Source organism: Peromyscus californicus, unplaced genomic scaffold, assembly GCF_007827085.1.
Source record: "Peromyscus californicus insignis strain IS unplaced genomic scaffold, ASM782708v3 Scaffold_4__1_contigs__length_199733344, whole genome shotgun sequence".
Lineage (NCBI taxonomy): Eukaryota > Metazoa > Chordata > Mammalia > Rodentia > Cricetidae > Peromyscus > Peromyscus californicus.
The window spans coordinates 116,780,513-116,852,601 of NW_026294562.1; the positions used below are offsets into that span (position 1 = coordinate 116,780,513).

Genomic DNA, 72,089 nt, shown 5'->3' on the forward strand with positions numbered 1-72,089 from the left:
TAGGTCAAAAGTAACTTTATAAAATTAATATCCACAAGTGTTGAAGACACATACAGGTATTGAATCATATTGGTTTGTTTGTTGCTGAGATCATTTGGGATCAGTTGTAGTCAATGATTTAATTCCTTGTTTAAAAAAAAACACTACAAATTCTGTAAAGAATCTTCCACTTCTTCCCTGATGTTACACTTTCTAAGCTGTTCTGAAAAGACAAAGCAAAGCGTATTGTTGGAGGTATAGAAACACAGGCACTGTGAGACAGACAGACAGACAGACTGATTTACAAAACAGCATTCAATCAAGCACAGATTCAGATTCACATAACAGACAGACAGAAATGACAGAAGACTCAGGAAAAGAAGTAGAGTAATATAGGTTGATTGGGGGGTAACATATAACAAAGGAAAGTGCTTTTAATTTCCTTTCTTTAGTGCTACATATCCACATTATTGGTGACTGATTTTATCATTAATGTATTAAAACCTATGCAGCACAAAACTCAGTGTTTGGGGGTACATCATCTAGAAGCAAACGCAATTGATTTGCATTAGTGGAACTTTCTCAAATGACTGATATTAATGTAAGAAATAAGTTCATTTAAGACCTATCAATGCACTACCTTCATGGCTATATATATTCTGTAATGCTACAATAGCATACAATTTCATACTAGGAAATTAGAATTAGCAGAGGTTATCCATAAATTATAGTTAACTATCAGCTGGTATACTATTCAAATGAAAGCATTAAAATGGAAGAAATCAGAGCTGTAGATGCAGAAAGAGCTGATCACAAAATACACATTTATGGGAACTGAGGTCTTGGTCATGTGATAGAACTCTAATATGCGGTTTTCTTTCTACCTTGATATTCAGGTAGTGATGAAAGGTTCTGGATTCAGAATGATGATTGAACTTCTAACACAGGCTGCTCCATGGGATTGTGTGCACTAGCAGGTACTCAAGTGTGTGAATCATACAGTGCATGTTCTATCGATATTGACAGCAAATATGTATTCATACTATTTCCAGACATGAACATTATTGTTCATACTGCCTATATGTCTGTAATAAGCTCTATCTAGGATTAACTATTTCTTACACTTCCATCTCAAACTCATTTGAAATAATCTGATACAATACAAGTCAACAATCCAAATGGTAATCAGAGAATCAGTTTGATGAACTAGGCTTTTTAACAAATTTGCACAAGAGGAATCAGGTTTGGGGCCTTCATGTCCACTGAAACAGATGGAACCATAAGGGATATGGAGAGAAAGATAATCATAAACAAAATTATTACCCCTTATTTGTCACCTGGAATTAGGAACTCAGATGCAGGGCCTCAGGACACAGAGTGCTTAAGAATCCTCCAGAGGTGAACAGTAGGCTGAAAAACATAACTGAGAGAAGTACATGCATTCTTTACTAGTAACTACAGTAATAAAAAGAGACACCTAGATGTGTCCATGCATAATTGATACATGGGTTTCTGTCTGACTCTTCATGCTACACTTTACTTGGGCTCCTCTCTTGGAGACATGACAAAGATGCTCTCTTTGATCTTTGTCTTTTTGACCCTGAAGCTTTCCCTCATTTTCTGCAGTTTGACTGACCCCAAGTGCTTTTGGAGAGTAAAAGACAAGAGAAACCAGGAAGGAGATGAAGAGCTTGATTGTTTATTTTCTATTTACACAAAGCATGGATATGTGAAGAATGATCATTTCACTGGGAATCTAGACAAGAAGTAAGTACATCTTTCATTCATTAATTTTAGTAGATCATGGAAGATGATGTATTCTAAGGGTACTGAGAAATAGAACATGATTCTGTGTGTTCTCAATCTGTTTTGCCCTCCCTCCTCTAGGATATAATCCAAATTTATTTCATGTTTTACTGCTGGTTCTCTCCCTATAGCTAATGATTAAAGGGATAGTTTGTAGCTTATTTTTTATCACACTTGAGTCAACATTTCCAGGCAGAAGATGAATAAATGACCCACACTGTCTACCTTGCTCCTAGGAAGAATCCCTTAATATGACAATGCCCATCTCATCAAATCATGTGATGTCTCTCAGAAACATAGTACCAAACTTATCTTTGAGTTTACTTCACAGAGACTACAGTAAGATGGTGTTTATTGTCCTGCTAGTGCTTCATCCATCAGCATGGATACCCAGTTCCTGCAGTTGGAATGTAGTATATCTGCCCTGACTTTAAGTTACATCTGTTGAAAAGATACACAGATTTTGTTTAAAAACTCTGTCATAAATTCATAATTGTTGGGTTCTATGACTCCTGCAGGTGAAATCAGGGTTGAGAATGCTATTTCTGTTCACTAAAATATTTTATGTTTTCCTTTCCTTTGCATTCTGTTTCATAGGAATAGATACATTTTTGTTGTTTTAACAATGTCAGGATATTTTTCAAAGTTCTAAGTTGGAAACTTATAAAGCATCTGCTTATCCTAGTACATAATGTGTGCATTTGTTAGAAGAGGAGATGCCCCTGCAAGCAATAATTTCCTATTTCCCTTTTCACGTACTAGAATAAAAGGTGTTCCTGTGTTACCTGCAAACATTTGAGAGAGGAGTACTAAAGTTACAAATTCTGTCAAGTTTCCCCGGATGGAAGGTCATTTCCTGACTATAAATGGTCATATCTCTTTCTGCTGCATATATTTGATGTGTTAAATTTATTCCACATTTTCATCTCTTTTATTTTACTGAAAATAGATTATTTTCTCATATAATACATCCCAACCACAGTTTTCCCACTCTCAGCTCCTGAGGGAACCTCTCCTCCAACCATCTTCCTAGATCCTCTTTTGTTTCCTCTTCAGAAAAGATAAGACCTCCAAGAAAGATGAGCCAAACAAAACAAAACAAGATACAATAAGGCAAGTCAATTGTTGTATACAATTTTTGCTCTGTTAATCCTATCAATCCATGAACATGGGAGATCTTCCCATCTTCTGATATCTTCCTCGATATCTTTCTTGAAATACTTGAAGTTTTTATCATACAGGTCTTTTACTTGCTTCGTTAGAGCTACTCTAAGATATTTTATATTATTTGAGGCCTCTGTGAAAGATGTTGTTTCCTTTCTTACCCCATTAGTTATTTGCATATAGGATTGCTATTGAGGTTTTTTTTTAACTAATCTTGTATCAACCTGCTTTGCTGAAAATGTTTATCAGTTGTAGAAGTTCCCTGGTGGAATTTTGAGTGTCTTTTATGTATTTTATCATATTATTTGCAAATAAGGATATTTTAGCTTCTTACTTTCCAATTTGTATCTCATTGATCTATGTCAGTTGTCTCATTGCTGTAGCTAAAACTTGAAGAATTACGTTGAACGGATATGGAGAGAGTGGACAAACTTGTCATGTTTCAGTGGAAATTCTTTAAGATTCTCTCTATTTGATTTGATGTTGACTACAGTCTTACTCTAAATTCCCTTTATTATGTTTATAATTATTATGTCAGTATGTCCCATGTATCCCTAATCTCTCCAGGATTTTTATCATGAAGGGGTGCTGTATTTTGAAGGCTATGTTGGCGTCTAATAAGATTGGCATGTGTTATTTCTTTCCTTTCAGTTTAGTTATATGGTGGATTATATTTACTGATTTTCCTATTTTGAATCATCTCTGCATCTCTGGGATGAAGCCTATTTGATCATGGTGGTTGGGCTTCTTGATATGTTCTTGGATTCAATTTGCAAGCATTTATTGAATATCTTTGCATCATGTTTATAAGGGGAATTGGTCTGTAATTCTCTTTCTTTGTTGAGTCCTTAGGTGGTATGAGTTATAAGGGCAACTGTGGCCTTATAAAAGGATTTGGGCAATGATCGCTCTGTTTCTATTTGTGGAATAAGCTTAGGAGTTTAATCATTAACTTTTCTTTAAATACCTAGTAGAATTCTGCTTTAAACCATATAACCCTGTATGTTGGTTTTTTTGTATTGTTTTGTTTTCTATTTTAGTGGGACTTTTTGATTTGTTTTGTTTTGTTTTAGAAGAATTTAATGACAGTTTGTGTTTCCTGCAGGGTTATAGGTCCATTTAATTTTTATCTGATATTGATTAAACTGTGGTTGGAAATTATCCATATCTTTTAGATTTATAATATTGTAGAGTACAAGTTTTTATAGTATGTCATTATGATTTTCTGTGCTTCTTCACTATCTCTTCTTATGTCCCACTTTATGTTTCTGATTTTGTTAATTTGAATATTCTCTCTGCCTTTTAGTTAGTTTTGATAAGAGTTTGTCTCTCTTGTTGATTTTCTCAAAGAATCAACTCTGTTAAACTGAATCTTGTAGTGTTCTCTTGTTTCTATTTTATTAATTTCAGCCCTCAGTTTATCTTGCCATCCACTCCTCTTGGGTGTGATTTCTTATGCTTTCCTAGAGTTCCAGTGTGTTGTTAAGTTGCCAGTATGAGATCTCTCTAATTTTCTTATTTAGGCACTTATGCTATGAGTGCTTAAGTGCTTATTAAGCCTCCTACTTCCACTTTCATTGTATACCATAAGTTGGGTATTTTGTATATTCATTTTTATTAAATTTTCACAAGTCTTTAATTTCGTTCTTTATTTTTGTCTCTACCGTTTTTCCCTTTGGTATACAATTGTTCAGGTTCCATAAGATTTTAAGCTTTCTGTTGTTTCTGTTGTTGTTGATATCAGCTCTAATCCATGGTGGTCTGATAGGATAGAGGGAGTTATTTCAATTTTCTTGTATCTATTAAGACTTTTATTATGTTTGAGTATGTGATTTTGGAGAAAGTCCCTGAAGTGTGGAGAAGAAGGTACGTTCCTTTGTGTTTGCATAAAATGAACTGCTAAGTATCTATTAGGTCTATTCGGTTTATAATGCCAGTTAGTTTCAGCATTTTTCTGTATAGATTTTGTCTGGATGACTTGTCCATTGATGAGAGTGGGATATTAAAGTCTCTCACTATTGTTTTGTAAGGATCAACATGTGATTTACTTTATGATGTAGTGGTGTTTCTTTTACAAATGGGGGAGCCTTGTGTTTAGAACATAGACGTTAACAATGAAAATGTCATCTTGGTGGCTTTTTCCTCTGATGAATATGTAGTGTCTTCTCCATCACTTTTGATTAATTTTTCCTTTGAAGTCTATTTTGGTAGAGATAAAAATGGCTACATCTGATTGGTTCTCAGGTTAATTCATTGAGAATATCTTGTTCCAACATTTTACCCTGAGGAAATATGTATCCTTGATGTTGAGGTGTGGTTTTTTTATTCAGGTGAAGGATAAATCCTGTTTTCACATCCATACTGTTAATGTGTGTGTGTGTGTGTGTGTGTGTGTGTGTGTGTGTGTGTGTGTGTAGTTTTTTGTGGGGAATTGAGACCATTGTCACTGAGAGATATCAATGACCAATGATTGTTAATTCTTGTTATTTCATTGGTGGTGGTGGGTGTGTATTTCCCTTCTTTTGGTTTTGCTGGTGCGGGATTATTTATTTCCTGTCATTTTGTGTGGAGTTAAGCATCTTGGTATGGACTTTTCCTTCTATGACCTTATGTATTTCTGGATTTTAAGACAGATATTGTTTAAATTTGACTCTATCATGGAATATTTTCTTTTCTCCATCGATGGTGGTTGAATATTTTTCTGGGTATTATAATCTGGACTGGGATCAGTTTTTGCAAGCTGCAATACCAGCTCTCAGTTCTGTACCCAGGGTTACTTGGAGAATGTTTTGCAGGAGCAGGACCTAGGAAATTTTCTTATCTATAAGAAATTCACACACGAACTATTTGGATCATGCTCTTTTATTCTACTTTTCCCCAGCTTCAAATTTCCATAGCTTATATACATATACTACAGCAAACTTTGGCAATAAAAAAGGTTACAAGGCTATTTCTCAGGGTCACAAAGCATTTCTTTGTAAATAGATTAAGAGACACAAATAGCATAAACTTGTCAGCTTTGATTAGTGGCCAGCTACAGCTGCAGTAGTAAAAGTTTGGCTTGTAACATTATCTCTTAAAGGGAGAGTTTACGGGGGTTACAAAGGGTAAAACCTGAACTATTGAGAATTCTAAGGAAGAAGTAAAGAAATTGTGTACTATTCTACATTTCTTAAGTGTAACTAATACTATAGAATAACATTTTATGATCAGCAAAATGCAAAAAGTGCCAATTTCTCCTGGCCCAGGGCACAGCCAACACTGGAAGCAGTTTCTAATTAGCCAATATGCAAGGGCAAACTTTCTCTGAGTAACCATGGCAACCAGTATAAAGAAAGGGGGAAGCCAACTGTACTGATTCACATCAGCACTTTCTCCAAAGGCTGGCTGGCATAGAAAACCATCTCAGATCCAAAAATACATTTTCTGTCCTATATGTAGCCTCAGAACACAAGGAGGGAACCTTGTAGTTTTATGTTCAAGGCTGAGAGGCCAGGCCATCTCCCTGAAATTCTGGCAGTCTGTGGAGCTTCTCCCACAGTAACTAGGCTTAAGCTGATTCCCTCTAGACTAGTTTAAATTAACTCATTAATTGTCTGCTATCCACATAAAATCCAGGACTTAAACATAAACAATTAGTAAACTGAGCCTAAAATCTTATACCATAAACTGAGGTAAAAAGCATATTCAAAATGTTAATTGCTCAGGGAATATTGCCACATGTCAGTCTGTGCATTATCAACTGGTCCAGGTGGGGAAAGCCCAGGGCAATTTTGGTAACTTATGTGCCCCAAAAGACTTTGATTCAGCAAAATCAAACAGTCTATAAATCCATCCTTGAGTATAATCTGTGGAAGTCCAACTGGTGATCTCTCCACAGAGACACTTCATCTGACCACTTTGTCCTGTCAGTAAGCTAATTACAGAGAATAGACTTCTAAGTTTCTCACTGTATTGTGGAGCAAAAGCTGAACTATGAGGGCTTATTTTATTCAACAGAAATATGCAGTGTAGGAAGAATTCATCCTTCTATCAATACACAGGAATAATTGTGCCAAGACACTGAAGAACACACTGCCAAGGTTGTGGGACAAGTACCATGCCTGTTTTAGAGGGGAACCATGGTATCACACAAGAGGATTACAGACAGAAGCAGTCAGCTATTCATAGGTAATACTTCTCATAACCTTTGCTCATGAGTTTCCTCCAAAAGATAGTTGTTTTCTGGTGGGTCGGCTTTATGAATATTAGTTCTCACCTACTGCATATCTTTGCAGACTCCATCAATCAGTGGTCTCTTAGAGTCTGCACCATGTATGTACAACCCTTCTAGATTTTAGGGTCTCCATTGACCCTAAAGTCATGTGTAATTTTAGTTTGTTGGCATTTATATGTTACTTGTTCTTTTTCCTTTGCAACTTTTAGTATTCTTTTTTGTTCTGTATTTTTATTGCTATATGGCAGCATCAAATCTTTTGAAATGAGCCTTAAACCAAATCATATATTATCTGGTTACTCCCATGAGCTTTGTGCCACTGTTATACTAGCACATCTTTCAGGCAGGTCACTATTATAGATCTAAGGGTTTGTAGTTGGCTTATTGTTTACCTTTCTCTTTTGGTAGCATATAGAGTATCTTCAAGTACCATGAACAGTAGTCAGTCTTTAGGTAAGCAATAACTTGACGTCATCTTCAGTGAACTGAGTAGATGTCATCTTCAGCCATAGGGCTTTACTATCAGCTTATAAAGAGAAGGCTTGGCAATAGCCTGGTTTGTTTAGGGGTTCCCATGGTGTCCCTCTGGTTAGCTGTTTCATAGGATTTAACCCATTTCTGGCACCAAATGAAGCCTCACTGGGTGATAAAAGATGTCTGGCAGTGTTGGTCTCCTCATTCTTTGGCAATTTCATTTAGATTGTCTTCATACATGTATGTATTTTAGGATGGTAATGCTGTTTTATATTTCCATACAATGAACATGGTTGACAAAGTGTCTCCATAGTAGGATATAAAGTTGTCAGAGTATATGTCCAAGAGTGGTGTGCTGGATAGTTTTATGTCAACTTGACACAATCTAACGCAATCTGAGAGTAAGGAACCACAATTAAGATGATGTTGCCATAGGACTGGTCTAAAGGCATACCTGTGGGGCATTTACTTAATTAGTGATTGATGGGGAAAGCCCAAGGCATTGTGGATGGAACCATCCCTGGACTGGTAGTCACAGGGAATATAAGAAAACAGGCTAAGTATGTCATAAGAAGCAAGCCAGTAAGCACCACCACTCCATGCCTGCCTGTCAGCTTCTGCCTGCTTTAGTTCCTGCTCTGATTCTCTTCTACAGGGACATGGAAGTGTAAGGCAAACAACCCCCTTTTCTCCCAACTTGCTTTTTTGTCATGGTTTTTCACCACAGCCATAAAAACTCTGATCAAGACAGGTAGTACAGCTTGATGTTGATGTAAATCTATACCAAGTTTCCTGGGGAACTTCCACACTGATTTTTATAGTGCTGTAAAAGTTTGAACTCCCATCAGCAATGGATGAGAGTTACTATTACTCTGCATTCTCGTACCATGAGTTATCATTTGGTTGGTGTTGGCCATTCTGACTAATAGATCAAATTTCAAAGTACTTTTGATTTGCATTTCTGTGATGACTAAGGATTTTTAATATTTCCTTATGTATTTCTCAGACTTTTGTATCATCACTATCAAGAATCCTTTTTAGACCTGTACTACATTTTTGGCATAATTTCTTTTTTTTCTTTCTTCTCTATATTTAGTATTATTTCATCCAATGTATCCTGAGCACAGTTTTCCCTCCATCAACTCCTCCCATTTCCTCCTCCTCATGTCCTCTCTCCCACAATTCATTCCTCTTCAATTTCCATTCAGAAAGAAAAGGCCTCCCATGGATATCTACCAAACACAACATAACAAGTTACAATAAGAGTAGGAACAAACCCTTATATCAGGGCTGAGCAAGTCAATCCAATAGAAGGAAAGGGGTCCTAAGGGCAGGCAAAGGAGTCAGATATTCCCAGTCCACTGTAAGGAGTCCCACAAAAACAAAAAGAAACAAGCTAACAACAATAATGTACTTGCAGATGACCAGCTATGGTGATTGAAAGTTTTGCAGGGTATAGTAGTAGTCTGGGTTGGCATCTGTAGTATCTTAGAATCTGCAGGACATCTTTCAGAGCCCTTCTAGCTTTTAAAGTCTCCCTTGAGAAGTGGGGTGTAACTCTAATAGATTTGCCTTTATATGTTACTTACTTTTTTTTTCCTTGCAGCTTTTGATTCTTTCTTTGTTCTGTGTGTGTAGTGCTTTGATTATTATGTGGTGGGGGACTTTCCTTTCCTGCCCAATGTATTTGGTGTTCTACAACCTTCTTGCAACTTTATAGGTGTGTCCTTCTTTGGGTTAGGAAAATTTTCTTCCAAGGTTTTGTTAAATATATTTTCTGGATCTTTGAGCTTGGATTCTTCCTGATGTATTCTTATTATTCTTAGTTAAGGTCTTTTTTCAATTTAACTTCTTTATTGCTGCTTGGAGGGTTTCATATTATATACCACAATTCTGCTCACCTCTTGGTCCACCATATCCTCCCCTCACCCCTTCAATGTCCCCCCACAAAAGAAAATTTTTAAAAAATCCAAACAAAACAAGCATGAAAACAAACAAACGAAAACAACAAGTACAAACTAAACCAAAAAAAAAAAAACCCTCTTCACTTCTACTTCTCCTACTGTCCTGCCTATCCAACACCTCTTCCTTCATCCTGGCAACATTGGCAACCTCAGTGTGTCATATAGTATACCCTTTTGTCCAATCACCTTTACTAACAAATGTTCATTGCAATGAGTCACTGGTCTGGTTCAAGGCCTCTAGTTTCTGGTACACTATCTACACTAGATCCTCATGGAAATGCCTCTGTGATAACCCATGGCCACCCCCAAGTCATGGCAATCCTGCAGGTATTGTTCCACAGGGCCAGTCCCTTCATGAGTTCCAGAAGATCCTAGATGGAGTAGATGTTTGGGTGGGCCATCCCAAGACCCAGATATGGGCCTGGGTGGTAGCCAGCTGGTCAGTCTGGCCACTGGTTCTAGCCCAATCCCTGAAGGTCTAGTCACCTTTCCTGTGGTGAAGGGTGAAGCCAGCCCTCCCAAGTGCAGGGACCAGTACTTCAGAAGCAGCTCTCTTGCTGCAGTGTCCAGTGAGAGGTAAAGCTAGCTTTCCCTGTGCCAGTGTAGGGCAGAGCTACTTCAGCATGGCCCTCTGATTTCATCTTGCATGTTTCCTATGGGCCCAAGGTGACATGGGCCACAGACATCAAAACAGACCCCAGCTGTAATTAGAATATGGACCCAGACATGGCCCTCAGCAGTATCTTGGATGCAGATGACATTCTTCCTCTGGGTTGAAGCACTGGCCTCTCAGGTCAGGATGATTCTTGTTCAGGATACCATCAAAGCCTCAGGTTGTAGCACTAACCCTGGGCTTCTATGTTACCATTGGTAGCAAAATGGGACTCAGACTTCAGCACAGACCCCAGCCATGGTAGGATCACATACCCAGACAGCAGCCTGGTCTGGATGTCACCATTGCCTCAGGTGGCAGTACAGGTCACTCAGATCATCACTGGCCCCATTGGCAGTGTGCCTCTCAGACACCAACATGTCTCCAGACCTTGGGTTTCTGCACAACCTTTGGTGATAACTGGAGCCTAGGACATAAACATATACCCTGGCTGCAGTAGTGTCCTAGACCCAGACATGGACCTCAGCTGCAGCTATGGCCCAGACATCACCATGGCTCTGGGTAGCAGCACAGGCCGCGCAGATCTGCATGTTCTTGGCTGCATCATGGCCCTCGGACAGCAACCTGGACTCAGGCATCTGACGTGCCCCTGGGCATCCTCATGGTTCTCAGTAGCAACAGAAACCACATACATCAATCCAGACCCTGGCCACTATAGGACCACAGACCCAGAAATGACCTTCAGCAAGAGTCTGGACCCACATGATACCATGGCTCCAGGTGACAGATCTGTATGGCTTCTGTGGCAGCATGGCCCCCATACTCCAACAAGGCCACAGGCTGTGACCCAGGCCTCCATGTGGACACTGGTGGCAATTTGGGCAATAGACTTTGACACAGACCCCAACTGCAGTTTGACCACTGACCCAGACATGGCCCCAGGCAGCCGCTTAGCGCAGTAGATATCCTGGCTCCAGGTAGAAGCCCCAGCCACTCAGACCAGAATGATTCTAGGCACCAGCATAGACCCTAGTCACTAAGAAGCGGCCCAGCCCCCAGGCTCCGTGTGGCCATTGGTGGCAACATGGGCCACATGAAAGACTTACATTCACAATGCCCACTTCACTTGTATTTGACAATTTTAGAGAAAATACTTCTAATATCTATCCTATTTAGTGAGTCCAAAGTTTTGTACCTAATTCACTTTTATCCTAACTTATACTCCCAAGCCAAAACTAATTTTTTAGGCCTTAAATCATTTTTTAACAAAAATTTAAGTGTTTATGTCTCTTAACCTTATAAATTTTATACCTCCTTTGTGAGTTTCTTTTCTGTATTTGATAACAAGGTAAACTATAAAACTGTAACTATCTCATCTTCAACCCCATCACAGACCTGATTCAGATATAATATTAACTGATTAAACAGGAAGTGCAGAGCAGGCAACTTCTAAAACTATAAGAAATGACAGAAATAACCGGTTGCCTGGACAGTCACGCAAGCTACTTCTGCAATATTGGGGCATCCATCTTCAGCCTAAAAGCCTAGAATATCTTAAAGACTTTTCTGTGAAGCAGGAAATTTGAAGAACTGTCCCACCTAGTCTTAGCAAAGTATGGCAATTTTATCCCTTTGTGTCCTGCTTTTCCAGTTTGCACAGTTTACTTTTATACTTTTAGCAGTTGAGGACAGGCAAATGGCTAACTTTGCCACAATGAAACAAATTCTATATAGAGATTCTTCCATGCCCATCATTCTTTTTTGAAGTAGATTCATTCTGCCAAGAGTAGACATGTCTCACTGTCATGAAAAGCCTTAGGCTCTTAAACATCTTAAACGCCATATTCTGTAAGTCTTTGAAGTGTTTGAAGACTACCTGTCTATCTAAAATAAATATCTGTATGACCTTGAAGCATACCTTACATGAGTACATATACATTGATTGTTGTATATGACTAACTACTAACCTACATTTCTTAATTATCCTAAAAAGTTTGTAATAATAACTTTCAGTAACTAGAAATTTACATTATTTTGGTAAATCAACTGGATAAGTACAATGCCTTAAATAATAGTAGAAATATATATACAATATAGTAAAAATAACCTTAAATTTATATCAATAAACAAAATACCATAAATAGGAGTAGAAATATATAAAGAATATATTCGAACAAAGAAAACCTTAAATTTGTGTCAATATACAAAAATTCATACCAATGTAAAATATTTGAAATTAATAGTTGCTTTTTAGTTTCAAAGAAATTCAATAATCTACCCTTTTATTCTATCCTTTCCACATCGTCCTTTTTTCTTTTCAGAAAGAGGTCCTTGAATATAGCCTCCTTTGTTCAGCTTTTTTCCTGACCATTACCAACAACAACTTGTAACCAACCCCCCCTAAATGATGACAAACATCCATATCCCACTGAATGATCAAAAACCACCCGCCCTACCTCTTGGGAATGTGAGCATCATGTTCTCTAGACTGTTTCTTGTTGTCTGGAGGTGATGAGATCTTTGGTGGACACTGAGAAAATTAGGATAATCAAGTCCTGGGAGAGCTAGCCATAACATCTGTTGTCCAGTCTCTGTTAAATGGGAAAGTGCAAGGCTTATCTGCAGACCTAGCTAAAATAGTCTGTAAGGCTTCACTGTTTCAGCCAACAGCCTTGAATGGTTGCAGAACTCTTAGGAAGCTGCAACAGAGGCACTCTGAGAAACTGAATAATCTGGGCCATCTATTTCATTGGTGTCTGGTCCCCTTGCTCTGAAAACACACAAACTATCAAAGATGACATATATACATATATATGGAATGTGCAGTATGTACAAGTGAGTTAAAATGATTTTCTGTTTTATGTTTGAGCAGGTAAAATACATGTTACCTCTCTTGTTTTTCTAGATTTATTTCTTTATATCTGTAGCAAGGATTCAGAGGGTCTTCCCTGATCAAACCTGATCTCTATCAACCTCGAAGGATCCATAGCCTTATATTTTCTGTGGAAAAAAAGCGTAACCTCTTTCCCAAAGCAGTATGTTTTCTGACTTCATTCTAAAGTTAAGGCATTCCTAAAGTATCTAGGCTGGTATAATTCAGCAGTCCCTCTTACAATTCCATTTTTCTCAGCAGCTATGGTAATCAAAAAATTCAAAGTCAACAAGACACTATATAGGATCCAGATGCTCAGTGTATTTTTCATCTTTAAGAAATATCCTTTTTATATTGTTATTCTCTCTTTAAAGGCATTATTTTATTATTTATAAACTATTTTTTCTATTACTATCTGTATTCATTTACTTTTTTTATTAAGCCTACACATTTTTAAACACACTGTAACCTGTTCAGAGTTTTCTTTTTCTGTCTAGATCTGTCTTTACTGGGCACTTACAGCATTCTCTGACCATTTGAGACAAATCTTTACCTGCCAGCAGAGCCACCACATGGTTCAGCTTAGTTCATGGTGCTGGTGCATGGCCCTGGTAGCTGGTGCCAGCCTGCAGGCAGCAGCTGGTAGTGCAGCCTCTGTATGCCAAGCATCTGCCCACCTGAGAGATTACAGGATAGAAAGCCACATCTGGCTTTCTGCCCAGAACTTTTCTTAGCTTTCTCAGGCCCTGTGTTTGGATATTTGAGCCCGCAAGTTGGATGCCATATGTGAACAGATTTTTCTTTGGGCCACCAGCTCAAAAAAATGACACAGAGACTTATAATTAATTAGGAAAGCTCTGTCTATAGCTTAGGTTTGTCCAACTAACTCTTATAATTTAAATTAACCAGTTTATATTAATCTATGTTTTTCCTTGTGGCTTTTTACCTCTTTTCCATATTGCACCTCCTGTTTCCTCTCTGAATCCTCTAGCATTTCTCCCATGCCTGGATTCACCTCCTCTTCTTTTCTCTCTGCTTGGAAGTCCCAAATTAACCTAACCAATAGCCTAGCAATCGGCCATTCAGCTCTTTATTAGGCCAATCAGAAGGTACCTTGACAACGACATTTTCACAGTGTACAAAAAGGCTATTCCACAACAACAGACTTCAATACAAACCGTGGCTGTATTAGGGCCACAGACCCAGACATAATCCTCAGCAGTAGCCCATGTGTAGTGACCATGGACCCAGATGGCAGTAAAGGCTACTGAAATCATGATGGCCTCCACCCCTAAAGAACAATATGGCTACAGGTAGTGGCCCTGCCCACTGAAATCAGCATGATGGCAACTGGAGCCATGGAGAGCAACACAGACCCTGGCTGCAGTAGGGTCATGGACCCAAACGTGGCCCCCAGATGAACCCCTGTCCCAGACATCATCATAACACTGGGTAGTATTATATGTCCATCAGATTTGTATGGCCCCAGCTACAGCATGGCCCTTGGGAACCAATATGATCCCAGGTGGCTGATCAAACCCTGGACAACCACATGGCCCTTGTTTGCAACAGGAGCCATGGACATCAACTCAGACCTTGGCTGCTATAGGACCAGGGGCACAGACATGGCTCTTGGCAGTAGCTTTGCCCGGACATCACCATGTTCCCTGGTGGCAAGCAGAGCCCCCATCAGCATACTCCTCAGTGCCTTCATTTCTTCCTTTCTGTCTCTTTCCACAGCACATGAACCATTCAGCCCCTTTTCTCTCCCATTTCTCCACCACATATTTGCTGATCATAATGATGCATACCTGCCTAGTGCCACTAGGTAAAGAGAAGACCAATGGATATCTTCCCACCTGCTGGGCCTGGCTAGCCCCCACCTAAACAAAACTGCATAGGGGTCATGGATTTCTTCCTGCAATCCAGGGCTTTGAGTGCCCCAACTGGTTAGCTCACACTTGAGCAGAACTGCAGCTGAGTGCACATATGTCTTCCCACCAGGAAGCCCTTGAGGGCCCTGGTTGGCTAGCCCCCACCTAAGCAGAACTCAAGTTTAGTCTTTTTAGTGTTCTACCCATATTTCCTGAATGGTTTGTTTCATGAATTTTTTCAATCTAACATTTTCTTTGACTGATTTATCCATTTCTTCCATCATATCTTTAACTCTTGATATTCTCTTTTTCATCTCTTGTGAAATGAAATGGTGATGCATCCATGTGAAGTTTCTGTTTGTTTACCTAACTTTTCCATTTCCAGGATTCCCACAGTTTGTGTTTTCTTTCTTGCTTCTGTTTCCATTTTCAGATCTTGAACCATTTGATTCATTTCCTTTAACTGTTTGTTTTTTCTTGTCTTGCTTTAGAGGACTTATTCATTTCCTGTTTAAGTACTTCTTTCATCTTAATAAAGTTGGTTTTAAGGTCGTTTTCTTGTGCTTCAGTTGTGTTAAGAGTTTTCAGAGCTTGCTGTAGTAGGATAGCTGGGCTCTGTCAGTGACATATTACTTTGGATGTTGTTGGTTGTATTCTTATGCTGGTAAATAGCCATCTGGCTTTGGGGTGATTATAGGCCTAGGTGCCAATTTCTGACTTTGTCTTGGTTGGATGAGTGTTTTATTTTCTTGGTTCTGTTTCCTTCCTAGTCTTCTTGCCAGTGTGACTGGCCAGCAGGGTATCTCTGCCTGCACTGGGGGTTGAAACATGGCAATAAGGAAGGGTGTGGGTTGGGGAATGATGGGTGTAATGAAGAGAATGAGGAGTATCCCCAGACAGGCACCCTACCTGGAGCTTTGGTGCCTGGCATGGCCTCTGGTCAAACAGGGGACTTGTGCCTGAATTGGGAGCTGAGATATGGTGAGAAGGAGGGAAGAGGGATAGAGTTAGGGTATTTGGACACTGAGAGAGTGTGGGTGATCCATGGAAAGACGGGCTACCTGGAGTTCTAGTCAAGAAGGTATGGCTTCTAGTCAAGAAGGTGCCTCTGTTGGAGTTGCAGGCCAGGATATGGTGACATGGAGGGGAGGAGCAATTGAGAGTAGAGTGGGTAGGCACTGAGAGGTTGGGGGCAGTGCTGTGGGATGGTCTGTATGTCAAGTGTGTTGCTGATTGGTCAATAAATAAATCACTGATTGGCCACAAATGGCGCCCAACGTGTTGGCAAGAGTTTCCACCTAAAACCTGAGAAAAGGTTCTAAAACAGAGCTAAAAACAGCTTCCTAATTGTCTCTCTCAAATGAGCGGCAGCCTGCTTGTTTGAGCTACTGGCAGGTTCCTAGCATGCCCGCTCGACCTGCAGTATGGCGGGAATGAGGCCTCTGCAAGTGGCACATTAAGCTGCGTGGTAGATTTAGCTTTTGCTAGTACAAAACAAAAAAAAGAGGTTTCTGGGATACACGCTGCTTGGATAAAAGCATAGACCCACAATAGCTCCCAGAACTGGCGGTAAACACACTACCACCATGTTGGGAAGTTGAGGTGGGTGGAGCCAGCAGCCACAGCTGATGCAGTTTAAAGCAATAGATTCAAAATAAGACAGATTCAGATGTAATAGTTTACAATGTGTGTAAAATATATGTAGGCTTGAAAGAGACAAAAAAGGTGATATATACAGTTATATAAACAAATATATAGTTTTAAAAAATAAAGTCTTTAAAAAGACAGTAAAATTAATATAAAAAATAAGCCACGTAAAGATGAATATTACACAGAGAATCTGAATTGTGTTGTCTTTGGGATTTTTAACTGCAGAAAAACATTTGATCGTAAAAGCTATTGAGTTAAACCAATATGGATATTTTAAAGGTACCTTGACTTCAAAATTTGGATGTAAGGATGTGTTGCTTTGAAAAGGAGACTCTGCTTTTGTTCCCACAGAAAGCCAAAGGCTATGGATTTGTTCCACATTAAGATACATCAGGTTTGACCAGCCAAGACCCCCTGAAAGGTCTCCGATGATACCATGGCCCAGATAATCCAACATCCAGATCGGATTCAAGGCAACTGGCTCAGACAATACAGCCTCATGGACTATTCCATAATCTTAAAATTTTCTTTGTGTCCCCATAAGATACAGCACCCCCCTCCAGCAGGAAGTAGTAAGAGAAGCTACGCCCAAATTCCCAAATTATATATAATTTTACTTTGTTAAGTCTAAAACCTTCCTTTTGGAAAAAAAAAAGAAAAGGGGAAATGCTGTGGGATGGTCTGTATGTTAAATTACTCTGATTCATTTATTGGTCAATAAATGAATCACTGATTGGCCAGGGGCCAGGCAGGAAGTGTAGGTGGGACAAGGAGGAGAATAAAGCTGGGAAGTGGAAGGCTGAGTCAGAGACACTGCCAGCCACCACAATGACAAACAGCATGTGAAGATGCCGGTAAGCCACGAGCCATGTGGCAAGGTATAGATTAATGGAAATGGATTAATTTAAGCTGTAAGAACAGTTAGCAAGAAGCCTGTCACAGCCACACAGTTTGTAACCAATATAAGTCTCTGTGTTTACTTGGTTGGGTCTGAGTGGCTGTGGGACTGGCAGGTGAGAGAGATTTGTCCTGACTGTGGGCCAGGCAGGAAAACTCTAGCTACAGGGCAGTCCATGCATGTGTGGCCTACCTAGAATTCTGGGAGGAAGAATGGCCTTTAGTCCAGAAGGGTGTCTCTACTCTGTACCACATTTTTAATTAGGTTATTTGTCTTGTCATGTCCAGTCATCTTTTGTTTATTTGTTTGTTTGTTTGTTTGTTTGTTTTCTTTATATATTTTAGATGTTAGTGCTCTTGGAAGCTTAGTGGCCCGCCCCCCAAAAAAACCTTTACCCATGTTGTTGCTTTCACTCTGTCTAAATGATGGCATTCCTTCCATAGAAAAGCTTTTCAGTTTCATGAGATTGAACTAATTTATTGTTGCTTTGGGTTTCTGGGTTGCCAGTGTTGTGTTCAAAAACACTTTTGCTGTACCAATGAGTTCAAGACTGTTCCCCTATTTTCTATTTCATCATATTTAGGTATCTTGTCTTAAGTTGAGCTCTTTGATCTACTGGGAATTACATTTTGTGAAGGGTGGTAGGTATAGATAAATTTGTGTTCTTCTTCATTGAGCTATCTAGTTTGGCTGGCACCATTTTATGAAGATGCTTTCTATTTTTCCCAGTGTATATTTCTGGCTCCTTTATCAAAAATCAGTTACCCATAGGTCTATGGGTTTATGTGTGGGTCTTCAATTGCATTCTATTGATCAAAATGTCTGTCTAATGCCAATATCATGCTGTTTTTATTACAACAGCTATGTAGTACAATGTAAGATGAGGGATGCTGATGTTCCTAGGAATTATCATATTATTTATGGTTGTTTGAGCTATCCTGGGCTTGTCTTTCTTTCCATATGAAACTGACAATTCATTCCAGAAGTAAAACAACTAATTTATAAACAATACCCTATATTATTTGACATATTAAACATTCACAGAAGAGTAATAGCAGTGGGTTAATTGAGAAACTCACTTTTAGCAATGCATATACATCTCCAGTGCAGAATGGCAAGGACCTAGAAAATATGCAATAACTTCAGTCCTCTATGAAAAAAAAAGGATAATTGTAGGAGATAAAGGAAGAAGACATGGCAGAAAAAAAGTTATTCAAGCAGAAAAGTAAAGGGAACATAGATGTTTCAGCAATTCACCAGATACACAGACACAAGCCATGTCCAGTTATTTGAATATGTACTATAGTCACAAAGCAGGGCAGAAAATCAGAACACTAAGCAAAAGCAAAAATACTAATACACATAATACTGAAATGATATGTTATGGTTAAATAGGATTATCAAACTGTATAAAATCATACCAAAGCAGTTATAACCAGTTAAAATTTGTTAAATGAAAGACAAAACCTCAAGTGAATATATTAGAGAATTATGACATTTCAGGACAAATCTAAACCTAGTAGTACCCAGGGCCAGTTCTGTGAGACCCACCTAAGTGTATAGTATGATATGAATCAGTACAACCTAAGGGTCCTTGTAAAGTGAAAAGAACTCATTCCTCCCAGGAAGAAGTTGTAGTTATAACTAAACTTATACCTTGTATCATTCAATATTTCAAAGCCTCAAATAGAAAATGAAAAGTAGAAAACTGTGTGGAAGCAAGGAGGAAAAGTAATAATTGTTATGCTATTTGCATGATTTATTACTCCACTAGAATTTTCAGAACAGTTGACACAGAAAGAAGGACACATCGTCTTCATACTCATAACAATGGCCAGTATTGTCTCTATGTTAAAAAAAAGGTATAGCTATCTAGATAGCAGATAATACCAAATTATTTTCTACATATTGTAAGTATTAGAATTACAGTATAAATGTATGAGATCCAGTGTTGGCCAGGACTTCTTTTCTGTTCCATGGAATGCATACGGACATTCACAGTGTTCACAGAAAATAGAGTGGAAATGTAGAAAACTTAAAAATGACAGAATCCCATTGATAGATAAAATACCCACACCCCTTCAAAAAATAAAAATAAAAAAATCCTTTGAGAATCTTCATATTTTCTCCATGTTTCATATCCTAATGTGCCACAATAATGGGACCTGTGAGAGTCATCATAACCCTGGGTCAAGAAAAAAAGAATCCAGTGCCGAACCCACTATGAGTGTGATTAAGTTTATCATGATTGGAAACTGATCTCTTATGATTAGTGTGCTCTGTTTTCAGGTTGACACCAAAGAACATCCACTTGATATTCTCTCTATATTTTGCCATGGAAGAAATCAACAGGAACCCTCATATTTTACCAAATATTTCTCTGCTAGTTGACATTAACTGTGATCTGTTTGCTAGTCATATAAAAGCTGTTTTGTCCTCAAGAGGAACTGAACATTTTCCTAACTACTACTGTACAAAACAGAGAAGATACTTAATTGTACTTACAGGACCATTGTGGAGAAAATCTGTCATTCTTGTGCCACTCCTGCACATCTCCAGAACTCCAGAGGTAAGACTGGGTGGATTACTTTAAATGAATTGCTTTTTCCCTTCAAGTTAACTTTCTGGGTACCAAGTGCAACTGGTACTGGGCGAGTACTGGGTGTGTGTCTATTCTGATCCATAAACCATAAACACCCAAACATATTCTGTGGTAAAACATAACTTTATCACAAATGGGTATGAGAGAACTGTGAAATGTTTTACCTGAAAACTTAGTTTTTCTGTACATGTTTAGATAATCACAAGAAATTCGATATGATTTTAATAAATAGATGAAGAATTCATACTTTCTAATTCTCCCCACATTTGCTTAGCTCACTTAGATCTTAGACTGAGTGTTATGCATTCCATCATCTTCATATTGTTGCTTATGTTCTATGTCTTTCAGCTTTACTATGGTCATTTTCAATCTCTCCTGAATACTCATGAACGAAATCCTCATCTCTACCAAATATCTCCCAAAGACACATCTCTAGCACTAGCTATGGTATCCCTAGTGGCTCACTTCAAATGGAACTGGGTGGGAATGATCATTTCAAATGATGACCATGGAATTCAATTTCTTTCTGAATGGAGAGGAGAGATGCAGAGAAACTTTGTCTGTTTAGCATTTGTGACTATAATCTCAACAGATACAAATTTATACTTTAAAATGTTAAATAAGTATTATAACCAGATCATGACATCATCAGCAAAAGTTGTGATCGTTAATGGAGACAAAGAATCTCATCTAAAGTGGAACTTTATCCTATGGCAATCTCTAGACATTCGGAGAATCTGGGTCAGTGTGTCAAAATTTGATATGATCACAGTAAGAGGAGATTTCTTGCTTAAATCCCCACATGGGACTCTCATTTTTTCACATCAGCATTCTGAGGTATCTGGTTTTAAACAGTTTCTGCAGACAGTGCACCCTTCAAACTACAGTAATGAAATTTCTCTTGCAAAACTGTGGTGGAATTATTTTAAGTGTTCCTTACCATCATCTAATTGTAACAAACTGAAGTATTGTTCAATAGAAACCCTACTGAAATGGTTATTTAGGACACCATCTGGAATGTCCATGAGTGATACAACTTATAACTTATATAATGCCGTGTTTGCTGTGGCCCACTCACTCCATGAGGTGCTTCTGCAACAAGTAGACACATGGTCCAATAATGCTGGGAAGGAACTGGAATTTGACCCCTGGAAGGTAGTATGTCTTACACTGAATAGCATGTATGTCATAGAGATGATGTTCTTAAAGGGAACCATAAGATCTAAATCCATGCAAATAAGGAATCTCTTTTCCTAAATGCATATGTGCCTGTACCCAAGCACTGCATGTAAGGTAGATCATGTTAGTGTCATAAATGATAATGCAGCCAACACTGGCACCCAAGTCAGCATTTTACAATCTAAGTCAAGAAATATTGCTCAGATGTTTCCACCATACACACATCTCATGTTTTTAACATTTGAATAAAAATATTTTCTCATGAAATTATTAAATGGTAATAAGAAAATGACTTGTCTTTTGTGATCAAAAAGTTGCTGATCAATGTAATGAAGAGACACAAAATAATATCAAGTAGTTTTGCCACTTTTTGACCCACTAAGGATCTCAATTCCCTAGGTTATGATCAAATAACACTGTTAGTAGAAAGAAGTAGAGAATGTGTCACTACTCTTCAAGCATACATTTCAGGTGTGCATGTGAGGCATGACCTCCAGCAAGAAAATTGTATTTTTTAAGCATATTGAATTTTTACATCTATGTTGAGCTGCTTCTTTTTTATTACTGAGTACTTATGAAACAGTTACATTTTAGGAAAGGCTATTGAAAATTAGGATCATTACAAACATTGTATGTAATGTTGTCTGGCCTAATGTGTAGGCCCAGCTGAAACTAAAATGACCAATGTGTTTTAGATGTTCTCTTTCCTGAAGAACATACAGTTTGTAAATCCTGCTGGAGACCTTGTAAACATGAACCAGAAACTAAAACTGGATGCAGAGTATGACATTTTCTACATCATGGATTTTCCACCAAATTTTGGACTTAAGGTGAAAATAGGAAAGTTTTCTGGACGTTTTCCAAATTACCAACAATTGTATATGTCTGATGAAATGATAGAATGGGCTACAGGTCTTAGACAGGTAATTTGGTCTTAATTCTAATGCTTTACATGTAGCATAAATGCCTAAAATTAAATGGTCTGCTTATGCTTCCATGTGGGATAAAACACTTTGACACTTATTACCCACTCACTTTCCACCCTCCTAGATTCTCTCTCTCTCTCTCTCTCTCTCTCTCTCTCTCTCTCTCTCTCTCTCTCTCTCTCTCTCTCTCTCTCTCTTAATTGGCAATGTATAAATCTCATACATTCATAAAATTTAAATTAAAAAGCAATGAAATTCTGGTCTATTCTTTTTTCTATTGATTGTGGATTCTTCTCTCATACAATATATGCTGACTATAGTTTACCCTTCCTCTGCTCCTTTCAGGTTCTCCCTCTTCTTCCTCCCCTCCAGATGCACTTTATGTTTCTCAGTAGAAAATAACAGCCTTCTTAGAGATAACAACCAATCATAACAAAATAAAGTATAATAAAATGAAGGAAAAACTATCATATTGAATTTGGACATGGCAAGCCAACAGAAAGAAAAGAATCCCATGAGTTGGCACAAGAGTCAGAGATGCACTTATTCTCACAGTCAGGGGTGTCACAAAATTCTAACCTAATATTTTGATCTAGACCTGTTGCAGACCCATGTAGGCCCTGTACTTGCTGCTTCAGTGTCTGTGAGCTCATATCTGCCATTCTTAGTTGATTCAGATGACCTTGTTCTCCTGGTGTCCTTCGTCTCCTCTGACTCTTACAATTTTTCCACCTCTTCATCTCCACATAATATGTGGCTGTGGGTTCCTGAATCTGATCCCATCTCCTGTTGGAGGAAGCTTCTCTGATGACTGGTTAAGGCGCTGATCTGTGAATGTAGCAGAACATCATTAAGAATCATGTTATTGATTTTGGTTTTTAGACCAACTGGTATTGATCTCTGAGCTATTGAGTCTCTGGTTCATGGTTACCCAAGCTGCGTTGGGTATGAATTTCTCTTATGGAGTTGACTATTGGTCAACTGAAACATTGGTTGTACACTCCCATGAGTTCTGTGCCACCATTGCCCTATCATATTTTGTCGGCAGTACGTATTTTAGGTCAAAGGTTTTGTGGCTGGGTTGGTGCCCACATTTATCTTTTGGTAGCCTGAAAACTGTCTTCTGTACCAAACGGAGTAGAATGTAGGGATGAGGGCTCCATTTAGGTAGCAGCTTGACCTCTCCATTTTCAAGGCATTGTAATGCATGTTCTCCTCCACAAGGAGGCCCCACTGTCAGTTTTCAGAGAGCAACATTTTGTCATAGCAACAGCCTTCATTGGAGATTTCAGTCGGATCACCTTGGGCAACAATTCAACTGAATGTAACCTAGTTCTACATTTGGAAGACTAGCTTCAATTCACTACAAGAGGTGGTCATTGGGGATTCTTTACTTTCCATTACTAGGAGTCCTCATTAGAATCACCTTCATAGATTCCAGGAAATTTCAATTGCTCTAGGACTGCACACCACTCCACAAAAGGCCCCCTAATTCCAAGTGTCTATTCAATAACTCTCTCCCTCCACCCTATCTCCTCCTACCTGATTCCTCCACTCTTGTTCCCACCCAGCCCCTGTCTACAAATAAAATCTATTCTACTTCTCTCTCCCAGGGAGATCCCTGTGCCCTCTCACGACACCTTGTTACCTAACTTCTCAGGGTCTATTGATTCTAGCTTCGTTATCATTTATTTAAAGGTTAATATTAGCTGATAAGTGAGTACATGCCATATTTATCTTTCTGGATCTCTGTTACCTCACTCAGAATGGTTTTTTTGTAGTTCCATCCATTTGCCTGCAAATTTCATAACATCATTTCTTTTAAAACCTAAGTAATATTCCATTGCATAAGTATACTACATTTCTTTATCCATTATTTTGCTGAGGGACATATAGGTTGTTTCTAGTGTCTGACTATCATGAAAAAAATTCAATGAATGAAATTGATCAAGTGTCCTTGTGGTAGTATGGAGTATCCTTCAGATATATGCTGAAAAATAGTATATCTAGGTCTAGAGATACTTATTGTCATATTTCTGAGAAACTGACATTTTGTTTTCCATGCTGGATATACAATTAGCACTCCCCCCCCCACCAGCAATGGAACTGATATTCCCTTATTCCACATCCTCACCAGCAAGAGATATCATTTGTGCTATTAAACTTAGCCAATCTGACAGGTGTAGGATAGAATCTCAAAGTAGTTTTATTTGGTATTTCCCTGATGGCTAAGGATGTTGAACATTTCTTCAAGTGTTCCTCAGGTATTTGTGATTCTTCCCTGAGAATTTCTTTTGTAGGTCTGTTTCCATTTTTTAATTGGATTATTTGGTTTTTTATTAATTGATTATTTGATTCTCTTGTATTTCTTCTATATTTTAGATATTAGTCCTCTATCAAATGTGGAGTTGGTAAAGATCTTTTTCATTCTGTAGACTGCCTCTCTGTCCAGTTGATGATGTCCTTTGCCTTACATAACCTTTTCAGTTTCATGAGGTCCCATTTACTAATTGACAGTCTTAGTGTCTGCAATATTGGTGTTCTGTTCAGAAAGTCATCTCATGAAGCAATGCGTTCAAGGCCATTTCCTACTTTTCCTTTCTTGATGTTCATTTTATCTGGTTTTTTTTGTTGAGGTCTTTGATTCACTTGAACTAAAGGTTTTGCAGAGTGATAAATATGGGTGTATTTGCATTCTGCTACATACAGACATCTAGTTTGACCAGCACCATTTGTTGAAGATGCTGTCTTTTTTCCAGTGTGTGTTTCTGGCTTCTGTGTCAGAAATCAGGTGTCCATATGTATCTGAACTTATATCTGGTCTTCAATTAAATTCCATTGATCAATATGTCTGTTCTAATTCTAATACCATGTGGTTTTAATGATTATAGCTCTGTAGTACAACTTGAAACCAGGGATGGTGATACTTCCAGCAGCTCTTTTACTGTTCAGGTTTGTTTTTGCTCTTTTGAGTTTATTATATGTTCATACAAAGTTGTGAATTGTCCTTTCATGTCTGTAAAGAATTGTGTTGAAATTTTTATGGAGACTGCAATAAATCTGTAGACTGCTCTTCTAGAATGACCATTTTTACTATGTTAACCCTACCAATCCATGAACATGGGAGATCTTTCCATCTTTTATTTCCTCTTCAATTTCTTTCTCCAAAGATTGAAGCTTTTATCATAGAAATATTTTCCTTGCTTGCTTACAGTTTACTCAAGATGTTTTATATTATTTGATGGTATTATGAAAAGTGGTATTTCCCTGACTTGTTTTTGTTTGCCATTTTTACATAGATGGGCTGTTGATATTTTTAATTAATATTGTGTCTAGCCACTTTGCTGAAAATGTTTATCAGCTGTAGAAGTTCCCTGGTCAATGTTTTAATGTAATTTAGGCATACTATCATATCCCCTGCAAATAATGATACTTTGTATCACCTTGATCTATTTCAATTATCTGACTGTCATAGCTAAAACTTCAAGTACTATTTTTTTTTTTTTTTGGTTTTTTGAGACAGGATTTCTCTGTGTATCTTTGCACCTTTCCTGGATCTTGCTCTGTAGACTAGGCTGGCTTCGAACTCACAAAGTTCTGCCTGCCTCTGCCTCCCAAGTGCTGGGATTAAAGGCGAGTGCCATCACTGCTTGGTCAAGTATTTTTAATAGATTTGGGGAAAGTGAACAATCTTGTCTTGTTACTGATTTTATAGAAAGAGTTTTCAATTCCTTTCCATTTATTTTTTTGATGGCAATAGACCTACTGTAAATTACCTTTAATATCTTTATGTATGGCCCTTACATCCCTAATCTCTTCAGGTCTTTTATCATTAAGCAATATTGGATTTTGTCAGAGGCCTTTTGTGCATCTAATGAGATAAACATATGGTTTTAATTCTTTCAGTTTATTCATATAGTGGATTACAGTTACTGATTTCCCTATGTTGAAACATCTGTACATCCCCTGGATGAAACCTACTTGGTGATGGTGGATGATCTTTTTTATATGTTCTTAGATTTGGTTTGCATGTATTTTATTGAGTAATTTTCAATTTATTTTTATAAGAGAAATCGGTCTGTAATTCTCTATCTTTATTGAGTCTTTATTTGGTTTTCATATCAGGGTAACTGTGGACTCATGAATTGGGCAATGCTCCTTCTGTTCCAATTTTGTAGAATAATTTGGGGAAGATTAGAGTTAACTCTTTGACAGTCTATTAGAATTCTATGCTGAAACCATGTGGCCATGAGTTGTTTTGTTTGTTTTGTTTTGTTTGATTGCTAGAGTTTTTTATTTGGTTGATTGGTTTTTTGTGTTTTTCTTTTGGTTTGTTTGTTGGGTTGAATTTTTTTCTCTGTTTGTGGCTAGAAGAATTTTAATGACTGCTCTGATTTCACTGGGGGTTATAGGTTTGTTTAAATTGTTAAACTGATCGTGATTTAACTTTAGTAAGCTGTGTCTGTTGAGGGAATTGCCCACTTCTTTTAGATTTCCCATTTTGATGGAGTACAGGTTATTAAAGTATGTCCTGTGGAGTATAAGTATAAGTTATATACTTATAGTTTTTTGAATTTCCTCATTCTCTGTGGATATGGCCTTATTTCTGTTTTTTTTATTTTGTTAATTTTATTATTCTCTCTCTGTCTATCTTGTTGACTTTCTAAGACCAGCTCTTTGTTTCATTGACTCTTGGCATTGTTCTCTTTGTTTCTATTTTATAAATTTCAGCCCTCAGTTTGAATATCTCTTGCCATCTACTACTCAGGTGTGAGTTTATCGCTGTGTTATAGAGCTTTCAGGTGTGCTGTTAAGTTGATAATGTGAGATCTCTCCAATTTCTTTATGAAGGCACTTACTGCTAGGATATTTCCTCTTGGCTGCACTTTCATAGTGCCACATAGGGTTTTCTATGTATCCAATTTCACTGAATTCTAGGAAACCCCTAATTTCTTTCCTGATTCCTGTCTTGACTCATTTTTCATTCAGTAGAGAGTTGTTCAGTTTTCATGAGTTTGTAGGCTTTCTGTTTTTCCTGCTGTTGTTGTTGATATTCAGATTTAATACCTGGTAGTCTAATAGAATACATGGAGTTATTTCAGTTTTCTTCTATCTGTTGAGACTTGTTTTGTGTCTGAATATGTGGACAATTTTGGAGAAAGTTCCATGAGGTGAAGAGTATAGAAGGATTCTTTTGTGTTTGTGTGAACTGGTCTCAATATAACAATTAGGTCCATTTGGTTTATAATGTCTCTTAGCTCCAGTATTTCACTGTTTAATTTTTGACTGGGAACCATCCATTAGTAAGAGTGGAGTGTTGAAGTTTCCCACTATCCATCTGAGAGGACCAATGTATGTTTTAAGCTGTAGTGGTTTTTCTTTTACAAACCTGGAGGCCCTGGTGTTTGTGGCATAGATGTTAAGAATTGAAATGTCAACTTGTTAGGTTTTTTCCTCTTTTGAGTATGTATTGTATCTCTCTACTTCTTTTTATTAGTTTTTGTTTGAAGCTCATTTCACTAGATATTAATGAAATTAATTATTATCAACCTTCTTGAGTGTTAGGTACATTTTCTTGGATTATCTTTTCCCAAGTCTTTATCCTGAGGTTATGTCTATCCTCAATGTTAGGGGGTATTTCTTGGATGGAACAGAAGCATGGATCCTGTTTAAGAAGCCAATCTGTTAGTCTGTGTCTTTTTATTAGGGAATTGAAACCACTGATTTTGAGATATCAATTACCAATGATTGTTGATTCATGTTATTGTGCTGAGGGGAATGAGAATAGTGCTGGAGAGAGAGACACACACACACACACACACACAGAGAGAGAGAGAGAGAGAGAGAGAGAGAGAGAGAGAGAGAGAGAGAGAGAAAGAGAGAGAGAGAGAGAGAGAGAGAGAGAGAGAGAGAGAGAGAGAGAGAGAGAGAGAGAAGGAGAGAGGGAGAGAGATTCTTTTAATTTTTCTGGTGAGAAATTCTTTTCTATGATTTGATTTGTGTTTTTAACCTCTTTAGTTAGGAAATTTTTCCTTCTAGCATCTTTGTACAACTGGATTTGTTGATAGATATTGTTTAAATTTGACTCCTCTATGGAATATATTATTTTCTCCATTGATGATGGATGAAAGTTTTTTTGAATGGTATAGTAGTCTGGGTAGCATATGTGGTCTCTGTCTGGGACCTTCTGTCTCTCAGAGACTTTATTAAGAAGTTGGGTATAATTCTAATATGCCTGTTCTTATATGTTAATTGGTCTTTTCCTTGCCAATTTTAATATTCTTTCTTTTTTCTGTATGCTTCGTGTTTCTGTTGTTATGTGGCAAAGACACTTTCTTCTCTGGTTCAATTTATTTGGTGTTCACTATGCTTCTCATACCTTTATAGTCATCTGTTTCTTTACATTAAGCAAATTTGATTGTGTAGAAAATATTGTCTGGGCCCTTGATCTGGGTTTCTTATCCTTCCTCTTTCTCTATTATTCTTAGATTTGATATTCATAATGTTCCAATATAATACCAATATCCTGGGTGTTTAATGTCAGGATTTTTTCAGATTTAACAATTTCTTTCACATATGTACCCATTTCTTCTATCATATCTTCAAGGCCTTATGTTCTCTCACCCACCTCTTGTATTCTGCTAGTGAAGTTTTCCCCTGTAGTTCATGTCTTGTTCCTAAATTTTTCATTTCGAGGATTCCCTCAGTTTGAGTTATTTTTATTGATTCTGTTTCCATTTTCAATTCTTAAATAGTTTTATATATTTCCTTACACTGACATCTTGTGTTTTTCCATGTTTCTTTAAAGAATTCATTAATTTCCTATTTAGGGACCTCCATCAAATCCAAAAAGTCTCCTTTAAGGTATTTTTCTTGTACTTTCAGCTATGTTTAGATATTCAGGGCCTGCTGAGGTAAGATAGCTGGGCTCTATTGTCCTGGCTGCTGTTGATTGATTTTTAGGCTGGCATCCTGGCATCTGGGTTTTAGGTGCTTAAAATTCTTGGTGGTGAGCTGGGCGGTGGTGGCCCACGCCTTTAATCCCAGCACTCGGGAGGCAGAGCCAGGCGGATCTCTGTGAGTTCGAGGCCAGCCTGGTCTACCAAGTGAGTTCCAGGAAAGGCGCAAAGCTACACAGAGAAACCCTGTCTCGAAAAAACCAAAAAAAAAAAAATTCTTGGTGCTGATGTTTGGATTTGTCTTTGTTGGCTGTTGGTTTTTTATTCCTTGGTTTCTTTTTCCTCTCTGGATGTTCAGAATGTGATGTCTGTGTGTTATCTGTGTGTTGCCTGGCCTGTTCAGCCACTTTGTTCACAGGGAATGCCTGCTTGTGTTTGAGGCTGGATAATTGGGATGAGTTGAGGAAAGGAAGGTTGGAGGAGAAGGTCTTTGTGTTCCATTAAGGATCACATTAAGTATAAGACAGGAAAGGGAGAACACAGCAGGTTTTCAGCTACAGAGCTGGGAATGAGACTAAAAGAATTGTATCTCAAGAGTATTAGGAAGAGGTTGTGAGTCTGTTTTCAACCTACTTTTTGACTTAGGAGGGGTGGCACTTGAATTAGCAGGACATTCCTGCTAGAGATGAAGGCTGGGATTCGGGAATGAATTGGGGGAGGGAGTTTAGGAAGGGATAGCTTGTTGGACCCACAGGAGATGTAAACAGGTGTGAGGGAAGGCTGCAGAGGGCATTCTGTTGCAGCACTAGTGAGGAGAATGCAGGATTGTGTCTCTGCCAATAGAGAGACAGAAGAAGGCCTGCCATAGCCTACCTGGCTTTCTGGAAGGTGTGCCTTCCATGTTTCAGCAGCTCATGCCTGCTAGAGTTGGGTGCTGTGATATGGGGATGAGCGAGGAAAGGGAGGTTAAGAAGCAATGGTCTATGACATCTATGGGAGATGTGGTAGGAGGAGGGAAGACTGCAACTGGTGTTCTGGTGCAGCACCAGGGAGAAAATTCAGGGAAAGAAAAGCATGAGAAGGTACTGAAATTATGCTTTATAATATGATACATGTGTTTAAAGGGAGACTTTTCAGTGGAGCCATACTGTGAATCACTGCTGCTTTTGTCACGTATGTTAAGCTTTTTATTTCAAAAATGTATCTAATTTTCCACAGACTGCACCCTCGATATGCAGTGTGCCTTGCCGACCAGGATTCAGAAAATCCCCTCAGCAGGGAAAGGCTGTCTGCTGTTTTGATTGTAATCCCTGTCCAGAAAATGAAATTTCAAACATGACAAGTAAGAATATAATTTACCACAATAATCAACAGATTGTTTACTTTATAGCATATTTATATAGTTCTCAAAGATCTCTTTGGGAGAAAGGAAAAGATAAGTGTCATTATAAACCTGAAAGAGTTAATAACCCTACTATTTGAAATAATATACTGTATTGTTCATGAACGACACTATGGTCTCATCATTCCAGAACAAGTGAATGTAGTATTTTCTCTTAGATGTTTCCTTGGGGTACTAAATATTTCCTCTGCATCTAATCTATATTTTAGAATTCAACATATTATAATAAATTGTATCTACTTTTCAAATATATTAAAGATATGAATGCTATGCTTCTGTCTTAGTTACGGTTTGTAATGCTGTAAAGAGATACCATGACCATGGCAAATCTTATAAAGGAAAACATTTAATTGGGGTGGCTTACAGTTCAGAAGTTTAGTCCAATATCACCATGGTAGGGCATAGTGGCATTAGGCAGACATGGTGCTGGAGAAAGAGCTGGGAATTTTGCATCTTGATCCGAAGGCAACAGAAAATGAACAAGGTATCATACTGGGCCTGATAAATAAGACCTTCAAAGCTCACCCCCCACAGTGGCACACTTCCTCAAACAAGGGCACACCAATCCAACAAAGCCACACCTCCTAATAATGCTACTCCCTATGAGATTGTAGGGCCCAATTACATTCAAACTATCACATTCTTCGCTCTGGCCCCCATAAGCTTCTAACAATATTATAATGCAAAATGCATTTAGTCCAACTTCAAAAATCCTCACAATCTATCACAGTCTCAACTATGTTTAAAAGTACAAAGTACAAAGTCTCTTCTTAGATTTATGCCATCTCTTAACTATAATCCCCTATAAAAATCTGCATGAACGGGCTGGGGTTTGAGAGGGTGGCAGAGGGCAAGGAATGGAGGGTGAGAACATAGGGAAATGGGAGGGTCGAGCTGGAGCAGAGATGGAGTGGGAGAGCAGGGAAGGAGATACTGTGATAGATAAAGATACCATGGGTGTGGGAAGAGGCAGGGTGCTGGGGAAGCTCTCAGGAATCCACAGGGATGACCCCACCTTGGACTGCTGGCACTGATTGAGGGGTTGCCTGGACTGGTCTACTTTGATGACCGGTCTAGTGAATACCCTGTCATCATAGAGCTTTTATCCAGTGACTGTTGGAGGTGGATATAGGGATTCACAGCCAGGGGCCAGGCTAAGCTCCAGGAATCCAGTCAATGGGAGAGAGGAGGGATTCTGTGGGTGGGGGACGTCAAGATCATGATAGGAAGACACAGAGAGATGACTGGCCACAATTGTGGAGACCCATAAACTGTGGACTAGTAGCTGTGGAACCCCATGGGACTGGACTTGGCCCTCTGGATACAGGAGACAGTTGTTTAGGCCAAACTGTTTGGGGGACACCTGGGCAAGGAGATCGGGATCGATCCCTGGTGCATGGGCAGGCTTTTGGGAGCCCAGTGCCTATGGTATGGCACCTTGCGCAGCCTTGGTGCAGCAAGGGGCTTGGACCTGCCTCCGCTGAGGGTGCTGGACTCTGCTTACTCTCCATGGGAGAACTTGATTTGGAGGATGTGGGGATAGGGGGTGGCTTGGGAGGGAGGTCTGAGGGGTGGAAGGAGGGAGGAGGTGGGATCTGTGGGTGTTATGAATGGTGAGTAGAAAATTTCTTAATAAAAAATGAAAAAATCAAAATAAAAAATAAATCACATATTTCCAACATACAATAGCACAGGATATACATTGCCATTCTAAAATATAGGGAAGGGAGCATAGTGAAATACTTGACCAACACAAAACCAAAAACCTGTAGATGTATCCAACCTTCTTATTAAATAAAAAACACAGAACCAATGCAAAGAAGAAAGCCAAGAGGTCAGAGCTAAGAGCTAAAACCTTACCCTTCCTCCTGCGGTGGTCCTACCTCTCCGAACCAGAGCTACCCCTGTGTTAAAGTCTTTATATAGAGTTCCTGTCCTGCCTTCTCATTGGTTGTAAACCCAACCACATGACTGCCTCCTCACAGCCTGTCTGTATAGGCCTCCAGGTTTTCCATGATTGGTATTAAGATTAAAGGCATGTGTATCCAATAATGGCTGTATCCCTGAACACACAGAGACTTACCCAGCTCTGCCTGCCAAGTGCTGGAATTACAAGCGTACGCTACCACTGCCCTGCTTTCCTATGGCTTGCTAATAGCTCTGACCCCCGGGCAACTTTATTTATTAACATACAAATAACATTTTAATACAAATAAAATATCACCATAAAAACCTGCTGGGGAAGTTCCAAATTCTGTATCTCCATGTCTAATGTCAAAACACTCTTCAGTACCCCAACTCCTTTCAACTTTGTTGACAGCAACATACTTCTCTCTCTTGGGCTGGTTCCAGTACCTGTTAGCAGCTCTCATCAGAAGGTTCTGGCATCTCTGACATCTTGGGGTTTCCAAAGCAATCCAGGCTTCACCTTCAGAGGTTCATACAGTGGCATCTCTGCGCCTCCATTCAGGGACACCCCTGACACATGCCTGACCTCAGCAACAGTCCTTAATCATTGAGGAAGTTTCCATAATCCCTTTCTTCTATCTTTAAAAACAGAATCACATGGCCAAAGCTGCCAAGTTCTGCTACTTGCTGGGGCTGGAGCATGGTCAATTACATCTTCACCAATTTTCTGTTTTCAGTGGTATCCTTCACAGCCTGAGCTTGGCTATCCTGAAACTGAATCTGTAGACCAGGCTGACCTAAAACTCAGATATGTATCAACCTTTACTAATGGAGTACATTTTGTGTTTTACCTTGCTCAGCTGCTCCTTTTCATTACAAATCTTCAGTAGAGTTAACACTAATAACCACATGGCAGTTTTGTGGGACTTTTTGTACTATTTTCTCAATTTGGTATGTGTTGAGATTTCCTCTGCCAAAAAAATTAATCCAAAACTCTTCACTTTAGCCTCAGGCAGACTCTTCAGACAAGGGAAAAAGTCACTGCATTCTTCACCAAAAAATCACAAAAAATTATCTCTAGGCCCTATATTAATATTCTTCTTCTCTGAAACCCTTTGAGCCAGGCTGCCACACTCATCACCACTGTCTTCCATGCTGTCCATTAAGCAGCACTTAAAGCATTCTACTGCCTTTCTAATCTACAGTCTATATTCCTTCAAAGATAAGTATGGTCAGGCCTATCACATCAATACCTCAGGCCCTGAGACCAACTTCTGTCTTACTTAGGGTTTCTATTGCTATGAAGAGACACTATGACTATGAAAAATCCTATAAAGGAAAACATTTAATTAGAGTGGCTCAGTTCAAAGGTTTAGTCCATTATCATCATGGTTGGACATGGTGGCATTCAGGTAGACTTGGTGTTGGATAAGGATATGGTACTGGACAAGGAGCTGAGAATTCTACATCTTGCTCAAAAGGCAACAGGAAGTGAACTGGATGTCACACTGAGCCTGATCAAAGGAGACATACTTCCTCCAACAAGGCCATGCCTGCACCAACAACAAAGACACACTTCCCAAAAGTGCCACTCTTCATGAGATTACAGACATTAATCACATTCAAACTACCACAGTATCCATATTTTCCAAGTGTCCCCCAATGTCTCTAACAAGAAGTGGACACTCAGTAGTGTTGTATCATGTTTTATAAACATGTGTTTTTGTATTGTGTGCTATGGTAGGTCAATACAATCATCAGTTGGTTTCATTTTAAGTAGTATTCCAGGTCACAGATGAGTTAGGAGGCCAACATATTAAACTCTGAATTAAATCTTTTATTCTAATGATCATAACAAATATGAATGGAGGGTTTTTTAATTCAATATGTGGTGGTATCTATATTGAGTTTTATAGAAATACTGGAAATTATGTTACTATTAGTGTATGGGGTAACTGAAGGAGGGAATTAATTGTGGCTGGAGTGAGGAAAAAGAGCTAAATAATTAACTCAAAGTTTTATTTAAGAATAAGACCAAAATGTATATGGTTTCATATGATTTGAACACAAAGACTGTGAAGATGAAGTACATATTTTAAAAATTACACTGAATATTAACATATTTGATTTCAGAAATCAATGAAAAATTCAGAAGATAAACCACTTGAATAGAATAAGACAATGAAAAGAAATTAATGAAAGTATATCTATTCAAATGATTCTATAGACTATATGTCAAATTCAATTTAAAGCTTGTTTATTTACTTTTGTGTTAGTCAAATACAAGAATACTAAACAGAGTTATATTAAATTCCTCTTGTTCCTATGTGTATTTTTAAAGCTTTAAAATACAACATTTTATAACACATAATAATTTTGAAATGGATAGAAAAAGTTGAAGTATTTGAATACTTTGATTTACTAGTTTAGATAACATTGTTCAGCACAATCAGAGAAAGTGTAAAAACTGAAAAAGAATGTCCACCTTTCAATGAAGAGACTCAGTACTGGGAAGACAGCATCACTGCTCAGTATGACCTGTTGGCTCAGTGCAACTGAAAGAAAACTGAGTGTTCTGCAGTGTAAATGACCAACATAAGGGTGGAAGGATGTCCTCAGCCCCATCCAGTACTGTCTTTCAACATTATGTCCTTTATATATGGAACATTATCTTGACCATGACGTTTCTCAATAAAAACTAAACTGTCACGAGACTTGGGCAGTCGAATCTTACAGAAATTAGTAAAACTGGCAAATAATATACCCTTCCAAAATTCATACATTAAAACATAAGCCAAAGGCAATGATTTTGACATGCAGATAATTTACGTGGTAATTTGTTCATGATGTCTCTGCCTTCTTTGATATTATCAATGCTTTTGTTTGTTTCTTTTATTTTTGAGATTATAATGCAATTACATAACATTCATTTCCCTACCCTTCCTACAAAAACTCCCATACATGCATGCCTTCTCCCATTCTTTAAAACTCATGGCTTATTTTCTTATTAATTGATGTTACATAAAAATATTTTATGTATACACATATATTTCTTTATACAGCCTGTTCAGTATGTGTATGTTTTCAGGCCTGACCATTTTGTTATTCAAAGATAATCAGTTGGTGATATCTTTGTCTGGAGAAGACAACCTATTCCATTTTCAATATTTCTCAACTGTCTGTAGTTCTCTGCCTACAGCTGTTATCTGATGGTCTTTCTCCAGCTATCTTTGTCATGTCTATTGTTTTTGTCCTTGTTCAGCTCATGTTTAAGCATGCATATTAGTGAGACATTGTGGATGTTGCTTGTGATGTTCCTAGGAAACACAGACTCACATCAAACCCTGTGAAGTGGCTCTTGTAAGCTTTCTAACCAGCTTTCGTGCAATTTCCCATGAGCCTTAAGTGACAGAGTAGTATTGTGGATGTATCCATTGGACTAGACTCCATAACTCTAAATTTTCATTGGTTGTGTTTTTCCCTAATGATCTTTGCCTGTTCCAAAATAAGTTTCCTTGATGAGGAGTAAGGACTATACTTATTTATGTGTATAAGGACAAATATTTAGGATGACATAGGGATTACACTGCTTAAGTAAAGTGTTTGTTGTAGGTTCTTTTCAAAGACATAAAGTGGATTGAGTTTGTACGGCCAAGGAGCCACATGAGGCCATTAATGTGGAATCAAATTTGTGGCTGATAGACCATAAGATGGATGGAAGCAGCTCATTCTAAGTTCTTGTTTTGAATACTACACAAAATCATGAATAACAAAAGTGTGCTTCCATGAATAATCCAATCCAAGTTATGTTGTTGCATAAATATAAATATTATGTGAGAGTGCATTATTGTTTTTGAAAACACTAGGAAATTCATGAGTATGTAAGATAAATATGAGCAAGGGCTTTCATAAAAATGATAAGCTTTGGAAATTGGAATTAAACCCTATGAATCAACCATATTTAGATTTCCATACACCACAAGTGGTAAGACTAATTTAGATATAACTTTCCAATGCATTAATATTTGGTATATTTTATACATAAAAATAGAGAAAAATTAAAACTGATAACAATACCTTTCCTATACTAGACATGGATGAATGTGTGAAGTGTCCACCTGATCAGTATGCCAACGCATATCAAACTCACTGCCTCAAAAAAGTTGTGACCTTTCTGGCTTATGAAGATCCTTTGGGAATATCTCTGGTCTGCTTGGCTCTGTGCTTCTCTGCTCTCACAGCTGTTGTATTCTGTGTCTTCTTGAAGCACCAAGACACTCCCATTGTCAAGGCCAATAACAGAGTTCTCAGCTATGTCCTACTCATCTCCCTCATCTTTTGCTTTCTCTGTCCCTTGCTCTACATTGGCCATCCACATACAATCACCTGTATAATGCAGCAGACTACATTTGCAATTGTATTCACTGTGGCCACCTCTACTGTCTTGGCAAAGACTATTACTGTAGTACTGGCATTCAAGGTCACTGTTCCAGATAAAAGAATGAGGTCACTGCTGGTTTCAGGGGCACCTAACTTCATCATCCCTGTGTGCACCATGATTCAAATGCTTCTCTGTGGAATCTGGATAGGAACTTCTCCTCCATTTGTTGATGCTGATGTACACATGGAACATGGCCACATCATCATTGTTTGCAACAAAGGTTCAGTGATTTCCTTCTACTGTGCCCTGGGATACTTGGGCTCCCTTGCCCTGGCAAGTTTCACTATAGCTTTCCTGGCCAGGAATCTGCCTGACACATTCAATGAAACTAAGTTCCTGACATTCAGCATGCTGGTGTTCTGCAGTGTTTGGGTCACCTTTCTAGCTGTCTACCAAAGCACCAAGGGCAAGTCTCTGGTGGCCGTGGAGGTCTTCTCTATCTTAGCCTCCAGTGGAGGGCTATTTCTTTGCATCTTTGCCCCAAAATGCTACATTATTTTGTTAAGACCAAAGATAAATTCTTTTCACAAGTTCAGAATCACAAATGCTAAAGCTGAATATATTCATTAAATTTATCTACATTATTTACAACTTCAAACAAATCCAAAAGATTACACAGTTGCTTTCTACTCATTAAATGTTGTGTCAAAATATAAAGTTTCTACATGTGAAATGAAGAAAACAACATGCACAATAAAGTTTTAACACATCACCTTTACATCAGTTTTATAGATCAAACCTTGTGATAAGTCACTTCCTGTTGTCATATTTGAAGGACCATGGGCCTTTCCTTGAAGTTCTGTGCTAAAATGTTGGGATATTTTGTGAAATCGTCAGGTCAGATAGCCTAGATGATCAATTAAGTGTTCTGAATAGGGAGATCCTTCTACTTCAATATTAATAGGAGCATAGATTAGACATAGAGAAGAAGCAAAAGTAGCACTGATTAAGTTACAAAATTAAGTGTTTCTATTCATTTGTGTAAACATGGTGTAAGGTTAAGAACTACAGTGTAGACTGGGACCACATAACCGTTTACAATCCTCTAGTCCTTGATCATTCTGTAAGCTTATGTGGCGCACGCCTTTAATCCCAGCACTCGGGAGGCAGAGCCAGGCGGATCTCTGTGAGTTCGAGGCCAGCCTGGGCTACAGAGTGAGTTCCAAGAGTGGCGCAAAGCTACACAGAGAAACCCTGTCTCGAAAAACCAAAAAAAAAAAAAAAAAAAAACATTTTCATGGACAAAAAAAGGGTTTGTCTTGAAGTGTTCCATAGGTATCAGATGTAATAGTCTACTTGAATACTAATAGGAGCTTGAATTAGAGACAAAGAAGGGGCAAAAATAGTACTGATTAAGTTATAGAACTAGGTGCTACTGCTCATTTTTCTGGGTTTTTTTTTCATTTTTTCTTATTAAATTGTTTGTTTATTTTTTGTTTTTGTTTTTTTGTTTTTTCAAGACAGGGTTTCTCTGTGTAGCTTTGCGCCTTTCCTGGGACTCACTTGGTAGCCCAGGCTGGCCTCGAACTCACAGAGATCCGCCTGTCTCTGCCTCCCGAGTGCTGGGATTAAAGGCGTGCGCCACCACCGCCTGGCCCAATTGTTTGTTTATTTTACATACCAAACAGTTTCCCCTCCCTGCTCTTGTCCAGTTTCCTCCCCAACCTCTTTTCTACACTCCCCATCCACTCCTCATAAATAATAAGGAATCCCATAATATTCAACCAAGCATGGCATACCAGGTTGAGGCAGGACTGAGCTGCTTCCTTCTGCATCGAGGCTGAGCAAGGCATCCCACCATAAGGATTAGGTTCCAAAAAACCAGTTCATGTGTGAAGGACAGAGCCTGGTCCCACTACTAGGGGCCCCCAAAATGTACCAAGCTACACATGTATCACCCACATGCAGAGGGCCTAGGTTGGTCCCATGAAGACTCCCTAGCTGTCTGTCTAGAGTCTGTGAGCTCCCACAGCTCAAGTCAGCTGTCCCTGTGGGTTTTCCCATCATGATCTTGACCCCCACTTACTTAAAAAAATCCCTCCTTCTGTTCAACCGGACTCTTGAAACTCGGCCCAGTGCTTGGCTGTAGATCTCTGTATTTGCTTCCATCAGTTACTGGATGAATGTTCTATCATGACAATTAGGATAGTTACCAATCTGATTACAGGAAAAGGCTAGTTCAGGCATCTTCTCCACTATTGCTAGGAGTCATAGCTGGAGTCATCCTTGTGGATTCCTGGGAGTTTTCCTGGCACCAGGTTTCTCCCTAACCCCATAATGGCTGCCTCTATCAAGATATCTCTTTTGTTGCCCTCCCCCAACTTGACCATCCTGATCCCTCATGTTCACATCCCCCACCCCCTTTTTCCACCCCTCCACTCCCAGTTTACCCAGGAGGTCTCATTTATTTTTCCTTCCCAGAGTGATCCATGCATCCCTTTTAGTGTTCTCCTTGTAACCTAGCTTCCCTAGGCTGTGGGTTGTAGCCTGGTTATCCTTTGCTTTACATCTACTATCTACTTATGAGTATGTTTCTATTTCTGATTATTGGTTACCTCACTCAGGATGATTTTTTTTCTAGTTCCATTCATTTGCTTGTGTGGGGTGTTCTGTATGTCAAATGTGTTGCTCTGGTTGGTTAATAAATAAAACACTGATTGGCCAGTAGCCAGGCAGGAGGAAGTATAGGCGGGACAAGGAGGAGAAGAAATCTGGGAAGTAGAAGGCTGAGGCAGAGAGACACTGCCAGCTGCCGCCATGACAAGGAAGATGTAAGGTACCAGTAAGCCATGAGCCACATGTCAAAGTATAGATTAATAGAAATGGGTTAATTTAAGATATAAGAACAGTTAACAAGTCGGGCGGTGGTGGTGCATGCCTTTAATCCCAGCACTTGGGAGGCAGAGCCAGGTGGATCTCTGTGAGTTCGAGGCCAGCCTGGGCTACCAAGTGAGTTCCAGGAAAAGTTCGAAAAAAAAAAAAAGAACAGTTAGCAAGAAGCCTGAGCCATTAGGTCAAACAGTTTAAATAATATAAGCGTCTGTGTGTTTATTTTATAAGTGGGCTGTTGGGTGTGGCGGGACCCAGAGAGAAAACTCTCTAGCTACAATTTGCCCTCAAATTTCATGATGTCATTGTTTTTTTTACCACTGAGTAATACTCCATTGTGTAAATGTATTACATTTTCTTTTTTCATTCTTTAGTTGAGGGGCATTTAGGTTGTTTCCAGGTTATGGCTATAGGAATGATGCTGCTATGAGCATAGTTGAGCAAGTTGCCTTGTGGTATGATTGAGCATCCCTTGGATATATGCCCAAGAGTGGTATCATTGGGTCTTGAGGTACATTGATTCTCAATTTTCTAAGAAACCGCCATATTGATTTCCAAAGTGGCTGTAGAAGTTTTCACTCCCACCAGCAGTGGAGGATTGTTCTCCTTATTCCACATCCTTTCCAGCATAAGCTGTCAGGTGGTTTTGATCTTAGCCACTCTGACAGGTATAAGATGGCATCTCTCAGAGTTGTTTTGATTTGCATTTCCCAGATGGCTGAGGATGTTAAGCAATTCTTTAAATGTGTTTTGGCCATTTGAGATTCTTCTATTGAGAATTCTCTGTTTTGATCTGTAGCCCATTTTTAATTGGATTATTTGGTGTTTTGATGTCTAGTTTCATAAGTTCTTTATATATTTTGGAGATCAGCCCCCTGGCAGATGTGAGATTGAAGAAGATATTTTCCCATTCTGTAGGATGCCATTTTGTCTTATTAAACATGTCCTTTGCCTTACACAAGATTTTCAATTTCAGAAGGTCCTATTTGTTAATTGTTGCTCTCAGTGATTGTACTACTAGTCTCACATTCAGGAAGTAGTGTCCTGTGCCAATGTCTTCAAGGCTGCTTCCCACTTACTCTTCTATCAGGTTCAGTATAATTGGAGATCATTCTATTTTCTGATATCTTCAATTTTTCCTTCAAAGACTTATAGTTCTTGTCATACAGGTCATTTACTTGCTTGCTTAGAGTTACCTCAAGATATTTTATGTTATTTGTGGCTATTATAAAGGATGTTACTTCTCTGATTTCTTTCTTAGGCCATTTATCATGTGTATATAGGAGGGCTACTGATTTTTTTGAATTAATCTTGTGTGGTGCCACATTACTGAAGGTGTTTATCAGCTATAGGAGTTCCCTGGTCAAATTTTTGGGGACACTTATGTACAATATCATATCATCTGCAAATAGTGAAAGTTTGACTTCTTCATTTCCAATTTGTATCCCCTTGTTCTCCTTTTGTTGTCTTGTTGTTCTAGCTAGAACTTCAAGTACTATATTGAATAAATATGGGGAGAGTGGACAGCCTTGTCTTGTTCCTCATTTTAGTGGAATCACTTTGAGTTTCTCTCCACTTAATTTGATGTTGGCTGTTCGCTTGCTGTAAATTGCCTTTATTATGTTTAGGTATGTTCCTTGCATTCCTGATCTCTCCCAAGACCTTTATCATGAAGGGGTGTTGGATTTTGTCAAAGGCTTTTTCAGCATCTAATGAGATGATCATGTGGTTTTTTTCTTTCAGTTTTTTAAGCTGCTGTAGTGAGAAGATAGGACTAAAAGTGAGCTTAGAAGCCTCCTGAGCCTATAGGAAGGCTGCTGCTAGTGCCCATAAGGAAGGATCCCATCCCCAAAGTGTTATATATAGCTGTCTGGAAAGGTAGGCCACAAGGACAAATGTGGGTCCTTTCATTTGTCCCAAAACCCCTTGAGCCATTCCCCATTTTTCAGTAGTAAACAGAATAAAGAGTTGATCAAGGTCAAGGGGAGCCAGAGCAGGGGCCTTTAGGAGTGCATCTTGGAGGCAAGAGAAAGCATGCATGACAAGCTTAGTAAGATCTAGAGGCTCAGTAAGAGCACCCTTAACTACTTCAGATAGGGGGTGAGAAAGAAGAGCAAAGTTGGGAATCTAGACTCTAAGGCACCCCACCAAGCCAAGGAAAGAGGAAATCTCCTCCTTGATGGTTAGAAATGTGAGGGACTACAGGTACTATCTGTAGTTGAGAGTGGGTTCACAGCTGTTAGCGGATAGCAGAAAGCCTGAGTACTTGACATGAGAGACAGAAAGTTGAGCTTTGGAGGGGAGTATGTATCCTTTGTGTCCTAGAAAGTTAAGAAGATGAACACAGCAAGAATGAGCAGCTGCAGAGTAGAAGTTCATCTACATGTTAAATTAAGGGACTGGGAACAGGTCTAAGGAGAAAAGATCAGTGGCCAGTGTCTAGCCAAAAAATAGGGACTGTCTCAGAAGCCCTGGTGAAGGACAGTCCAAGTAAGCTGGGATGCTGTACCAGTGCCAGGATCTTTCCAGGTGAAAGCAAAGAGATTGTGTGAATCTGAGTATAAAGGAATCATGAAGAAAGCATCCTTAAGGTCTAGGACTTGGTTTTAAAGTCTTTGTACTTCAGCTATGTTGGAAGATTCAGGACTTGCTGTTGTAGGACAGCTGGGCTCTGGTGTTGACATGTTGATCTGGCTGTTATTGACTATGTTCTTAAGCTGGCATCTAGGTATCTGGGTTTGGGATGATTATAGGTCTAGGTGCTGATTTCTGGGTTTGTCTTGGTCGAAGTGTGTTTTGTTCCTTGGTTTCAGTTTCCTCTCTGGGTTTTCAGAGAGTGTGCTGGCTGATTGCTGCCTGCTTTTCTGGTCTCCTATGTTGGTGTGTTCGTGGGAAATGCTTGCTGGTGTTATACACTGAGGAAGGGGAGGCCAGGGGCGATGATCCAAGAGATTCACAGGAGGTATGTAGAAGGTTTCAGGAAAGCTGCCCCTGGTTTTAGTTGCTTCTTTTTTTTTCACTCTTTGTTCTTTGCTCTTAGTTCTTTGGGGGGCCCACCACCCAGTTCCCAAATAATCACATGGAGACTTATTCTTTCTTGAAAATGCTTGGCCTTATTTTGGCTTGTTTCTAGCCACCTTTTTTAATAAATATTTTTATTTTATAATTAATTTAATTCTACATATCAGCCATGGATTCCCCTGTCCTCTCTCCTCCCATCCCCCATCCTTCCCCCCAATGCATCCCCCATTCCCACCTCCTCCAAGGCAAGGTCTCCCCTGGGGATTCAGCCCAGCCTGGTAGATTCAGTTGAGGCAGGTCCAGTCCCCTCCTCCCTGCACCAAGGCTGAGCAAAGTGTCTCAGCATAGGTTCCAAAAAGCCAGCTTATGCACCAAGGACAGGTCTCAGTCTCACTGCCTGGAGGCCTCCTAAACAGTTCAAGCTCAACTGTCTCATTTAACCAGAGGGCCTGGTCCAGTTCCACAGGGGCTCCTCAGTTATTGGTTCACAGTTCATGTGTTTCTGCTAGTTTGGCTATTTGTCCCTGTGCTTTTTCCATCATGGTCTTGATATCTCTTGCTCATATAATCCCTCCTCTCTCTTGCCGGCTGGACTCCTGGAGCTCCACCTGGGGCTTGGCCATGGATCTCTGCATCTGCTTCCACCAGTCACTGGATGAGAGTTCTATCATGACAGTTAGGGTGTTAGGCCATCCAATCACCAGAGTAGGTTAGCTCAGGCACTCTCTGGACCATTGCCAGTAGTCTATAGTGGAGGTATCTTTGTGGATTTCTGGGGACCTCTCTAGCACTGTGCTTCTTCCTATTCCCATGGGGTCTTCATTTATCATGGTGTCTCTTTCCTTGTTCTCCCACCCTGTTCCTGATCCAGCTGGGACCTCCGCTCCCCTAAGCTCTCTTTCCCCCGACCCTTGCCCTTCATTACCTCCCCTCACGTCCAGTTTGCTCATGTAGATCTCATCCATTTCTCTGTCATTGGGTGATCCCTGTGTCTTTCTCAGGGTCCTCTTTACTAGGTAGCCTACCTAGAGTTGTGAGTTGCAGTCTGGTTATCCTTTGCTTTACATCTAGTATCCACTTATGAGTGAGTACATACCATGCTTTTTTTTAACTTAAATTATCCTGTTTAACTTTTGCCTCTGGGATTTTACCTTCTTTCTATTTCTGTATAGCTTTCCTTCTTATTCTGTGTCTGGCTGTGTTGCTAGGTGGCTGCCCCCTGTCATCCTCCTCTTCTCCTTTTCTTGTTCATTCTACTTATTCTCTCTGCATGTCAGCCCCACCTATTCCTATCTCCTGCCTAGCTATTGGCCATTCAGATCTTTATTAGGTGCTTTAGGCAGGCAAAATAACACAGCTTCACAGAGTTAAATAAATGCAACATAAAAGAATGTAACACATATTTGCACCATTAAACAAATACTCCACAGCATAAACAAGTGTAATACATCTTCAACTAATAATCCACAACACCTGGTATTCTGTTTCAGTGTAAGAAGCCACCCTAAAGTTTGTGTCTCAGGTAACAGAGAGAGAGGAAAGGTCTATGGACAGCCTAACTGGTCCCACAGCAGGAATGGCCTGTGGTTAAGGAAAGGCTGTTGGCCCAAGTTGGTGGCTGGGACAGAGAGATGAGGCAGGAAGGAAAAGGCAACAGGGGTGGTCTGTGGAATCCACAGACCTTGAAAATTGGTTCTGGGGTAGCAACGCATGGGAAAAGTCTGTAGGCAGCATACCTGGTCTTCTGGAAAGCATTGCTTGTGGTTGAGCAGGGGTTGTACCTCTTATGCATACTTACAAAAGCTTGAAAATACAGCTTTTTTATAACTTAATTTTTAACCGGATAGAAGAAATTGAAGTATTTGAATACTTCTACTCAACAGTTTAGATAACACTGTTCAGCAAAATCAGAATATAAAAACTGAAACAGAATATACATCCTTCAATGGAGAGACTTAGTACTTGAAAGACACTATCACTTCTCAGTTTGACCCATTGGCTCAGTGCATTTGAAAGAAAACAATATATTGTATAAATTACAAAAACACAGGTAGAAGGAAGTTCTCAGCCTCATTCAGTACTATCTTTCAAAATTTTGTCCTTGAAATATGGAACATTATCTTTAGTATCATGTTTCTCAGTGAATACTAAACTGAGAGCATTGGGCACTAGAATCTTACAGAAATTATAATTGGCAAATGATATACCCCACCAAAATTCATACATTGAAACATAAACCAAAGGTGATATTTTTGACATGTAGAAAATTTAGGTGGTAATTTGTTCAAATTGTCTCTACTTTCCCTGACATTATCAGTGCTTTTTATTTGCTTGTGTGGTTTTTTTTTAGATTATAACACAATTACTTCATTTCCTCTTTCCCTATTCTTCCTTGAAAATTTCCCGTATACCCCTCCTTGCTCTTTTTCAAATCCATGGCCTCTTTTCTTATTAATTGCTGTTATATGCAAATAGTTTGTGCATATATATACATATATACATATACATATATATATATATATATATATATCACCTGTTCATGTAATATATCAAGTAATGTATGTTTTCATGATTGACCATTTTGTTACCCAAAGATAATCAGTTGGTGTGCACTTATCTGGAGGAGACAAGTTCTCACATTCTTGATATTCCTTAGTTGTCTGTAGTTCTCTGTGTAGGGTTGCTTCCTGATGGTCTTTCAGTCATTGACTTTGCAATGTCTATTGTTTTTGTTCTTGTTCAGTTCATGTTTAAGCAGTCATTTGGTGAGATTTTATGGATATTGCTAGTGACTTTCCTAGGAGACACAGACTCATATTAAAATCCATGATCCTCTAACTCTTACAGTCTTTAAACCTCCTCTTCTGCAATTTTCTGAGTCTTAACTGAGGGATTGGTTTTGTAGATGTATCCATTGGACATGGATCTAAAAATTCTAAAATTTCACCGGTTGTGATTTTCCCTAATGGTCTGTGTATTTCAAAGATAAGTTTCCCTGATGATGGTGGAGGACTATACTTACCTGTATATGTAAGGACACATATCTAGAATGGAGCTAGGGATTATACTGGTTTAGTAAAGTTTTGGTTGTAGGTTCTTTTCCAAACATGGAGTGGGTGGAGTTTGTATGTCCAAGGACCCATATGAGGCCATATGTGTCACCAAACTTGTGACTGACTAATAAACCATAAGATGCAAGGAAGCAGCTCATTCTAAGTTCTTGTTCTGCATAATATAGAAAACCATGAAAAACAAAAGTGTGCTTCCATGAATGATCCAGTCCAAGGTATGTTGTTGTGGAAACCTGAATATTATGTGGCAGTACATTATTGTTTTTGAAAAATACTAAACAGTTTGCAAGTATATAAAATAAATATGAACAAGGGCTTTCATAAAAATAATAAGCATTGGGAACTTGGATTAAATCCTGTAAATCAACCATATTTAAATTTCCATATGCCACAAGAGGTAAGGCTAATCTAGCTAAGATTTTTCCAATGCATTAATTTAAATTAGATAGTAAATAATAGAGAAAAATCTGATAATAATTCTCTTCCTTCCTAGATATGGATGAATGTGAGAAGTGTCCACATGATCGGTCTACCTACACAGATCAAACTCACTGCCTCAAAAAAGTTATGACCTTGCTGACTTATGAAGATCCTTTAGGACTGTCTATGGCCTGCTTGACTCTGTGCTTCTTTGCTCCTACAGATGTTGTATTGTGTCTTCTTGAAGCACCAAGACATTTCCACAGTCAAAGTCAATAACTGAACTCTCAGCTATTTCCTGTTCATTCCCTCATCTTTTGCTTTCTCTGTTCCTTGCTCACAATGGCCATACCACATAGCCAGCTGCATCCTGCAGCAGAGCACAATTGCAATTATGTTCACTGTGGCTGCCTCTACTGTCTGGTCAAGACAATTACTGAAATACAGGCATTCAAGGTCACTGTTTCAGGAAGGATGAGGTGGCTACTGATGTCAGGGGCACCTATTTTTATCATTCCAGTATGCACCATGATCCAACTGATTCCCTGTGGAATTTGACTGGGAACTCCTCTTAAATTTGTTGATGCTGATGGTTATATGGTACATGGCCACATCATTGCTGTTTGCAACAAAGATTCTGTTATTACCTTCTGCTGTGTCCTGGGATACATGGGCTCTGTGGCCTTAGCAAGTTTCATTGAAGCTTTCTTGACCAGGAATCTGCCTGACACATTCAATGAAGCCAAGCTACTGATATTAAGTATGATGGTATTCTAAAATGTCTAGATCACTTTCCTGCCAACCATACCACCAAAGACAAAACTATGGTTGCTGTAGAAGTCTTCAGCATCTTGCCCTCAAGTGTACTGCTTCTTCTTTGTATCTTTTTCCCAAAGTGCTACATTATTTTGTGAAGACCACAGATAAATTCTTTTCACAAGTTCAGGAATGCACATGCTAAAGCTAAAAATATTCATTAAACTTAACAACTGATTTAATTTACCAAACATATCCACAAGATCACAAAGCTGCTTTCTAGTCATCAAATATTATGTCAAAATATGAGGCTTTTACCATGAAAAATGTAGAAAATAAGCTGCATAATATAGTTCTAACACATGAACTGGACCTTAATTCTATTGGATCAAACCTTGTGAACAGGCACTTTTATACCTCGAGTGCTGGTTTGTTTTTATTGTTGAATCATGTAGTATCTGAACATTGGCACTGGCCTTTATAAATTATTTCATTTGATATCAGTTTCCCAGTATAATTTGTGTGTTACTGTTACATTCCAGAAAAAATATAGCCATGCGGAGAGTATATACAGATAACATTAATAAGAAAACCCTTTATATTGATCTAGGACTGCAAAGAAAGCTACAAAAAAAGGTAATGGAATCATTCTCTATGTGAGGTGATACACAAGACCTTGGGATGATGCAAATAATTATGCTATGAGATAACTAACAGCTTTCTAGTTTCATTTGAAGACTGTTCAACAGGAAGATATTTCATGCTTTATATTGTAATGCTATTGAAAAATCTCATGGCTGAGGATAGAAAAGAGACCATAATATAAAATGCTGTTCTTATTTTGCTAAGTGGCCATAGTATCAACTGTCTTTCTAAATATTTATGCATATTCTAAGACATAGGCTGTTCTCAAACTTAGTCATAGGAGATTATCTATGCAGTAGAAAATAGCCAATGGAGAAATGCATAATGATTTGAAGTATTGAGCATAACAGACCAAGTGCTCCACCCTAAATAGGAAATCTAACAAAATCCCCTCATCATTGTGGTTTAGGAAACATCTTGGAATAGGAGACAGAAGAATGTAAGAGCCAGCAACTAAGAAGTGCTGTGAAATATGACATGATGTTGCTATTGCAGTTCTGATTACTTGACAAAATTACCATAAGAACAAACAAGTGAAAATCCTGACATAGACTCAGGAGATCTCCTTGAAGACTCCCCCCCAACATACTAATAATCTATAGGCAGTAGAGAGTACCTATGGGAGGAAAACTCATTCTTTTTTGAGAGTGTGGTTTTTATTAGGAATATCACTCACTTGTAGATGCCCTAAATCAATGCACAGTTTAGCATCACTAGCCGCTGAGTATACTGAGTATCAAAAACCAAAGCCAAAAAGTTGGAGAAGGGTGTGTTAAGATGTGAGGAAAGTTGTATGAGGAAACAATGAATAGATACGATTGTGTTACATTGATTAATACATGAAATTCTCAAAAAACTTGTTTAAGTTTAAAATGTTGTCTAGGCTATGATTCATCTGTCATGTATATATTGAATCTGACTATTCCCCATATTAAATTTAAGGAAAGTTAGGCTTTCCATAAAGTTTTGTGTTAAAATGTTGGGGCATTCTAGAAATTCTTAAGATCAAATGCCCTAGATGATCTATTACATGATTTGAATGGAAAGACCCTGCTTCTTAAATGTTAAAAAGAACTGGGAGTAGAATTTTAAAAGAGGCAAAATGAGGGATGATTAAGGAATAAAATTTAAATGAGTACTTTACTCATCTTTCTAAACAACATGTAAGGTTAACAACTACAGTATAGATTAGGACCATAGTATCATTTACAAATCCTCCAGGATCGTTCTATAAGCTTATTGTGTCATTTTCATGGACAAGATATGGGTTGGTCATGAATTGTTCCATGGGTGTAGTAGCTAATAATCTATAATTTACTAAGAGTTTGTAAGTCTTTTCTCAATTTATGATTTAAAGGATACTGGACCTTTAAAGAAAGTCACTGGTTTCCTTAAATAACATTGTGACAGGAATAACTGTTAGTGAAATCTCAGGTAATATCCCTTTGGAGATGATAACAGTTCTAGAAAATTTGTTGGGCAATGTATGTCTATATTGCACATTATAAGAAAGACATGTTTCTCTAGTTCTAGAACTTTACAGAATGGATTAATAATGTTAAGAATGTGATAGGGTGGGGCTGGAGGGATGTCTCGGTGCACTGGCTGCTCTTCTAGAGGTCCTGAGTTCAATTCTCAGCAACCACATGGTGGCTCACAACCATCTATAATGAGATCTGGTGCCCTCTTCTGGCATGTAGGCATACATGGCAGCAGAAAACTGTATGCATAATAAATAAATAAATCTTTTTTTAAAAAAAAAAAAAAGAATGTGATAAGGTTTGACATTTCAAAATGCTTACATGTGGTCCTGAATTTTGGTGTGTGACAAAACTTTACCCAGGTAGGTGTAACATACAAGTCTACTCAACTCAGATAGGGAACCCACAACAAAACAAAGTACAGACACCATGAAAGTCCAGTTTGGTGAGCCAACAAGTTTTATTGGGGTTGCTTACTAGAATGTTGGTGAAGGGTTACATAGAGAAACAGAAATAATTCACTAAAGCCCACCCCAGCATGGATGACATCTCACAAAGCCGGGAATCTGTAGTATACTGCACAGCCTGCAAGATGCTCAAATATTGGAGAGGGAGTATCCTCTCCAAATGGGTCTGGTCTAAAACTCTTCAAGGCAGCTTTGCTGGTTTCTGCTTCTTGCAGGCAGCTGGTCTAGTCACAGAGTCTTCTTTGCAACTCTTGTCTGAGAGTCTTCTTTGCAGCTCAGCTTCTTTTTGTCTGAGAGGAGCTCTCAGATTTTATTCCTTACTCTGCCATGGAGGGTTCAAGTGAATCTGGTCAGTTTCAGGGACTTCTTGAAGATTTTTTTATTATTTACCTTTCTGCTTAAGGAACTTCCTGTAGGTTGGAAAGTTTAAATCTGAGGGAAAGCAGTAGACAACATTCCAACCCTTCCTCTGGCTCTTACTTTCTTAACACCCCCTTTTCTGCAATGATTCCTGAACCTTTGAGGGGTGGCTATAGATGTTCACCAATGTCTAAGTCATAGACCCTCACATCACAGTAACAGACACTTGTTGTCAGTAGCTTCACCAGTAGTTATGAGTTGAGGCTGACAACCACAGTGATTGATGGGTGTAAGCACACACATTTAGAAGGCAGTTTGACAGGTATATCACATCTACCTAGAAAAACCATAGAAGATAGAAGTAGCTGCCCTAGCCACAGGTTTTTGCTCTGGCTTATAGCATCAGACTTGAACTCCCTCTTGTTGAGCAGGCCTTAAGTCCATTTGGAAGACTGTTGGTCTTATCCATGATAAACAAGCCACTATTGCACAAGCAGGCATATCCTGCCTGGCATGTTGGTGTTATAGCATGCAGGGTTCATAGCCAAGCAAGAATGTTGGTGGCAGTTCTCTACCAGCAGCCTCCATACCCCTCCTCTCCTTGAAAATGTAAAAGCCAGCCAGCAAGGTTGGAGTTCCCTGTCTACTCCCAGCTTAATTTCTCCATGTCCTACAGTCAAAGTATGCAAATGCAGTGTCTTTAGCCATAGTGTCTTACCCTTTAGTCCTGAGATACAACCAAAAGCAGGAGAAATACCTTTTATAATTTGTGAGGACTTGGGAGCATCCTTGGTCAAGAACTCAAATGAAAGTAGCCCAGTCTTAGCACTGAAGTTTTTATTCTATAACTTACAACTTCTGGAAGTGTCATATAGTGAAAAATCATATAGCATACCATTTGTGTTTTTTTATTTTAATTAACCTAGTCCCCATAGGGTTGCAAGATATTTGGAAGTACTACTGTACTTGGTTGTCTTTATGATGGCGTTCCAAAACTGCAACAAAAAAAAAACCTCAGTAGTTAGCATTAGGTCATCTATATGATAAAGCCTTTTCCAAAGGATAGGTAGGACAAGGCAACATCCCAAACTACTGTCCCATAACAAATAGTGGGGTTACAAAGACAAACTTCATGAAGCACTCTGCAAGTTTTTGTCTTCCATTCTCAGCGAGTGTCAGGTGATCTCAGAAGTTCACAACTAAAAAGATATTATAGTTGAACATAAGTCTGATCTGTTACAGCATGGAAAGGTTCTGTCCATATGTGTCAATTGCTTCCTCAAAAATCAAGTGCTAACTTAATTAGTTTTCTGTAATCCTCAGATGACCAACTCAGTAAGCCTGACTTAAGCAGCCCAAATCTACTGATGGCCAAAGAGGAATGTGGTCCTGATCTCCACATAGTACCTGCTGGCTCCCTGGGTCAGAGTGACACTGGGATGGCACTGTGACTGTGGCTATTGTCTCTCCATTCACCCACCACACAATGGTGGAGCAAAGTATCTCCATCCCTAATATAATCTTTTCTTGTAGAGTAATGTACCCTTTTTATACTGGGGGGATAATTACCCAACTCTGGCAGAGGCTGGATCATTTTATCTATATTGTTCTATCACAGATAGCTTATGGGAATAGTTCCTTCAGCTTTAATTCCTTCCAGAAGCTCCTTAGCACACAACTTGGCTTTTTATCATTTTTTTTTCTCTTAAGAACTCCAGCTCGACACAAATCTTTCCACATTTGTCATTGAGTAACCCAGACAGACCTCTTCTTCTGCATTATATGCATATTATATCCGCCAGATTGCTTTCTCTCCTTTTATGAACTCTAAGATAACTAAGATCAATCAAAGCCTTTACTACTTTATAAAGACCTTTCCCTACCAAAGGGCTCAGCAAAGCTACTAAAATTCCATACTAGTTTCAAGGTCCTAGCTGGGTCAGTCTTTTCTTTAACTCCTCTGTAAACATAGTTCAATCTGACCAATGAGCCAGGCTTCAAACACACAATTCCTACTTCTCAGTTCCTTCAATAGCATCTATACCTTCTAAATGGTCCTCCAGCCACTGCTATTTGTGGGGACTTCAGATGGAGATAACCAAGTATTTCTAATGTCTTTGATGAGCTAGTCCATCAGAGACTGATTGCCCTGACAGTGTTGCAGGTTATTCAGCGTTTGTCTTAAGGAGAGATGGAAAATTATTACCCAGTATTTCAGCCTCCACAGCAATTAGACTGATACTATCCACCCCCATGTCACACACCCTCACTGGTCATGCTCTTTCATTGCTTATTTAAAAGCCTTCTTTAATACAAGGAGAATATCACAATATAATCAAACTCATAACCAACACAAAATTAAATGGAGAGAAGCTCAAAGCAATTCTGCTAAAATCAGGAACAGGATATTGTTGTCCACTCTCTCCATTCCTATTCAATATAGTACTTAACAAGGCAACTGAAGGAAATCAAGGGAATATAAACTAGAAAAGAAGTCAAAATGTCTTAGTTTGTAGATGATGTAGAAGTGTGTGTGTGTGTGTGTGTGTGTGTGTGTGTGTGTGTGTGTGTGTGTGTGTGTGTGTGTGTGTTGTAGCAAGCTTTCTTGTTGTACTATCTTTGGATCACCAGCACCCAAATAACGACACAGAGACCTGTTATTAATTATGAAAGCTTGGCCTTTAGCCTAGGCATATCCACAACTAGCTCTTATAACTCAAATTAACCTGCTTATATTTGTAGCGTGAATCCTAATTGGTCTTAATAAAAACCCAGAGCCATATATTGGGTAAATGCTGAAAGATCAGAAAGACAAAGGAACAAGCCACAGCCACATCTCACCTTACCAACTCCTCAGCCAAAAAGACTGAGCTCCTGTGTCCTCCCATGTTACATTCCTTTTCTCCACTCAGCCATATTTCTTCCTGTCTCAACCTCCCTATTGCTGGGATTAAAGGCATGTGTACCACCAAGTACTGGAAGCAAAGGCATGAGATCCCAAATCCTGGGATTAAAGGTGTGTACCACCACTGCCTGGCCTCTATGGCTAACCAGTGGCTGGCTTTGCCCTCTGATCATCAGGCAAGTTTTATTTGTTAGAGCATACACAAAATATCACCACATATATTAATCTATGTTCTGCCATGTGGCTTTTATTTTTCCTCAGTACAATATATACTACTAGCTCCAAGCCTGTTGGTGAATCCCTGCGTCTCTTCTTCCCAGAGTTCTCTCTTTCCCCAGAAATCCCACCTTTTCTCTTCTACTGAGCCGTTATACATTCAGCTCTTTATTAAAGCAATCACAGTGGCACATCTTTACACAGTGTAAACAAATATTCCACAACATTTCTCCCTTTTGTCTAAGTAGAAAGGAAAGGATTTAACTCTAGCACAGTAAAACAATATACAATAAGAACAATTATTGAGGTAAGAATTACATTACAATGTCAAGTCCACTCATATTTGGCAATTTTTGAGAAAATACTCTATTGTCTCTCCTATCTTGATGAGTGCAAAGTTTTGTACCTAAATGATTTTTGTCATAACTTGTATTACCAACCCAAAAATATCTTTTTAGACCTTAAAACATTTTTTAGATAAACAACTTAAGCTTTTATGTCTTTTAACCTTTATATACTTTACATTTCTTTTGTAGTTTTCTTTTTAATTTGGTAACAAAAACAGTTTAACTTTTGAGTCTTCAACCCTATCAGAGACCCAAGAAGGATAAAATATTACCTTAATAAACAGGAAATGCAGAGCAAGAAACTCCCAAAACTATAGAAATGACAAAAAACATCTGGCTACCTAGACAATCACACAAGTTTCTTCTGCAACATTGGGGCAGCCATCTTCAGCTTATAGGCTTATAATATCTGACAGAAATTGTTGTGAAGCAGGAAATTTTGAAAGACTGTCCTACCTTGACTTGGCAAAGTTTGGCAGTTGCCTTCTTTTGTGTCCTACTTGTCCAATTTGTACAGCATACTGTCAGCAGTCAAAGCAAAGGCAGTTTTCTTGCCCAAATGACTAGCTTTGTCACATTGAAAGCAAGCTCCATATGGAGGTTCTTCAATGCCTACCATCCTTTTTTGAAGTAAATTGGTGGTACCAGAAGCACACATTTTTCACTGTCATGAAAAAGCCTTATGCTATTAAAACATCTTAAATGCCATATTCTGTAGATGTCTAAAGTGCTGAAGACCATCTGACTATCTAAAATAAATCTCTGTTTGACCTTGAAACAAACCTACATGACTACAAGTTTGATTGTTATTGATAACTAACTACTAACATACATTTCTTAATTATCCTAAACAGTTTGTAATAATAGCCTCTAAGACCTAGAGCTTTACATTTTTAAATAAGCTGAATATGTACAATACTTTAAACAAGAGGATAAATATATATACATATAAATACATATACATATATAGTGTTATGTTATATTAAACAACCAAGATGCCCTTTGACTGAAGAATGGAAAAAGAAAATGTGGCACATATACACAACGGAATATTACTCAGCAGTATAAAACAATGACATCATGAAATTTGCAGGCAAATGGATGGAACTAGATAATATCATCCTGAGTGAGGTAACCCAGACTCAGAAGGACAAACATGGTACATATTCATTCATACGTGGATACTAGATGAAAGGCAAAGGATAACCAGACTGCAACCCTCAGCTCCAGAGAGTCTAGCTAAGGAGGAGAACCCCAAGAGTGACGCATAGATTGCCCTGGGAAGGGAAAATGGATGAGATCTCCATGAATAGACTTGAGGTGAGGGGAACAGTGGAGGGTAGGGAATGGGGCCTGAGAACATAAGAGAATGGGATGATCAAGCTAGAACAGGGACAGAATAGAAGAGCAATGAAAGAGATACCATGATAGATGGAGACACCATGGGGATAGGGAGGACTGGGTACTAGAAAAGTTCCCAGAAATGATGGGGGAATGTCTTTCTGTATGCTGCGAATATGTACTGCTCTGATTGGTTGATAAATAAAGCCGTTTGGCCTATGACAAGGCAGCTTACAGGCAGGTAGGAAATTCAAAGAGAGAGACAGGAAGAAGGTGAGGGGAGATGCCAGCCAGCCACCCAAGGAGCAACATGTAATGGGACATAGGTAAAGTCACAGAACATATGACGATACATAGATTAATAGTTATGGGCTAATTAAAGATATAAGAGCTAGCTAGCAAAAGGCTTGAGCCATGGCCATGCAATTATAATTAATATAAGCCTCTGTGTGTTTACTTGGAGAACACGAGTGGGAGAGATTTTTCCTGACTGCCGGCAGGCCGGGACACAGGAAAACTTCAGCTACACAGAAGTCCACAAGGATGACCCCACCTTAGACTGCTAGCTATAGCAGAGAGGGTGTCTGAACTAGCCTACCTCAGTAATCAGATTAGGGAATACCCTAACTGTCATCATAGAGCCTTCATCCAGTAACTGATAGAAGCAGCACGAGCCAAGCTCCAGGAGTCCAGTTGATAAGAGAGAAGAGAGAATCTATGAGCAAGGGGAATCAAGATCATGATGGGGAAATGTAAAGAGACAACCAAACCAAACTAGTGGGAAATCATGAACTGTGGACTAATAGCTGTGGAGGTTCCATGGGACTGGACTAAGCCCTCTGCATAGAGGAGATGGTTATGTAGCTTGATCTGCTTAAGAGGTACCCTGGCGGTAGGATCAGGATCCATCCCTAGAACATAAGTGGGCTTTTTGGAGTCCACTGCCTATGATGCCTTACACAGCCTTGGTGCAGGGGAAGGAGCTTAGACTTGCCTCAACTTAGTATATAATGCTCTACTGACTCCCCATGGGAGGCCTTGCCTAGAAGGAGGTGGGAATGGGGGTTTGGGATGGGGGGAGGCTGGGGAGTGGGAGGAGGGAGGAGAAGGGGATCTGTGGTTGGTATGTAAAATGAATAGAAAATGTCTTAATTTTTAAAAAGAAAAGAAAAAAAGGAAAGAAAAAATAAATAAAAATGAAAACTTTACAAAGAAAGTCCAAAAATAAATAAATAAATTTTTTAAAAGATACAATCAACTGGGTGAAAAAGGAAATCCACAGAATGGGTGAGAATCTTTGTCAGATATGAATCTGACAGATTAATATCCAGAACATATAATGAACTCAAAAAAAATGACCCATGCAAAAAAATAAATGGGCCTGGGAACCAAACAGGGAGTTCTCAAAGAAGATAGGATTAAGAAATACTTGAGTGTCCACACCATTCCAGCCCCTTGCCATAAGTGCTGCTGAGCCCTGCCTAAACCTCAGGGGAATTCTGCCACTGAAGGGCAGGCCACACTGACCAGAACTGGTGAGTGACCCACCTGCTGGAGGATGTCCTCCTCCCTTGATTCTGTTCCTCAGGATGCCCCACCCACACTGCCCCAGCTTATCACTAGCCCTGCTACTGGGCCCTGCCCTCAAACCCAGCAGACTTCTGCCAATCAGGCAAAAGCCATACCAAAGAGAACCAGCACAAGCCACACCAATCAGAACTGGTGAATGACCAGCCTGCAGGTGAAACTACCCCACTGCCTAGATTCTGTATCTAAAGAACATTCCCACAGCAAACATGATCCCTTCATATCTCCACCCCACTGCTGGACCCTGCTCCAACCCCAGTGGACTGCTACTTCTGCTACTCAAGTTCAAGCCACACCAGTCAGAACAGGCACAAATCATGCCAGCTTAATCAGACTCCAGCTGCTCAGATGCAGGCCATGCCAGTAAGAACAGCTACATGCCACAGCAATCATAAACACACACACATACACACACACACACACACACACACACACACACACACACACACACACTGCTACAAAACCAAGCTAACCACCAGAAAGAAAACTCCCAACTTGGACAGAGACTCCCAACTAGACCAGAAGTGATGCCAGCTGCTAGAAATCTAGGCCACAAAGACTAGAAAACCAAAGAGGAAACAGAAAACAAAGAGATGCCAGCCTGCCATCCAGGGAGCAGCATATAATGGCACACAGGTAAAGCTATGGAACATGTGATGACATATAGATTAACGTAAATGGACTGAGTTTAAGTGCAAGAACTAGTCAGTAATAAGCTTGAGCTAATGGCTGAGCAGTTTTAATTAATATAAGCCTCTGTATGTTTACTTGGGTCTGAGCAGCTGCAGACTGGATGGGACATAGGAAAACTTTCAGCTACAGTGAAACAAAGAGCTGGCTCTTTGAGAAAATCAACAGTGTAGACAAACCCTTATCCAGACTAATAAAAAGGCAGAGAGAGAATATTCAAATTAACAAGATCAGAAATGAAATGAGGGACATAACAAGAGATACCAAGGAAATCCAGAGAATCATTAGGTCATACTTCAAAAACCTGTACTCCACAAAATTGGAAATCTAAAAGAATGGGATTTTTTTGGAATAAGTACCACTTAACAAAATTAAATCAGGACAAGATGAATAATTTAAATAGATCAATAACCCCTAAGGAAATAGAATAAGTCATTAAAAGTCTCCCAACCAAAATAAGCCCAGGATCAAATGGTTTCAGCACAGAATTCTAACAGAATTTCAAAGAATAACTAATACCAATGCTCCTTAAGTTGCTCCACAAAATTGAAACAGAAGGACATTGCCAAACCACACAAAGATGCAATGAAGAAAGAGAATTACAGACCAATCCCTGTCATAAACATTGATGCAAAAATATTCAATAAAATACTGGCAAAATGAATCCAAAAACACATAAAAAAATTATCCACGATGATCAATTAAGCTTCATCCCAGGGATGCAGGGATATTTCAACATATGAAAATCTGACAATGTAATACACCATATAAACAAACTCAAAGGAAAAAACATATGATCATCTCATTAGATGTGGAAAAAGCCTTTGACAAAATCCAACACTCCTTCATGATAAAGGTCTTGGAGAGATAAGGAATACAAGGAACATACCTAAACATAATAAAGGCAATTTACAGTAAGCCAACAGCCAACATCAAACTAAATGGAGAGAAACTCAAAGCGATTCCACTAAAATCAGGAACAAGACAAGGCTGTCCACTCTCTCCATATCTATTCAATACAGTACTTGAAGTTCTAGCTAGAGCAATAAGACAACAAAAGGAGATCAAAGGGATACAAATAGGAAATGAAGAAGTCAAACTTTCCCTATTTGCAGATGATATGATAGTACATATAAGTGACCCCAAAAATTCTACCAGGGAACTCCTACCGCTGATAAACTCCTTCAGTAAGGTGGCAGGATACAAGGTTAGCTCAAAAACATCAGTAGCCCTCATATATACAAATGATAAATGGGCTGAGAAAGAAATCAGAGAAACATCTCCATTTACAATAGCCACAAATAATATAAAATACCTTGGGGTAACTCTAAGCAAAAGAAAGACCTATATGATAAGAACTTTAGGTCTCTGAAGAAAAAAGGAAGATATCAGAAAATAGAAAGATCTCCCATGCTCATGGATAGGTAGTAACATAGTAAAAATGGCAATCTTATCAAATGCAATATACAGATTCAAAACAATCTCCATCAAAATCCCAACATAATTCTTTACAGACCTTGAAAGAACAATACTCAAATTCATATGAAAAAACAAAAACCCTAGGGTAGGTAAAACAATTCTTTACAATAAAGCAACTTCTGGAGGTATCGCCATTCCTGACTTCAAACTGTACTATAGAGCTATAGTAACAAAAACAGCTTGTTATTGGCATAAAAACTGACATGTGGAGCAATGGAATCAAACTGAATATTCTGATATTAATCCACACAACTATGAATACCTGATTTTTGAAGAGGAAGCCAAAACTGTATAATGGAAAAAAGAAAGTATCTTCAACAAATGGTGCTGACATAACTGGATGTCAACATGTAGAAGATTTGCAAATAGATCCATATCTATCACCATGCACAAAACTCAATTCCAAATAGATCAAAGACCTCAACATAAATCCAGCTACACTGAACTTGACAGAAAAGAAAGTAGGAAGTAGCCTTGAAAGCTTAACTCTGGAGACCACTTCCTAAATACACAAGTAACAAAGGCATTGAGGTTTGACAATTAATAAATGGGACCTCCAGAAACTGAGAAACTTCTGTAAGGCAAAGGACATGGTCAATAAGACAAAATGGCAGCCTACAGAATGGGAAAATATCTTCACCAATGCCACATATAACAGAGGACTGATCTCCAAAATATATAAAGAACTTATGAAACTAGACATCAAAATGCCAAATTGTTGTTTGAATCTTAGATGGTCTTTTAATAAAAAACCCAGAGCCAGATATCAGGGTAAAAGCTGAATGATCAGAGAAGCTAAAAGCCAGCACTAGTTCTTACATCTACAAAATCCTCAGCCTAAAAAGAGTGAGTTCCTATTTACTCATGCTGTATATACTTTTCTCTGCTCTGCCATATTACTTCTTGGTATTAAAGGTGTGTGCTTCCCAAAACAGGCATGAGATCTCAAGTGCTGGGATTAAAAGTGGGGGCCACCACTGCCTGACTCTGTGTCTAATCTAGTGGCTGGCTCTGTCTTCTGATCCTCAGGCAAGTTTATTAGGGTACACAATATATCACCACACCAAATAATCCTACTAAAAAGTGGGGTACAGATCTAAATAGAGAATTCTCAACAGAAGAATCTCAAATGGCCAAAAGACTTTTAAGTAATTCTCAACATCTTTAGCCAACAGGGAAAGGCAAATCAAAAGGAATCTGAGATACCATCTTACATCTGTCAGAATGGCTAAGGTCAAAAACACTGAAGACAGCTTATGTTGGAGAGGATGTGGAGCAAGGGGAACACTCTTCCACTGTGGTGGGAGTGCTAACTTGTACAGCCACTCTGGAAATCAGTATGGCGGTTTCTCAGAAAATTGGGAATAAGTCTTCCTCAAGACCCAGCTATACCACTCTTGGGCATATACCCAAGGAATGCTCAATCTCACAAGGACACATGCTCAACTATATTCATAGAAGCATTATTCATAATAGCAAGAACCTAGAAACAACCTAGATGCCCCTCAACTGGAGAATGGATAAAGAAAATATGGCACATATACACAATGGAGTACTACTCAGCAGTAAAAAACAATGACATCATGAAATTTGCAGGCAAATGGATGGAACTAGAAAATATCATCCTGAGTGAGGTAACCCAGATTCAGAAAGACAAACATAGTATGTTCTCACTCATAAGTGGATACTAAATGTGAGGAAAGGGATGGCCAGACTGCAACCCACAACTCCAGAGAGGCTAGTTAACAGGGAAAGACCCTAGGAGGGACACACTGTGAAGGAGAAGTGGATGAGATCTACATGACTGGACTGGGTGTGGGGGGGTGGCAGAGGGCGAGGAGTGGGGGAAGAGAACATAGGGAAATGAGAGGGTCAAGCTGGAACAGGGACAGAGTGGGAGGGCAGGGAGGAAGATACCATGATAGATGAGGACATCATGGGAATAGGAAAAAGCAGGGTGCTGGGGAGGCTCTGAGGAATCCACAAGGTTGACCCCACCTTGGTCTGTTGGCAGCGATCCAGAGGGTGCCTGGACCAGTCTACTCTGGTGACCAGCCTAGCAAATAACCTAGCTGTCATTGTAGAGTCTTTGTCCAGTGACTCGTGGAGGCAGTTACAGAGATCCACAGTCAGGTACCAGGCTGATCTCTGGGAATCCAATTGATGAGAGAGAGGAGAGATACTGCAGGCGAGGGATGTTGAGATCATGATGGGAGGATGTGCAGAGATGACGGACCACACTAGTGGAAGCTCATGAACTGTGGACTGGTGGCTATAGAGCCCCCATGGGACTGGAATAGGCCCTCTGGATATGAAGACAGTTGTTTGGCTCGAACTGTTTGGGAGGGCATCCAGGCAGGGAGATCGGGATCTGTCCCTGGTCTATGGGCAGGCTTCTGGAACCCAGTGCCTGTGGTGTGACACCTTGCACAGCCTTGGTGCAGTGGGAAGGGGCTTGGACCTGCCTAGGCTCAGTGTGCTGAACTCTGCTGACTTCCCATGGGAGACTTCGATTTTGGGGATGTGGGGATGCGGTGTGGCTTGGGAAAGAGGGCTGGGGGGTGGGAGGAGAGAGGAGGTGGGATCTGTGGATAGTATGTGGAGTGAGTATAAAACTTCTTAATAAAGAAAAATGAAAAAAAGAAAAGAAAAGAAAAGGGGAACTATGGATACTAAAACGCTTTTCCTGTGAACAGGCCTAGGCTCTGGGCATTTGCTAGACTGCGGTCTGAGAATGTGGAGATCTATATTTGCTTCAGAGTTTTTAATGGAAAAGGAGATGATTTCAAGACATCAGTTTGCCATCTATTTATTTTCTCTCCTGATTTGGAGGTGGGTAGATCTGCCATGGTATCTGGAGTGTATGATTTACCATTACAATGAGTCCACAGTAAACCTGTAGAGCCCAGTTCTGTCTGAAATATGTGACAAGATAATGGGCAGCAAGAGGATGCAAGTCATTATCAGGAGATAGGTTTTTGTATTTGTCAGCAAGATCTCAGTGAGTCTAAGGTTCAGGTTGGTATACAACCTCCAAAAATTTTAAGAACATGACTTTAGGTTTTCAATACTCACTGGCCTGCAACTTCCTTGTGCCAACTCTGAAATTTCTCCTTTGGGCAGTGGGGAGTGGTGGTGGTGGCTATTATCTACCTATATAAATCAGCTTTTCAGTGGTTAATAACTTAAAAACTACAAGTTACTTAGTGGCTAACACATACGTTTGCTTGTATTTATAAAGCATTTGTCTTTAACACTTGGAGTAGCAATCATGTTTAGAAGAGCAGATGAGCAGGTGTTTAGTGACAACTAAAATAAACATACATAGCTATTAATGACCTCGTTCTTCCCCAGTTTCCAATGCACTATAGTAGGCCAATTGATCCCAGAGACAAAGGTGTGAAGTATTTGTCAAGTAAAATTTGTGTTATTCATCAATACATAATGACTGATTTGGTGCCAAGAATAGATTAAAGCTCAAAGCAAAACATAGCAAGAAGAGACTTAATGCTTGTGTTTCAACAATTTGAATGAAATGTTCATTTACTCTTCATGTCAAACCTATTTTCTAGACACTCATTTCTTCCCGAGTAACTATCAAATATAGGTTAAGAAAGACAAAAGGCCATTTTAAAGCCATTTTTCTGCATGATCTAGTGTTTGTAGTCTCTCAAGTGTCTGTTCTTCACAGTGCTTTGTGGAAAGTTGAAATGTCCTTGACTAAAATTTCCTGCATTTTGAAATAGCACTATTAAATTTCATGAGGGACGTTCATATACAGATCTGAGAAAATTTTTTTCAATTATCTATAGATATATTTTAAAGAATGTGTATCTACATATCTACAAATACACAAATATACCTCTGTATATACATTGTGTATATACTTATTTTCTCTATTAAAATTATATATGTATATTTATTTTTTTCCTTTTTTTGTATATTTATTTTTTAAAAAAGGAAAAAGAAAGAAAAAAACCGTGGAAGTAAAAAGCAATCATTGCTGGAGCATGGGAGTTAGAGAGCAATAGAGAAGATGGTGGCAGAGTACAAGTGCTAGGAAATGAGGAAAGGCAGGGGACTCTAGATAATGGGTAGGGAGCTAAATACAGAAGAAGAAGGTAGGATGGTAAAATAATATTAAGACTGACTTTAAAAGTCATAAGAAAGCATATGATTACCTATCTAACCCAAAACAACTATAGAACTCATTAGTTCTATATAAACATAGATACATAGTTTAAATGAAATCTCCTCATTTAACAGACACTTTCTTCCTCCAAGAGCCAAAGACCATCTAATAAAAACCCTAACACCAAGCATAAGAAGCCCTTATTTTAGCTGATGGTTGGGATTGTCCAGGAAAGTCCCAAAGCATTCCATACTATTGCTGTTTACCTTGGTTGTCTCCCAGAGGCCAGGCTCTTTTCTTATCTAATGCAGGATCATCTATCTAGTAGTGGTACCATTAGCCACCACCAACAGCTATCCCATCCCACCCCCACCATGGGTTGAGCCACCCGACATCAATGAATAATCAAGAAAGTGTCCTACAGATTTGCCTATTGGCAGTCTGGATGGTGACATTTCTTTCACCTGAGGTTCTTCTCACCAAATATGTCTAGGGTATCAAGTTGACAAAAATCAACCAGCACAATCGTAGACCTTAATATAAGATCAGACAGTCTCACATTGCTAGAGGGAAACGTATTAGGGATATCTCAAGATGTCATCATAGACAAGGATTTTCTGAAAAGCAGGATGATAGCCCAGGAAATCATCCCAGGAATTGATAATTAGAATCACATGAAATTAAAAATATTTAAACTTCAAAAGAAATCAATACTTTGAAGAGATAGCCTACAAAATGGGATAAAATCATTGCCAATTATACAACTGGTAAATGAGAATAATCAATATATTGAAGAGAGTCTACAAAATAGGAGAAAATTTTTGCCAAATAAACAACTGGTAATGAATTAGTATCTAGACTAGCACAGAACTTCTGAAATTAAAACAAAAAAAGACACTTAACCAGTTAGTGTCCAATGTCTTGAAAAAGCATTTGTGAAAGGGAGAAATATAAGTGGTTAATAAATGTTTGCAGAAGTGTTTAATAGACTTGAATATCAGGAAAGTGCAAATTAAAACATTTGAAACTCACCGAGCAGTGGTGATGCACGCCTTTAATCCCAGCACTTGGGAGGCAGAGGCAGGTGGATCTCTGTGAGTTCGAGGCCAGTCTGGGCTACAGAGTGAGTTCCAGGACAGGCTCCAAAGCTACACAGAGAAACCCTGTCTCAAAAAAAAAAATTGAAACTCCATCTCATACCAGTCAGTATGGCTACCATCAAGTAAACAAGTAAAAACAAAGGCTTTTCATAAGATGGGGAAGCAGGAGTTCTTATAAAATACTGGTAGTATTGTAAAATGGGTTGACCACTATAGGACCTACTATGGAGTTTCCATAAGAAACTTAAATAGAACTACCATGTGATCCAGTTATATGCTTCAGTGTTAAATACCTGAAGAAATATTAGTCAGCTTGTGTCAAAGATACATGAATAGCTATTGCTATACTATTTACAATAAGCAACAAGTAGTGGTAACACTTTACATGTCCAATAATTGAATAATAGATAAAGAAAGGATAATAGATATACCTTATGAGATTTATTCAGTGTATAATAATTCATAATTCAGATTAATCAAACTATGAGATTATCAAGAAAATGGACAGAACTAGAAATCATTATGTCAAGTGAAATAAACAAAGCCCAAAATGAGAAATATAATGCTTTCTCTCAAAAGCAGGATCTATATTTAAGTATATATACATATATGCTAATGAAGTACAATGATAATATAAAAAAGAGGAAAATAAGAATGAAGATAATGGAAGATGTGGTAGAGGGGATGTTGATAAGAGAATAATAGAATATCTGAGTCATGGAAGATGCAGGATAAACTTTGGGAGGGGAGAAGGGGACCTGCAAGAGCAGAATGGCAAGGTGAGATTGGAGTTTGCATTATATAAAAACCAAGTATAATGATATGTTGCTATGAAAGTTGTAGTGATCATTTCTTTATATTGGGACTAGAAGTTGTTTTTTGTTGTTGTTGTTGTTGTTGTTTTGGTTTTTCGAGACAAGGTTTCTCTGTGTAGCTTTGCGCCTTTCCTGGAACTCACTTTGGAGACCAGGCTGGCCCTGAACTCACAGAGATCCACCTGCCTCTGCCTCCTGAGTGCTGGGATTAAAGGCGTACGCCACCACCGCCCTGCAGAAGAAGTTGTTATTTTTAAAGAAAGAATCACATAAATACCTGAATCAACATGTCAGTTCATCTGATTATCTTCCTAATCAAAATTTCTGTGGTTGAGCAAAGGAAGTTTCCTCGTGGCTTCAGTAATTCACTCTAATTTGGAGTTTCAATGGAAGATAAAAAGAAAAGATGCCTACGATAGATGTTTGATTTTTCTACATATCCCACCTTGCTGTAGTTTGGGTGTGAGGGCCATTCAAACACTTGCATACTGAATTATTTTAGCTTCATTTTAGTGCTGTCTGTATGTGGTGTACTTAGTAGGTTTAAGATATTGGTAGTGTATACCCTGTAATGGGATTATAGGATACCAATTTTCCCTACCATTTTCTTTTTTAAACGAAGCAATGAAGACCGTAATTCTCTCCCTTGTTGATGCGTGGTATTTTCGTGAGACCATAGCAACAAATCAAACAACATTCTGATTGAGGGAAATCTCCAAACTCTGAATCTAAGTAACCGATTTTTATTTGGAAGCTCATTACCTTGACTAATTTGTTGCAATAGAATAAAACTTACAATCATAGGTATAATGCTTGACTTCTCTATTAGGTGTGTATGTCTATTTGGATTTGGACTTGAATTTAATAAATTATACAATGAATTAATTATTAATTATTTCTGCATTAAATGCTGTGGGCAAATAACACTAAAAGAATTCTACTGATTATTATATTTCACTTACATTTATTTCTCTTTCTTATTTTGGAGTTATTACTGCCATGATTTAATTTTGCAATTACTTTGGCCTTCATCAATAAATTTTGACTTGAGACTTTGCGTATGAATATTCAGAAAATAATTTAATGATTAGTTATATATAACATTTTCTGAGTAAATACATTAAATATGTCCTATAATCATGTTACTGATTGTCCAACCTTAACATTTTGTGTTTTCTATAAACCCATAGAATTCAATTAAAATTCAATTTCTAATAAAGGATGTAAATATATTATAAATGATACAGAATCTTTGTAGCTATTGTAACTGATTTATTCACCCCCATATGTTAACTGCCTTAGTCACTGTTCTATTGCTGTGAAGAGGCATAATCAAGGCAGTTCTTATAAAATAAAGCATTTAATTAGGGGCTTGCTTAAACTTAACAGTTTAGTACATTATCATCTTGATGGGGAGCATGGCAGCAGGTATTTTAGGCATGGTGCTGGAGAAGTATTTGAGCATTACATATTGATCTATAGGCCCAGAGGCATTAGACTTGGCATGGACTTTTCAAACTTCAAATCCCAACCCTGGTGACAGACTTCCTGAAGCAAGACCACACCTCCTAATCCTTTTATTCCTTTAAAATAGTGCCACTCCCTGGTGACTGAGGATTCAAAAATATCAACCTACAGGGGTCATTTTTATTCAAACCAGCACATTCTACTCCCTGGCCCCCATAGACTTTTAGCCATATCATAATGTAAAAATGCATTCAATTCAACTTCAAAAGTACTCACATTCTATCACAGTGACAACTTAAGTTCAAAGTTTCTTCTGAAATTCAAGGCAATCTGTACCTGCAACCCCTTGTAAAATCAAAATAAAAAACCGATCACATTTTTTCCAATATACAATGGCACAGTATATATGTTACCATTCCAAAAAGAGAAAAGGGACCATAGTGAGGAACTCCTGGACCAAAGCAAACCCCCCCAAAAGAAAAACACCTGGGAAAAATCCAGTTCTGCATCTCCTTGTGTGATGTCAAAGCACTCTTCAGATCTCCAACTCTTTCCAATTTTGCCGACTTGAAACATACTTCTCTCTGCATCTGGTTCCATGTGATCTGCAACTTTCCTTAGCAGGTATCCAATAACTCTGGCATTTCCAACATCTTGGAGTCTCCAACACAGTCCAGGCTTTGCCTTTACTTTCATGCAATGATCTCCCTGGGCCTTAATGCAGGGATACCCCTTACACACACTTGACCTCAGGAGATTTCCTTAACTGCATAGGGAGATTCCACAACCACTTTCTTGTATTCTTAATTCTAAAGCCAGAACTATGTGGCCAAATCTGCCAAGTTCTACTACTTGCTAGAACTAGAACTAGGCTCCCTCCTTCAACTACATTTGCATCAGCTTTCTTTTGTTAATGGTTTCCTTCCCTGCATAAACTTTCCTTTAACTCATTTTCACAAGTTGGAAGTTTAGATGAGTTGGGTTTTGACCTAAGATCACCACTCCCTTTATTCCAATTAGTATCAAGCTTTTCTTTAAACTTTATATCTTTTGAGAACTGAACTTAGACACTTACTGGTGCTACTTTATTCCTCAAACTGTACAGTTCGTATTTCTTTTTGTCCAGCTTTCTCCTTTCTATTATAGATATGCATAAATAATTACTAATAGCCACATGAAAAAAGTCAATACTAGACTACCTTGAAGTCTCCTCTGTCAAAGCCATTAACCCAAAACTTTGAGTTAGCTTCAGGCAAAATTTTAGGGCAAGGGCAAAAAGCATCTCATTCTCTGACAAATTATCACAAGAATGACCTCTAGGTCACTTACTGATATTCTTCCCCTCTGAAAATGAGAGGGAAAAACTAAAAAAAGAGGCTATGAATTTGAAAGAGAGCAAGGAGAGGTATGAGGGAGGGTCTGGAAGAAAAAAAAAGGGAAGGGAAGAAGGAAATAATGTGATTATATTATAATTTCAAAAATTAAAAAAATGGCTTTTATTAAAGTTAATAAAAGCACATTGTCAAGTCTTTAATAATAATAACCACCACCACTGAGTTATAAGTATACAGCAGTATACACTTGATTTTTATTCATGATCTTATAAAAGTTTCTTTACCACTGGTCACAAGTCATTCTGTGATGGCCAAAGTTACATTTTAAGTTTTAATTACTATGCCTAAGAGATTCATGAAACAAAAATGCCTCTGTTCTAAAAGCCCCTTGTCCAATGACAGATAGTTCCTGAAATTCTGGAGGCTATTGTTAAAGAGAGTTAACAAGTCACATGTTTTCATTCCCCTAAACAAGTTTGTTTGACCAAACTACACCAGATGTGCTTGATCACATGTGGGTTGAGATTCATAGGCAGTAAATACATCAGGATGCATGCTTGTCCCTGATTGGATATTGGCAGAGAAACATCAGGATGTATGTTTGCCCATGATTGGATCTAATGGGAAATATGAATTGTGGGTTTGGCCTTCCTAAGTCCCTGCAAACTGTGACTAGGGGCCATTTTCTGGAAACCCAAAGATGGACCTGGACAAAGAGTCCATCCACCTGGCCAATATTTAATTAAAGCTTGTTTCAAATTTGATTTTAAAATGTAGTATTGGTCTCATTATTACCAATGGGATTAACAATTTCTAGAGGCCCCCCTGAGATTCAGACAACCCAACCAAATTCTAAAGCTGGATGTTCACTTGGTAACTCCAGGGCTGATGAGCTGTTTCAGGAGGCATAGGCTTTGAGACATTCCAAGGCTCTGAGACAGCCTGCAGTTCATAGACTATTGAAGTGAATTGACGTGCCCTTAAATACAGCGAGCATCTATGGAGACTTCCTGGTGAGTCATCAGCTGGTTCTGTTTTGTGGGATCCCTATTTGGGATATGGAAGGGGCTTGACAGGACTCCAGTATTCTCCCATCCAGAGAAAATAGAGAGATATCGCCAACCCACCTGGTTCTGGTTGATTGGAAAGTTTGTCTACTTCCTGCAGAAAGTTTTGTCTGTCTTCTTGGGAATTTTTGTCTATCTATTTTTCAAGAAAGTTGTGTTTGCTTGTTTTGTTGAAAAGTTTTGTCTGTCTGTTTTCTGGTGTATCTGTAAGTTTTATTGCAAGCATGGAGCTGAGATAGAAATGAGTCAGATATTTTTGCTGTCTCTGCTGCCACCTCTGTCCACAGCTGCAATGAATGCTCTTATGACTGGGACTCAAAATTTATCTCTGAGCTCTCTGGTCACTGGATTCAGGTTAGCAGGAGTTCAGATGCCTTTTGGGTGTGAATAAGATTAAAGTTGTTTTATGTTGTTCTATTTTTATTAGAAAGCTGGTTCTGGATTTGGGTTTTGGTTCTTCCTTCTCTAGATCCATGCATATTTAAACGTTTTCTATGTGTCCTGTATCAGTTGATCTACCTGACACTATGACAGGGAAAAGAAAGAAAATAGAACAGCCAAAATATTAGATGTGGTTTATGTGAACATTCTGTATCTCAAATTTACAAGTTTATTATGTTGGATATGGTTAAAAATATGTAAAATCTGATTTAAAAAATTTAATGTGACACTGGGAGTAGATAGTTAAAAATCTGTTCATAGGTAATCTTAAAGGAACCATATTTTCCATTTTAGGATATAAACAACACGTGGATTGGCACCATCTTAAGGCAGCTACATGGATGATAGCCATCTTTGCTAGGATTGGAGAAGGCAGATGTCATGTGACTTCACCAGCATTTCTATTAAAGGTGACAATGTGGTGTGGGCCTACCAAGAAGGCAACAACAGGACTCCAAGATATTTTGAATAAAGACAGATTTTTATATGAGAAATCCTGTCATGTCCTGAAAACAAGGTTTATGAAAGCTGGGATTTTAAAACAATGCTTATTATAATAAGTTATTAAAGCTGAATATCCATGCATTCATATGCAAGAATATACCTTGCCATGGCAGCCAAACTTTGTAATTTAAGAGTCACCTGTGTGGTATTGGTTTTAAGAGGTCATGGAGAACAGCTGAGGCTTGCAAATATGTGGCAGGGCTAGAGTTCCTAGAGAGAGCCCAGTTGCAGTGGTAGACCCTAGTGGTTTTGGAAATGCCAGTGCCATGTGCTAGTTACCAGAAGCACCAGTCACAATGAAACAGAGCAGACTAGGATCTAGAAGTTGTGCTATGAATATGCTGAAAAGGGTGGGACCTAAGAGGTGATCCAAGCCCCTCCAGAAAACCCAAAGAATTGTGAATGAACCCCAGATATTGATCTTTGATTTATTTGCACTATTAGTTTGGTTTTGCCTTAAGCAGATTGTTCCCTCTTGAAGTAAACAAAAGCACTTTATTTTTTGATTTTGCAATAAAACAGTTGAGAGATTTTAAATGTCTTTAACATGAAATTTTGGAGATTTAAAGACTTTAAATTAAAAAACTGGATATTCTTTAAAGAACAGCTTTTAAAATATTTAAATTCATAAAGCTATGGGAAATTTTAAGTTTATAAAATGTTTTATATTATTAATATTTGAATTTAAAAATAAATCAATAAAAGGCTAAAAATTAAGGCCCAGATATGAGCACCAAATACTAAACACCAGACACTGGGATGTTCCAATCTTATGACGTAGCAAAACAATGACCTAAGCAGTCTGTCAAGGGGCTTGGAGTAGGTTCTCAACCTATGAGACTTGACTCTTGAGGGTTGAAAGACATTTTTACAGGGGTAGCCTAGACCCACCTGCATTTTGGATATTTGCATTGTGGTTTATAACAGTGGAAAAATTGTAATTGTGAAATATCAATGAGAATGATTTTGGTTGAGGGTCACCACAACATGGGGAACTGTGTTGAAAGAACACAGAGTTAGGAATGTTGAGAACAACTGGCTTAGGGAATGTCTATTCTTACCTAAAATCTATTTATGTTTGAGAATGTATGTCTAGCTTAATTATCTTTGCTAACTTTATTAAGCTTTAGCTATTTTGATAAACTGAGTCATATAAGAAATTGCTATATTCTGTAATGCTGTACAATAAAAGGTCAGGAAAGTTCCCATTCCCTCTGTGGACTATGTTTATGAGTTAAAAGTTTTATTTTGATACTAAAAGGAGCTTCAATTCAGAAATTGTTACTTTTTAAGGCTCCAACTTAACAGAGATAAACCTACAAAGTCCTAATCTTATAAAAGTTTATGTTGTAACTGTTAAAGATAATTAAGACATGCAAGGTAATTGTCACCATATAAATGATCAAATTCTTTAATATGTTCAGAACTGTACTTCTAGTTATGCTAAGTACTAATGTAATTAATTACAGGAAAAAGCATTATTTAGCCTCTTCTATGTGTTTTCAAGGTAAGCCTAGGTTCCTTTAGCCCAGATATACTTAATAATGGTCCTCAAACTTGTCAGAGATATAATGAATATGGCACTTAAAATGTTTAATGGAAAAAGCTTGCTGTGACAGAGACCACCAGCTCCTAGCATTGACCCAAAGGTCCTCAAAAGAAGATGACAGGACACCATGACTACTCCATCTGCATTGTGGTAATGTTAACCACTTGGCAAGACTACCCCAATGCCACACCTAATGCCAGGACACAACACAGCCCAAACTGTGGACAAGCAGGATGCTGGGGAGTTGATTGTCCCACTTTGCCTAGATAAAATAAGGTCAGCTCCCCAAATTTTCCTCCACATGAAAGTCTATCACCTTTTGGATCTGGCAGTTGAAGACTGATGCTGCCCTGGTACCTCTGCCCCCAATGCCATAGAAGCCACAGGAGCCTGGGGCAACCATCTAGGTAATGAACTAGTTTCTGTCATTTTAACTGATACACCAGCCAATTGGATTATACTCCCAGCTATAATTTATTCTTCTCAGATCTCTGATGCTATTGACAGCTAGGCTAACTATAGTTTTGTCAGTTCAGCAGCTGGAGGTGACCATGGTCTTGTCTAAGGCTCAGCCACCTTCCTAGCTCATTTCATATGTAAAAAATCAGGCCTTGTTTTTTCCAGACTTCCGTTGAGCAAAGGCAGACAGGTTTTCCTTGCTAAAAGCATTATATTAAAGGATAAACATGATTCCGATGTACTTTTCCACTAGAGGAACATGCTTTCCAATGATTGATCTCAATAATTACTACTTGTGTCTCTGGCAAATGACTAGATGGAAAGAGAAAGGGTTAAAGTCTATGCAAATGTTGAAGGAATAAGAAGATATAAAGGTCTGAGGATGTGAAAGTTTAAGTAAGTTCTGAGGGTCACAGAAAATGATTTAAGATGTAAATGCAAGTTGTAAAGGTATAAGTAAGTGATTTAAGGTAAGTTAAAAGGGGAAATGTTTCAGACTCTTCCCCTTCTATGCTACTATTACAGTAAGATGTCAAAAGTTCAAAGTTTTAACATTGATAAATGGAGTATGCAGGTAGAGCATAAGTAAGCAGGATATGCAGGTAGAGCATTAATTACTTACATTTTATTCTAAAGCTCAAGATTTTAAATTTCCTTTGGTTGTCTTCTAAGGATAGACTTAAAGGTGCTTCTTATTAGGCTAGAGGCATCTCTGCCCAAGCTATATCTAGCTCTCTGG

At 38.6% G+C, this 72,089-nt stretch overlaps 1 protein-coding gene across 1 annotated transcript; it reads left to right on the plus strand.

Annotated features, from left to right (window-relative positions):
* The first annotated feature begins 1,540 nt into the window (after positions 1-1,540).
* LOC128093930 (vomeronasal type-2 receptor 116-like) lies at positions 1,541-37,437 on the plus strand. The gene is made up of 6 exons (XM_052711847.1): positions 1,541-1,746; positions 19,800-20,079; positions 20,461-21,267; positions 21,987-22,214; positions 30,335-30,458; positions 36,518-37,437. Exons 1-6 carry the CDS (start codon positions 1,541-1,543, stop codon positions 37,435-37,437), a joined length of 2,565 nt encoding a protein of 854 aa, XP_052567807.1.
* The last annotated feature ends 34,652 nt before the right edge of the window (positions 37,438-72,089 follow it).

Coding starts and splice junctions, on each gene's coding strand:
- LOC128093930 (XM_052711847.1), top strand. CDS start 1,541: ATGACAAAGATGCTCTCTTTGATCTTTGTCTTTTTGACCCTGAAGCTT. Junction 21,268..21,986: donor TGGAATTTGACCCCTGGAAG/GTAGTATGTCTT, acceptor AATGTGTTTTAG/ATGTTCTCTTTCCTGAAGAA. Junction 22,215..30,334: donor GGGCTACAGGTCTTAGACAG/GTAATTTGGTCT, acceptor AATTTTCCACAG/ACTGCACCCTCGATATGCAG.